The sequence below is a fragment of the Silene latifolia genome, unplaced genomic scaffold (assembly GCF_048544455.1).
Source record: "Silene latifolia isolate original U9 population unplaced genomic scaffold, ASM4854445v1 scaffold_119, whole genome shotgun sequence".
NCBI classification, from domain to species: Eukaryota; Viridiplantae; Streptophyta; class Magnoliopsida; order Caryophyllales; family Caryophyllaceae; genus Silene; species Silene latifolia.
Window position 1 is genome coordinate 949,487 of NW_027413127.1, and position 71,577 is coordinate 1,021,063.

General features: G+C 38.9%; 5 protein-coding genes and 1 long non-coding RNA gene across 7 annotated transcripts; 2 read left to right on the forward strand and 4 right to left on the reverse strand.

Annotated features, from left to right (window-relative positions):
• The first annotated feature begins 12,350 nt into the window (after positions 1 to 12,350).
• LOC141637546 (uncharacterized) lies at positions 12,351 to 13,136 on the forward strand. Its single transcript, XM_074447032.1, has one exon. The coding sequence runs from the start codon at positions 12,351 to 12,353 to the stop codon at positions 13,134 to 13,136; it is 786 nt and encodes a 261-aa protein (XP_074303133.1).
• A 2,178-nt stretch (positions 13,137 to 15,314) lies between these two features.
• LOC141637489 (uncharacterized) lies at positions 15,315 to 17,127 on the reverse strand. The gene is made up of 3 exons (XR_012541804.1): positions 16,652 to 17,127; positions 16,396 to 16,447; positions 15,315 to 16,256 (listed from the first exon to the last, which is right to left on the reverse strand). It is a non-coding gene; the product is annotated as an uncharacterized LOC141637489 (long non-coding RNA).
• Positions 17,128 to 18,843: 1,716 nt separating this feature from the next.
• LOC141637482 (protein PMR5-like) lies at positions 18,844 to 23,824 on the reverse strand. Its single transcript, XM_074446950.1, has 5 exons — positions 23,389 to 23,824; positions 22,782 to 22,956; positions 20,672 to 20,850; positions 20,001 to 20,159; positions 18,844 to 19,320 (listed from the first exon to the last, which is right to left on the reverse strand). Exons 1-5 carry the CDS (start codon positions 23,730 to 23,732, stop codon positions 18,972 to 18,974), a joined length of 1,206 nt encoding a protein of 401 aa, XP_074303051.1. The 5' UTR covers positions 23,733 to 23,824; the 3' UTR covers positions 18,844 to 18,971.
• Positions 23,825 to 25,337: 1,513 nt separating this feature from the next.
• Positions 25,338 to 33,481, reverse strand: LOC141637507 (uncharacterized). Of its 2 annotated transcripts, none has more exons than XM_074446980.1 (11): positions 33,120 to 33,481; positions 29,959 to 32,298; positions 29,527 to 29,653; positions 29,364 to 29,437; positions 28,777 to 29,021; positions 28,564 to 28,650; positions 28,371 to 28,470; positions 27,500 to 27,713; positions 27,273 to 27,420; positions 25,949 to 26,006; positions 25,338 to 25,863 (listed from the first exon to the last, which is right to left on the reverse strand). In XM_074446980.1, exons 1-11 carry the CDS (start codon positions 33,198 to 33,200, stop codon positions 25,690 to 25,692), a joined length of 3,648 nt encoding a protein of 1,215 aa, XP_074303081.1. In that variant the 5' UTR covers positions 33,201 to 33,481; the 3' UTR covers positions 25,338 to 25,689. The 2 variants fall into 2 exon arrangements, with proteins under 2 accessions (XP_074303081.1, XP_074303082.1); XM_074446981.1 differs by having other exon boundaries at positions 25,949 to 26,003; positions 33,120 to 33,468.
• Positions 33,482 to 42,273: 8,792 nt separating this feature from the next.
• On the forward strand, positions 42,274 to 45,879 carry LOC141637562 (PHD finger-like domain-containing protein 5A). Its single transcript, XM_074447062.1, has 2 exons — positions 42,274 to 42,393; positions 45,243 to 45,879. The coding sequence occupies exon 2, from the start codon at positions 45,271 to 45,273 to the stop codon at positions 45,601 to 45,603; it is 333 nt and encodes a 110-aa protein (XP_074303163.1). The 5' UTR covers positions 42,274 to 42,393; positions 45,243 to 45,270; the 3' UTR covers positions 45,604 to 45,879.
• A 284-nt stretch (positions 45,880 to 46,163) lies between these two features.
• Positions 46,164 to 51,662, reverse strand: LOC141637520 (nucleolar complex-associated protein 2-like). Its single transcript, XM_074446998.1, has 13 exons — positions 51,549 to 51,662; positions 51,278 to 51,317; positions 51,061 to 51,182; positions 50,476 to 50,547; positions 49,761 to 50,387; positions 49,075 to 49,377; positions 48,442 to 48,771; positions 48,138 to 48,344; positions 47,941 to 48,027; positions 47,727 to 47,821; positions 47,491 to 47,634; positions 46,968 to 47,289; positions 46,164 to 46,536 (listed from the first exon to the last, which is right to left on the reverse strand). Exons 2-12 carry the CDS (start codon positions 51,294 to 51,296, stop codon positions 46,998 to 47,000), a joined length of 2,298 nt encoding a protein of 765 aa, XP_074303099.1. The 5' UTR covers positions 51,297 to 51,317; positions 51,549 to 51,662; the 3' UTR covers positions 46,164 to 46,536; positions 46,968 to 46,997.
• Between the last annotated feature and the right edge of the window lie 19,915 nt (positions 51,663 to 71,577).

Genomic DNA, 71,577 nt, shown 5'->3' on the forward strand with positions numbered 1-71,577 from the left:
TGTTAAACACTTTTTTATATCAGCTAGCTTATCAGTTCCTAATTTTCAGCTATCTTATCGGTTACCTTTTTAGATTTCAGTTAACTTTTCAGTTTGAGCTATTTTTTTCAAGTTCCAGCTATCTTTTCAGTTAGTTTTAACTAACAAAATAATTTCAGTTTACTTCAATTTAATTCAATTAAGTTTAATTTAATTTAAATTACTTTGGTTTTGGATCCTTGTTTATGATTTTTTTAAAAATAAATGTGAAATGAGATTTGGGTGGTCATAATAATGTAATTCTTTGTGTTGATAGACATGAATTTAAATGTTGAGTTAAACCGAACTTATAAAATGTGAACTGAAATAAATTAAATTTTATTAATCTAACTTTAACGCCAAACACACATGGCTTAGCTATAACTTTTAGGTAAGTTTTTTATTAAATTAGTAAATTTTAGCATTTTTTTTTAATTTTATTACAAAGTACTTTTACTGCTAACCAACTTCATTTATTCAAATGTATAAATAAATGAGAGTCACCGGCCTTTTAATCACTTTGAACAACACCATTCAAGGATTTTTATAAGCCATCCCTAAATTTACGATGGTTAAGACTTACTCGTAGAAGATTAGTAAAAAAAAAAAATTGTATTTGCTTAGTAAATTATAACCGCTTTGTCACATTTTGAACTCATTAAAGCTAATGAAATTTCAATTGTTTTTTATCATAAAATGTTTTCGAGTATGCAATCAATCGTGATACAATGTTCAGTGACTTAACGATTCACATGATACCCATATTATTGTCTTATAATACCAATAAGAGTTGATCCAAATGGTAAAGAGTCTACCTTCTGATCATGAAATCAGGGATTCGATTTCCATTTAGCTAAAATATAGCTATTTTAGTACAGGGGCGGACCCACGTTACCCTATGGTGTAGCAAGTGCTACACCAAACCCCATGAAAGTTTTTGAGAAAACTAGATTTTGCTACACCAAAAATTTACGCAATTGCTAAATCCCGCACATCCTTTTACTTAATCCCGCACACTTTTCCTTGAAATTCCATCACTACCCTTCATCATAAAAGAAGACCTAAAAAGAGTTATGCCCTTTCTCTCTCTCACAAACTTAATCAATTCATTAACAATTCGACAATTATGGATCATAATTTGCACATACCACACATAATTTCTCTGTTTTATCAATAGTTTTATTAATACCCCCTTTTAATTGGTTTAATTAATGTTTCTTTCATTATTTTTTTTATTCAATTAGGGTTTGAATTGATAGATTCATATTAGTGAACTGGTCTTCAAGTGGTGGTTGTGGGGTCGTCGAACTGGCCGGAGTAGGGTGGTTGGAGTTCACGGTGGGCCATTCAATTCATGGCAGCGGTTGAACGTCGTCGAACATGCTGAAGTAGTTTGTGTGATGGTATCGCTGGGTGTTAGGCGCCGGAAGTGGACGGTCGTGGCGCTGGGAGGGGCAGGGGAATGGTGGTCGGCACTGGGAGAGGGGTAGGGGAAGGGTTGTCCGGTGGTGGCTATTGGTATTGGGTGTTGGGGAGGGCTACATGTAGACTAGTTGTTCGTCCGTTTGAGTTTTTGGGGTTTTCTGTTTTCAATTTTTTTTTTTTTTTTTTTTTTGTTTGGGGAGAAATGAGAGGGGTATATTTGGTAGAAAGGGGAAAAATGTGCGGGATTAAGTAATATGATGTGCGGGATTTAGCAAGTCCCAAAATTTATTATCAGTCATCATTAATGGCACTTGTTTCTCATTCTTCCATATAAATATACTGTAAATTAGTTAACCATCTGTCCTAATGCCATTAATATGGAACATTAAATGAATTGGTCAAGAATCCACATTTTATTAAACTTTGATTAATATGAAGTGTGGAATAATTTTATACTTAGCTAATTGAATTTATTTCTATATATATGCCCTTAATATCTCTCACAAATTCTTAATACGGGTAGAATTTTTGAAAAAAGTCAAGTTGTTTTATTTTCTTCAATTTACTTTATCTAGCAAGTCTCCCAGGTAACGAGTATATATTCGTCACAAGTTTGCGACAAGCTTGCGACGGGTCACACGTATAAATAAAACAAAAACCATAGTATCCGAAAGTCACAAATGTCTTATCTCTATCACAAAATCTCATTTGTGACGGCACGCATCCGTCATTTTGGAGTGACGGATACCATTTTCTCTCACAAATGACCCAAATAGAGGAGAGAGGGAAGCACATGGAGGTGCTCCCACCTTGTCCCCCATATTCGTTTTGTGAGTGGCATTACCCGTCACTTGCTCCGACCCGTCTTCAGCAAGACTAATTGTATCTCTATCTATCCATATACGGAGTATATTTTATTTAACTCGTCATAAGTTTGTGACTAATATTGACTCCATAAATGAGAATTTATATTCTTTATCATCTCCATTGACCCACCATTGCCGTTGCCGCATGGGTTAAGATCTCTTTGAGTATAATATTACGTATCATTTTTGGTCATTTTATTATCTCCGGTCTGGTTATGTAGTATCTTATGGGGTACAATAATTTTGGTAGATTGCTAATTTTCTTTATAATGAAATCAATTCGCTTAATTTGTGATATCTGAGAGGTAAAATTGAACGTTGAAATTAATTTTAGTTTCTTTATTAATAATCTTAATTTTTATTTGGCATTTACCTTATTATTTTGGTCGGGGTATGCAGCATTTTATGAGGTACAACTGTACAAGGTACCATAAGACATGCTATCCATCTACTTCGTAATAATTATCGTACTTTTATTTCGCTACACCATAAAAATAATTCTGGGTCCGCCCCTGTTTTAGTAGGTGATCTGTAAACATCACTATAAATTTTCAAATAGGCCGGTAATTTGCCTTGACCTTAGATTGGATAAGGCTTATCTTAAACCTAAACTTTTATGTAAAAAAAATAAAAAATATTGTAAGAATACATTGAGGTTGGGGAAGGGATCAAAGCCAAGTAGAAAGCAAGGGCAGGATAGTCTTTTGGAAAACACTAGAATAGGGGAGTGATTAAAGTCTTGAATCAACGGCTAATGTGGAGGGTCAAACACGTTTATTATTGCATGAAGTTATCAAGCTAAGAAATAATACTATTAAAACGAGTACTATATCCTCGACACTGTGAGGTCGACATAGTAAATGAAAGACTGATCTTGTGCTTTTTAAATTTTTTTCTTTTTTAATATAGGATTTTGTTTGGAGTGGATTATTATATATATACGAGTGTTCAAACTATTTCTTTTAAGTACTAGGATTTATTATTATAAGGGTTTTTCTAACGTGTACTCTTAGGATACACATTAAGAGTCTAAATATAGAAAGAATTAAAGGAATATATCATGAGAAATGTTGTGTGCCCTAAGGATACACGTTAGAAAAACCCTTATTATAAATACGAAGTAGTACGAGTATCATATCCTCCGAGTATATGTTAATCAACATACAAAAAATCAAAGTCTATAGACGTCATGTTAGTAGGGAAATTCTCGGGTAGACTAAGTATATCACGTTATTGTACACCTTAGGTTTCAATTAAGATATTAGAATTGACCATATTCTGCGTAAATAATAAAGCACAATCGTCATAGTAGAATGAAACCTTAGGCTTTTAATTTATTGCCTAAGGTGTACGATAACGTGGTACATTCAGTGTTACTTAGAGTTATACATAAAAGCATAACATCAGGTTAAGGTTCAGAGCTTGTTTTATTTTGTTTATTTCCTCATGATTCTAAATGATAATCTAAGAAGATCGTTGTATGATGCATAATAATCACAAAACTCCTTTATATACTTCACACTTACAGTATAGCGATTTTTCTAAAATATGCCCTAAAAGCATATTTTAGAAAAATCATATAAAATCAAACTTGTTTATTACTTCTATATTATAAAACCGTCATTTTCTTTATTAATGTGATTCACACAAAACCTACTTAAGTAGACACATTGATTGATAAATTACGTGAGTTCATTTGTTTGTTAGTGAAAATCCATGATTAAAGGGAGCCACAATCCCACAACAATACCAAAACCCGCGCTAATGAGAAGAATATCCCTTTCAAATCGGAAATTGCTATGAAGTTACCGTTACAAATAAAGGCACTAAACTTTCTTTGGATCCTTATATGAGTTGTCTATCCTTTTAATTGACCGTTGCGTTTGATTAGGTATAGATCGACTGTAGTAGTCTTTGTGACAGTAATATGCAGTTCATCAACACGGATAACGTACAATAATTAACTGTTGCATGAAGTCACCAACAACTATATTTCTCATATACAATAAAGTCTAGAATAATAACGAGTTTTATGTCACACTTAACTACTTTGTTAGTTGGATTGTTCATGACTTCATGTCACTTGGATACACATAATATGACCAAGGGAACTAGACAACTAGTTGATCTAGACAACTAGTTGATCTGATAAACAGGTTACTCGATTAGCTTTAAATTAGGTTATATGTCGGATTAATAAATATTAGTTGGGATTAATTTAGATTAGTTTTGATTTCGGTCAATACATTTTGAGTAGCAACCTTAATCGTTATTGTATTATTTCTAGTAGGCTGGGACATATATGTCTAGACGATATCACATCGTTGGACAATGGACATGCATCATCATAATGGAGTAAATCAGTGTTGGTTAATTTAGATGTTAAATTATTTGGATATCGGACAAAGAATCTTTGTTCAAATATTACAAGTCACAAAAGAGAAGCTTCATCTCTTGTAACTCGCATTTTTTAATTTCAAAAGATATATAGTTAGCGTCAAATGAGGCACAAGATTAAAGAAAGAAAGGCAGTATAGTTAGCGTCAAATGAGGCACAAGATTAATACATACAGTAGTGTACAACATAAAGCGGGAGAAGGATTCGAGCATATGACCTAGTATTTACAATACTTAAATCTCAACCGCTTGTTTAGACCTTTCAAATTAGAAAACCGAGACCATAATAAAACCATGCAAATAATCTGTTATCCTACAAATGCTGAGAAATGACTCGGTATTTTACATTTTTCCCAACAGCTAAACTCAGTTTAGGGGCTCTCTTCTCTTCATAATAGATAGTCAATATTAAGTTAAAATAAAACCGTCTATAAAAATGCTACTTCTCACAAAATAATACTCCCTTTATTTGGAGTATATTATAGTTAGATAGGATAATACTCCGTCTGTTTCCACATATTTTTACATTTAATTAAATATTTCTCATAAAATAATAAAAGTGTATACATCATGTTGTGAAAAAGAGGAAGTATTACGAAATTAACATTTTATATTCCACCTTGATAAATTAATCACAAAATCTCATTTGTGACGACACGTATCCGTCACTTTGGAATGACGGATATCATTTTCCCTCACAAATGACCCAAATAGAGGAGAGAGGGAAGCACATGGGGGTGCCCTCACCTTGTTCCCTTATCCATTTTGTGAGTAACATTATCCATCACTTGCTCCGACCCGTCTTCAGCAAGACTAATTGTTAATTAATTTACACTTGACTATAATCAAACTAAGATTTGGTATACTAAAGACTGAAGTGTAGAGATCCATAGGATAATTGACCTAAGCAACAAAGGCAACTAAAGGCAGCTTTAGACTACTTTTGGACTTGTACACTTCTTACTTGGCCCATTTTCATCAGACCCAGATAGACCTTTTCAAGCTTGTGTGTTTGGACCCTGACTTTGACTCCTTCCCATTTTAGTCCTCCATTTTTTACATTTCCTCTTGCACAATCCAAGACTACTAAATTTCTAATTCTCCTTTTAAGGAAAAAAACCGTTTTGTACATGACTCGCTTTTCAATTCATTAACATTGTTAGACTATATACTTTTCGATTGAAAGAAATTGAACATGGAGCTGAGCTAACAGTGAACTGAACTGAGTAAAATGGATTTTTAAAAATTAATACTTACATAGTTACATGATAATAAATGAGCGTATTGTGTTGCACCGTATCATCCTCCACATTTTTTTGATCACATTTGTAGGCACGGAAAATTTATTAAAGTGCCAAATAAATAAAATGAATTAATTATTTTTGAGTTAATACCAAATTTTAACTTAATTTAATTAATTTGTCCCGATTAAATAAAATATGGACCGATTCGGATTACAAAAGGAGTTGTTCGGATCACTAAACCCAGAAAGAATTAAATTTGGGCCAAGGTTACTTATAAACCCACAAATGGGCCCTGTGACCATCAAAGTCCAACAAGGGGATTTGAAACTCTATAAATAGAGCTCTCCTCATTCATTCAAAGGGTTGGAAATTCATAATTGCAAAGGAGCTAGAGAGAACAAGGTACAAATTCTTACAAATCCTCTCTGTCAAAATCATTGCAAGCAGTCAACAAGCACATCAAAGCGTGCCGCCTGCGTTGAAGATTCAATCACAAGTTCAAACCTTCAAGAGAGATTCAAGTCATCGCGACCCTCTCAAGAAATCAAATTTACATCGCGCGTAGAGCAATTAAATTTGTCTACACGCGCACCCCTCACGTGTACCCCGTACACGTACCCCTTACGGCATATTAGAATCAGAGGATACATTAGAGATTGTACACGTACTTTTGATATTTATTAATAAAATTTAATTGTTTCCTTGTTTTGTATTTCAGTTATCGCAATACAAAATTTGCTGTTACAAATTTTGGTGAACCCGACGTGAAGATCTCTACCTCTCATCTCTCTCTTTGTTTTATTCAAGTCTACCAAAACAAGAAGATGTCTACTAAGCAAAGCATCTCCTCCAGTCCATCCAAGAAGACCTACGCAGAGATATCTGCAGGTACCCCATTGTTGCTACCTCCCCTCGCTACGCATCGGTTGGCATCTCCACAAGAGGAATGGCGAAGAAGGTCATTGTCAATGCCGCCGCGATCCACGCTCCGCACACGTCCCAACTAGGCCGCGCAAGTTCTCTCGTCGCTCCATAGCTCGCCGCTACGTCGCTTCGCCGCCTCTTCTCCTTCACGCGAGGAGACTAGAAGTGTTAAGGTTGACAAAAAGGCTTCCCCTCGCAAATCCAAGGCGTCGCCAAAGAAGAAAGAAACATCAACTCCTAGCGTCGTCATCATGGTGATAAGTGGTGATACTCTTGAGGATCGAATGCAGAAAATGAATGAACTCCTTGAGAAGATGATGAAGGAAAATGAAGAAAAGAACAAAAAAATTGATGAGCTCCAAAAGGAGGTGTTGGCACTCCGTGACAGGAAGGCCGAGAGCGAGCATGGTGACACCGATAGGGATGTTGATAGCGATAGAGAAGTTGGCGAGGATAGGGAAAAGCCAAACAATGAGATCAGCAACTTCACTGAAGAGAAGCTGCAGGAGTTAATAGCCAAGACGATCAAGTGTCAGTTGGATGATAGCTCGACAAGTAGTGGACGCTACATCAAGCCTTACACTAAGAGGATTGACGATCTGCGATGCCATCGGCTATCGCCTCCAAAATTTCAACAGATTCGACGGGAAGGGGAACCCAAAGCAACACATCGCCCACTTCGTCGAGACATGCAACAATGCTGGGACAGAAGGTGATCGTTTGGTGAAGCAGTTTGTGCGTTCGCTAAAAGGGATCGCGTTCGACTGGTACACGGATCCGGACTCGAGTCAATCGACGTTGGGGTCGCATGGAAGATGAATTCCTCAACAGATTCTACAAAGACCAGCGCGTAGTCGCATGAGCGAGTTGACAAAAACAACTCAATGGCAAGATGAACCCGTCGCCGATTACATCAACAGGTGGCGTGCGCCGAGTCCGGAATGTAAAGATCGCTTAAGTGAAGCGTCGGCATTGATTGAAATGTGCGTCAACGGGATGAAATGGGACATTCTTTACATCCCGAAAGGGATCATGCCAAAGAGCTTCCAAGACCACGGCTACCCGCGCCCATGACATGGAGATCACAATCAAAGAACATGGTAGTGCTCGACCAAGTTCTTCTAAGGTGCCAAGTGAAAAGAAGGAGTTCAAGAAAATTGATAAGAACTCCAAATCGTTGACAAAGGAAACAATGGTCGTCGAAACCAGCAGTGCACCTGTGAAAATATCGTCAAAGCCTAAGTATGAAAAGAAGAAAGAGTCATTCTCTTACAACTACCAACGAGACAAGCCTACATTGAAAGAGTTGCAGGCAAAGAAATACCCATTCCCAGATTCTGACTTGTCTGGAATGCTTGATGACCTCTTAGAAAAGAAGGTTATACAATTGCCAGAGTCCAAGCGCCCTGAGCAAGCAAACAAGACAAACGATCCCAATTACTGTCGTTATCACAGGCTGGTGAGTCACCCTATTGAAAAGTGTATAACACTCAAGGAGAAGATCATGCAGCTCTCCAAGGAGGGGAAGATCATTCTTGACTTGGATGACACAGTAACCATAAATCAAACTACCGTAGTCTTGGAGCAACTTTGACGAGCCAATTTATACAACAAGGACAATGTGTGTATATGTTGCAGTTCGGGAGTTTTGAGCCTGTGGCATTACAGATCCAAGGGTCATTGTCGTCACTACCTCCAACGTCATTGGAAGAAATACTACCTCCTCAGGATAAGAACGAGGAAAAGAAGCATGAAGATGACGATGAGGGTTGGACTTTGGTTACGCGCAAGAAGTCAAAGAAACAAACAAGGCGGCATAGCGCAACCTGTTCACCGTCGAAGAAAACAATCAAAGAAGACGAAACCTCGCAAGACGAAGGGAAAGAAAAAGTCCAAAATAGTTGTCAAACCACATGTCTTGCCAATTGATTTGCTGGAACAAGAACCACCAAGTCCCGTCACCTTAGAAGTATTCTTCCCGCGAGATTTCATGAACAAGGTTACTGCGTGCACCATCTCGCCCATCGAAGGTGGCGACAATGAAAAGAAGAATGAGGAAAGGGGCCTAGATGATGCGGTATCACCACAACGGTCTCATTTCGAAAAAGAGAACGAAGTAGTGGTGCTCTCGATGCCCTTCCTACAAACATGGGGTGGAAACAAATCTTTCATCTACCTAAAGATAAGCGTAAGTTGATAATTCAAGGACTTGAGAAGCCGTAATTGTACGCAGCAAGATGAAGGAAAATGCGAGCCTCCCGAGCAATCAACTGGATGTGTCTCTGTAATGCAGCTTTGAGTTTCTCAGATGAGGATTTACTTCTTGGATCCAAGCCTCACAACAGGCCACTTTATGTGTCGGGGTACATCCGGGGGCAAAAGGTCAAGCGCATCTTAATAGATGGAGGCTCAGGAGTCAATCTCATGCCAAAATCCACCATGAATGAATTAGGGATCACAATGGATGAACTCTCGAGTAGTCGAACAATGATTCATGGTTTCAACTTGAATGGGGAGCGTGCGGTTGGCATGATCCGTGTGAACCTTACCATGGGTGATCTTTCTTCCGACACATTGTTCCATGTCATGGATGGCAAGACATCGTTCAAACTATTACTGGGACAACCTTGGAAGCACGAAAACGGAGTTGTCGCCTCAACCCTCCATCAATGCTTGAAATATTATCGTGGTGGCGAAAGGAAAATAGACGGAGACGCCAAACCTTTCTCTAAGGTCGACTCTTTCTTCGCTGATGCAAAATTCTTTGAAGAGAATGGTACTTCCAGTGAGTTCATGCCAACCACCATCTCTTCAACAGGAAAATGAGGTAAGCGGGAAAAGAACATCATCAAAGAGGATGAGGCTGCAAGTCCTACTAAAGAAAATGATGTTAAGAAAGATGTAGACAAGGCCAGCAAAACAGATACTCCTGTTGCATCACCCAAGAAGCAAGAGACGCCGCAGAAAACTACACCACCAGTATTACGATACATCCCAAAATCTCGCCGCAAAGATGGAGAGAGTCCTTTTGCAGAGTGTCTAACACCAAAGATAGAGCCTAAGGATAAAAAATCAAGTCCGGTGTTCAAGCGGGAATGGGTGGCCAAAGTCGTTACACTCACCTCTACCAAGTTCATCTCAAATGAAGATTGTGAGACCTCCTCCGAATGGTTTCGTCTGTTCATCCAGTCAATCATCAAGTGAGGAAAATAAGGGGATATTTGATTCCAATGCTTACAAGCTACTTGCGAAGGCTGGATATGACTTTACAAATCCGACTCCTCTCGGCAAAGTTATAGAAGTTGAGCCGTACGGTCTTAACAAAGCGCAACATGAAGTGTTCAAGCAAGATGGGAACTTCATGGTGACCAGGGCCGGCCTCGGATATGAGTCTCCTGCGCCTGTGAAGATTGGTGCTCGTAGGAAAGGGGCTACTGCATCTTCTCAGCACATCACAGTAGAAGAGGTTGAAGAAAATGAAGAAGGAGAGGAAAAGATGCATCCATCTTCAGTCTTCGATCGAATAAGTCCACCTGCAGAGAAGTGTCGTCCTTCTATATTTACAAGGTTAGGGAGACCAAATTCTTCAACCAAACACATTTCTGTCTTTGCTAGGCTTGGCAATCAAGGAGAAAGTAAGGTCAAAGTGTCAACACCTTCGTTGCGCATAAACAAAAAGGGCGCAATACATGAACGCTTGGGTGTTCCATCAAAAACAGTCTTCAGTCGACTAGGGGCTCTCAAGAGGAATAGTGGTGAGGGTCGTCCTCTCTCAACTTTTGCAACACAAAATGAAGAAGAAGTAAGAGTAAGCGATGATTTGAGAAGCGCAATACCATCTCGCATGAAGCGTATGCAAGTAGTGGATATCATCCAACATGAGCCACTCAAAGCAAGGAGGCGCATACTAGTTCTCACAGCCGGTCAAAAATGTTGAGCCTATTCCTTCCTCTTCACGTCCCCCGACGTAAAGAAGCCAGGAGATTTAGAAGTTACAACGTCGTCATATCATATCACAAAGAGAAGAGATACCGACGATAATGAAGAAGTTGAGGCCGATGAGGCCCCCGAAACACTTGAAGACGGGGGCAATCGATCGTGGATGAACTCAAGGAACTCAATTTGGGAACTCAAGATCCTCGCCCCATTTATGTCGGTGCTTTTTTGACTAAGGAAGAAGAAGAGGAGTACTACAAGTTGTTGGTCGAGTACAAAGATGTCTTCGCTTGGAGCTATAAGGAGATGCCTGGACTCGCCCCAAAATTGCAGTTCATCGTCTAGCAATCAAGAAAGGCACCAATCCCAAAAAGCAACCTCAACGTCGTTTTTGCCGGAGCTTGTACCTGAAATTGAAAAGGAAGTCAATAAACTCATTGAAGCAGGTTTCATTCGAGAAGTCAAATATTCTACTTGGATAGCAAACATTGTCCCAGTCAGAAAGAAGAATGGACAACTGCGCATATGTGTCGACTTCAGAGACCTTAATGATGCATGCCCAAAAGATGACTTCCCTTTGCCAGTTACAGAGTTGATGATTGACGCAACCACTGGTCATGAAGCCCTCTCATTCATGGATTGTACTGCTGGTTACAATCAAATACATATGGCACCCGAAGATCAAGAAGCAACAGGTTTTCGAACCCCAAAAGGGATCTTCTGCTACACGGTCATGCCGTTTGATTGAAGAATGCCTTGGCGCTACGTACCAACGCGCAATGCAAAAGATCTTTGATGACATGCTGCATAAAATAATAGAGTGTTATGTTGATGACGTGGTTGTCAAATCAAAGAAAAGAGAAGACCATATCAAAGACCTTCGAACCGTCTTTGAAAGACTTAGAAAATGTCAACTCAAGATGAATCCACTCAAGTGTGCGTTCGGTGTCACATCTGGGAAGTTCTTGGGGTTTGTGGTCAGGCATAGAGGCATTGAAATTGACCAAACAAAAATTAAAGCCATCAACGAAATGCCGGAACCAAAGACGTTAAAAGAGTTGCGCGGATTGCAAGGACGTTTGGCATACATTCGAAGGTTCATATCTAACCTAGCAGGACGTTGCCAACCATTCAGCCATCTCATGAAAAAGGATGCTCCATTCCAATGGGATGAAAAATGCAAAAATGATTTTGATAGCATCAAGAAGTACTTGGCCAAAGTGCACCAATCTTTGGGGGCACCAATTCCGGAAAGCCACTTGTCCTCTACATCGCAAAGACAAGAACGCTCACCGGGGGCAATGTGTGCTCAAGAAATTGAAGACCGTAAAGAGAGAGCACTCTATTACTTGAGTCGTACCTTGGTTGGAGCCGAGTTGAATTACTTGCCCATAGAGAAGATATGTCTTGCTTTGGTTTTCGCCATCCGTAAGTTGAGACACTACATGCGGCGCATACCATACACGTGGTCTCAAAAGTCGATCCAATCAAGTACATACTCTCAAGACCAGTCTTGTCTGGAAGACTTGCGAAATGGGCAATGTTACTTAAACAAGATGACTTGGTGTTCGTGCCTCAAAAGGTGTCAAAGGCCAAGCTATCGCCGACTTCTTTTGCCGATCATCCATTACAAGCAGAGTGGGAAATTTCAGATGACCTCCCAGGAGAAGAAATTTTCTATGTGGACGTCCTACCTCCATGGCAAATGTACTTTGACGGTGCTGCAAGGAAGGACGGAGCTGGAGCCGGAGTTGTATTCGTAACTCCACAAAATCATCTCATGCCATACTCCTTTACGCTCACTCAGTTGTGCTCAAATAATATGGCAGAATACCAAGCTCTCATACTCGGCCTCCAAATGGCGATCGAAATAGGTGTTAGAGATATGGACATCTACGGCGACTCGAAGCTGGTGGTCAACCAAGTCCTTGGTGAATATGAAGTAAAAAAGGAAGACTTGATTCCCTACCATCAACAGGCATTACAACCGCTGAATCAACTTGACGACATCCATGTTGGTCATGTACCAAGGAGTGCCAATAAGTTGGCTGACGCGCTTGCTAATCTTGCAGCCACTTTGGCACTGGGGGCAGAAGAGTCTATGCAAGTCCCAGTCTGCAATCGTTGGGTAGTATCATTGCTTGAAGAAGAGGAAAATGTAGATACAACCAACATGATATGCGTCTACACAGTTGATGAAGATGACTGGCGTCAACCTATCATTGATTTTTTGGACCACCAAAAACTACCCGATGATCCCAGACACAAGGTAGAAATACGTCGACGTGCTCCAAAGTTCATTCACTATAAAGGGACACTCTGCTGACGTTCTTTCTCGGCCAATGGTTGAGGTGTCTAAGCAAGGACGGTTATCAAGCAATGCATGAAGCTCATTCGGCATTTGTGGTGCTCATCAACTGGGCCTAAACTTCATGACCGTGTAAAGAGAATGGGGTATTATCGGCCAACCATGGTGCAAGATTGTATGGACTTTGCGAAAAAATGTGAACCGTCGTTCTACGCAAACTTCATACACCAACCGCCGGAGCCGTTGCATCCTACTGTTTCTTCATGGCCCTTTGAAGCTTGGGGACTTGATGTTGTGGGACCTCTTACTCCAAAGGCCTCAAATGGACACGAGTATATCCTCGCTGCCACTGACTACTTCTCAAAATGGGCAGAAGCCATCACACTACGGGAAGTGAAGAAAGAAAATGTTGTGGACTTCATTAGAACCCAAATCATCTACAGATATGGTGTACCTCAACGTATCACAACTGATAATGGGAAACAATTTTTCAACCATCTGATGACAAGTCTGGGAGAAAAATTCAAGTTCAAACAATACAAGTCATCCATGTACAATGCCTCTCAAGAAATGGTTTTCAAGCCTTTAATAAAACTCTTTGCAACTTGTTGAGAAAAGTAGTAGCAAAGTCAAAGCGAGATTGGCATGAAAGAATTGGTGAGGCGTTGTGGGCATATCGTACCACATACAAAACACCTACTCAGGCAACCCCGTATGCGTTGGTGTATGGAGTGGAGGCCGTGTTGCCTTTGGAGTTGCAAATCCCTTCCTTACGCATTGCTATTCAGGAGGGACTCACAGATGATGAGAATGACAAATTGCGATTAGCAGAGTTGGAAGCTCTCGATGAAAAGAGATTAGAGGCTCAACAAAAGCTCCAGTGCTATCAAGCAAGGTTGTCACGCGCATTCAACAAAAAGGTGCGCCCTCGTTCTTTCCAAGTAGGAGACCTCGTCCTTGCAAAGATTAAGACCAATCATCACCTCTCACAAGCCGTTGGCAAGTTCACCTCTAAGTGGGATGGTCCATACGTGGTACAAGAGGTCTATACAAATGGTGCTTACAAAATCGTGGATGAAGACGGCGTTCGGGTAGGCCCAATCAATGGGAAGTTTTTGAAGCGTTACTATTCTTAAATCCCAACAGTGAAGGCTCCTAAGCAAGAGCGTAAACTGCAAGTCCAAGCTCCTAAGCAAGAGGTTAAACTGTAAAAAAAAAAAAAAAAAAAAAAAAAAAAAAAAAAAAAAAAATCTCAAAAAAAAAAAAAAAAAAAAAAAAAAAAAAAAAAAAAAAAAAAAAAAAAAAAAAATACTCCTTCCTTTATGAACTACGTCGGCTTGATCTTGTGAAATACACTTTGTGCTTCACAAGTACGTAGGCAACTTGGGTGAACATGTAGCTCGGGTGCAGCCACACCTCCAAACAAGAAAAATCCCTCTCTTGAACTACGTTGGCTTGATCTTGCAAGTTGTCATCTTGGTAGCTTTGCGAGTACGTAGGCAGTTTGAGCAAACACTTTGTTCAAGTGCAGCCACAAAAAAAAAAAAAAAAAAAAAAAAAATTACAAAGAAAATAATTACTCCCGGCCCGCAAGAGTTTAAACTGTACGGCTAAAATTGGTCAATCATCAACCAAGGTTGTAAAAGCAAGGCCATGTTAATCGATGATGAGTTCCGCTTGAGCTGGGTCTTTACACTATTTGCTTCACGGTTAGCCTTGGATAGATCTTTAAAAAAGAGGGTCACGTCGCATACAGGTGATGAAATGATGTAGCAATCTGGCACATAAAGGCTTGGAACTTCCTTACAATCGACGAGCGAGTTCATTGCATGGTAACTCCAAAGGGAACCCAAGATGACCCATCCAAGAGTGACTCGTACTCTCTTGGAGTCGACGAGTCAGGTCCATTGCGAGTTGCATCCCTGCAAAAAAAAAAAAAAAAAAAAAAAAAAAAAAAAAAAAAAGGACAAATACAAGTAAATATAAAGAATATGTGGAAATCTTTTACAAGTCGGAGAGACATCAAATCAAGAAGCGTATTCATCCGGCATGCCTCAAGGGGAGAGCGTAATGAAATATAGTCTTCATAAAGAGGTTCATTGCATGAGTCTTCAAAACTGTGTCGCGATGACCCGAACGGGTTCACTCGACACAACTCGTCGCGATGACCCAAAAATGGGTTCACCCTAACAGGCAATAAGTCTTCAAAACTGTGTCGCGATGACCCGAATGGGTTCACCCTGACACAACCTGTCGCGATGACCCAAAAATGGGTTCACCCTAACAGGCAATAAGTCTTCAAAACTGTGTCGCGATGACCCGAATGGGTTCACCCTGACACAACCTGTCGCGATGACCCAAAACGGGTTCACCCTGACAAGTAATAAGTCTTCACACTGTCGCGATGACCCAAAAAATGGGTTCACCCTGATAAGCAATAAGTCTTCAATGGTGAACAAGTGAAATTGGCTTCCATGAGAATATTGACAAAAGAAGTCGCTTGGCTAGTAAGACAGAACATGATACCTGCATAAACAAAATACAACAAACAAGCATACAATTTGGAAAGACGGGATATCAAGGATGTACTACGAATTGCACTAGCAAAACAAATTTTTTTAATACTCCGTAGTGATAAATGGCCGAGGAGTTCAGATCCCATTTAACTAATGTATTCTCGTGATTTGTATCAATCCAAAGGACAATTAAAACATCAGACGTAGGGAATCAAGCCAACAAAGATACTGATTCCACGCTGCATACAAATGAAACAAGTGGGAATTAGTGGCAAGTGTTGTATATAAATTCCATCATAAACACACAAAATAGAACAAATCCATGAACTCTCCTACACACATAAAAGGATGAGGCTTTCATTGGTTCATCATTATCAATCTTTAATATTTTCATGGTTGCTATCGTCGCGCCCTAATTATTGAAGGTTTGGTACGCGCTCCTCGATGAAAGCAGCCACGACCTTCTATTGGAATTCACCTAAAAAAAATGTCTCACAACCTCCCCGAAAAGAGGCCGGCGTTATCGAGAGCGAAGCCTCTCACCGCTTCCGTTTTCTTCAGTCTATATGCTCCACTTTTAATAATTGCCATGGGTTTCAAGTTAAGCGAGTTGACAGCAAACCTGCGTTGAAGCAAGCAAAGAAAATTCGTGTTAGTCAAGCAAATCAAGGAAACTCACACGAGAACATCATTGGCACTACGACAAATTTTGCCCATGAATTTATGCAAAGTACAAGACAAAGGGGTTAAGTTGCTAATACCCAGAATGACTCGAGTAAATCATGTTCACTGAGAAGTTGTGGAGTTGCGGACCTGCAGTAGTTTAATGGTTCTCAATACATGACAAAGTCATAAAAAAGAAAAGAAAAGAGGAGCATGTTATAATAAGATTTGAATGAAAGATGAGCTTTATTAACAAGGTTAGAAAACAAGAAGGAAGGAGGATCTATCTTTCCGATCCTTTGGAAGCAGCAAGGCATGAGATCGAAAATTAAAGAGAATAGAACGGAGTCTCACCTGATATTCGATTATCGTCCAACGCCGCAAAATTTGATGCTATGATAAAACAGACGGGAAAAGAACAACAACAGACTTGAAGATAGTTTATGATTATGGTGAAGCACAAAAGAAGAGAAGATCATGCTCAATGCGATAAAAAGGTGAAAACTTTATGCTTAGATCAGTTAGATGAAAGATGGTTTAATACCAATAAAACAAGAAAAGGGAGAAACGAACCATACCAGTGCTCCTCTAAATTGGGGGCGGTAACCTGAAGCGACAATGTGTTGATAAGTATGGAAGACTTGTTTGTCGTTGTATATATAGAATTGGGTTTCTTCTCTAACCCTACTTTGCTTGCTGTCAAAGAAGTAATTAAAAAAAGAGGCCGACACTTGATCCGTGTTTCCTAAATACGGAGTAGTTCACAACTACACATGGAATTCAACGTATATTTGGCTATTAGAATGGATTTTGAGCCTATAATTACTATATAGGCTGGAGTTGTTAAGTTGTAAGTTGACAACGATGTTTAAATTGTTAAACAAAAAAAAAAAAATCTATCCGTCAAGTCAGATAATAACTGTGACTCTGAAATGACGGGTTAACTTTACAGTAAATTTTGATTGCCGTTGATTTCCAAGTCATACAAATTAAAATGAAGCTACTACCCTTACGATAAGTTCGGGTACGCCATTCGACTTACAAGTCAAGAAAAAATTCAAATGAGCTCTCTCTCACGACTGGTCATTCGCCAAGTCAAATAATGACAGGGTGACGTCGAAAGAATTCCAGAAGCGACTACCCTTACGACGAGTGTGGGTATGACTCGACTTCCAAATCAAACACAAATTCACCCGCCAAGTTAGATAATGACAGGGTGACATTACAAGATAGAAGGTTATCCTTACGACAAGTTAGGGTGCTTAATATCGACTTCCAAGTCAAGCCAAGTGGAGGAGCCTTTCGTGATAAGTTAGGGCGCTCATCATCGACTTCCAAGTCAAAGCAAAATGTATCGAGACCCCGCCACGTCAAGACACCGGGAGGTGCACGTGACAAAGTCCCGAGGGGGCAATTTGTAGGCACGGAAAATTTATTAAAGTGCCAAATAAATAAAATGAATTAATTATTTTTGAGTTAATACCAAATTTTAACTTAATTTAATTAATTTGTCCCGATTAAATAAAATATGGACCGATTCGGATTACAAAAGGAGTTGTTCGGATCACTAAACCCAGAAAGAATTAAATTTGGGCCAAGGTTACTTATAAACCCACAAATGGGCCTGTGACCATCAAAGTCCAACAAGGGGATTTGAAACTCTATAAATAGAGCTCTCCTCATTCATTCAAAGGGTTGGAAATTCATAATCGCAAAGAGCTTTAGAGAGAAACAAGGACAAATTCCTACAAATCCTCTCTCTGTCAAAATCATTGCAAGTTAAATCAACAAGCACATCAAAGCGTGCCGCCTGCGTTGAAGATTCAATCACAAGTTCAAACCTTCAAGAGAGATTCAAGTCATCGCGACCCTCTCAAGAAATCAAATTTACATCGCGCGTAGAGCAATTAAATTTGTCTACACGCGCACCCCTCACGTGTACCCCGTACACGTACCCCTTACGGCATATTAGAATCAGAGGATACATTAGAGATTGTACACGTACTTTTGATATTTATTAATAAAATTTAATTGTTTCCTTGTTTTGTATTTCAGTTATCGCAATACAAAATTTGCTGTTACAACATTACTACGTCTTTGAAGTTAATATGGATCGCTCTAGTTCATATTTAAAAATCGAGCTAAAGCCCCACTGTTTTAAAAATAAAATGGTGTTAGATACGATATAAATGAGGTGATAATATAATATGATATAATGAGGTGAGTACTATTGATAAACTGATGACAATATATAGGACAATATCTTGCGGAATACTCCAAGAATATATAATGATAATATATTTTCCTAATAATAATATATTTTCCTAATAATAATATCTCTAATATACTACATTCTCTAATAAGTGGATTGGCAAAAAAACATCCTAGGGTTAAAATGGTGTTATTTTGAGTTTTAAAGAGTCTAAACCTATTATCTTCTGTTTACGAGAGCTCTTAAAACACCAACTTTGTTTTATAATATACCGTTATCACTTTTGAAACCGGTCAAAGACAATTAGTTTTATAGCTAATCTTGAACTTGATTCAGCTAAGCAATTTCAATTTTTACTTACAATTACAAAGACAATTAGTTTTACGAAAGCTAGTTAAATTATAATTCAAGACTAAAACAAATAACAAACGAATCGAGTTAATTAATCCTTATAAGAGGAACCTAATAATAAAGCAATGCAGTGTAAAAAAGCAGGTTCCAAGTATCAGGCAAACCAGGAAGACACCAGTGACTACAATCCGCAGACCGGTAAGGGTTAGCCTTTTGTTGCGGGGTTAGATCACCCGAGTAAATTGAAGGGTGACCGTCTTTTCTCATGGCTGAGAGCGTTGTGATGTCGAGTAAGGACGTTGGAGTACTCATTTCTGTAAGCACTGCAGTTAGTACTCTCATTTGATCTGCATTTTCAACTGGGTACCCGTCTGTCGGGATTGCTATTCCGGTCGCTGGAGTTGTCTCACCGTAGCAGTTCTTGCTCATCGTTGTTTCCCCTGAGCTCCATTCTAATGGACTGCGGAATTAGACAAATTTTAACAATTTCATCGTCGTGAGTTATGGTCAATTAAGAAATACTAAAAGAATAAGAAATTTTCACATTTTCCCGCCTAAATGAATTTGGCTATAATTGTGCTTTATTTATATTATATCTGTAACTGGGCTTTTATTATATCATATCTGTAATTGGGCTTTCATTATATTATATTTACAACAGGATTATACTGAACGGCGGCGGATCTACTCACGGCATTCCGGGGTGCGCGGACACCGAAAACAAAATTTTCTTTTGCGTATTTTATCTAATTTTCAGGCTAAAAAGATAATTTTATAACTTTTTTATGTGTGTATAGATTTTAAATATTAATCAGGACCGCAGAAAGAATTTTTTCTGGATTCGCTATTGCCGATTAATACAAAACATTAATAATAATAAATTTTATAATTAAATATCAAATTGAGTTAAATATTAGGTTTTATAATTGTTATTTCGTATTTTCTTAAATATTTATATCTAAAAAAACGCACATTCGCGCGGAATCTATATTAGTTAAGAAATAAAAGGTGCCATATTGTTCATGCACTTTTAGTTTTGGACTACGAAATCGAGCAATGAAAACCAATTGATCTGCTAGTGAACGACATATAACGACTTTATAATAACTTATGCACTTCATTTAAAAAAGAGAGCGTTACTTGTAATGGGTAGGAGAGATGGACTGGAAGAAAACTCTAGTCTTGGTACTATCAATGTTAGCATCAACCCATCTGGCCCATGTCTTCAGTCCATGATCCATGGCCGATATCCGGTCCATATCTTCGTACCACATTCCTCTTGTTTCCATATAATCCCACCTACATATTAGCCATATCAAAACATTAGTCATAATCTCACTAATCACTTTTAAGTTTTAATTAATCATTTTTACGCGTAATCACGTCCATGCAGCGAGTAATTCATAGACTATACATCCGAGGTAGTACCTCTTATTGTTTATTTTCTGAGTTTTATTTTAAAATTTTTTGAATTCTGCTTTAGTATAAACTTTTTGAGCACATTTACTAAAACATTACACTAAAAGAATATAATATTGCTCAAAAACTATATTTATAAATGGTAATATGCTCAGAAAAAATGTGTATATCTTTCAAAACTACAAGCCTGGGAGTCTTATCTCGGGATCGTAATCCTTTTTCTCTGTCGCGAGTAGCATTTTGCATTATCATTAAGCTACCTTTATTACTCCATCTATTTCGATGAATAGTTTACATTTACTTTACTTTGTGAAGGAGAAATAAAGCAAATGTAAACTATTAACTGTGACGGAAGGAGTAGGTGTAATTAACTGATTATGGGGTATACATACCCTTGTAGAGATCCTTTATGAGTCCACCAGTGACCGGTATTGAACACGAGTACATCCACGCCCCGCCAAGCATTGGCATTGCCGGAAATCTCATCAAGCATAAGGATTCTCTTCCCTTGAATTAAATCTACGTCTACTAGATATGGTGCTCTATAGAATGAAACCGTCGCGTCATATTCCTGCATACATTACATTATCAACAATAATCGTTCCACTCAATACATAATCCAGTGCACACAAAAAGTACCAATTGCGGAATTCTCATGTCATGGAAAAAAATATAATAACCCGTTACAACAACAACAACAACAAAACAAAGCCTTACCCAATTCGTTACAAATCACTTTTGGATAATAGCACGTAAGTTCAGCTGAAACAGCCATATTCGATTTAAGATTGAAGCGGGTCCAGTAAAATTCCATTTGGGTAGATGAAACTATATTTTTGCTAATCTGTAAGCATTTTACTTTCATCTTATCTATCATATTTAACCCGTATTAAATTTAAGATCGATGGAATACGAATTTGTGTGGTTGTCATAGTGGGGGCATCTTTGTACCGTAATTGAAGGGGTTTTGGAGGTGGGAAAAGGTGATTTTAATCAATGCAAATTTCAAGCACAAAGTCAAAAAAGTCTGTAATCTACTTATGTTTTGCTAAGATCTACTTCCTCCATTCAACTCCACTCTACCACTTTGCTTTTTCACGTTTGTCAACGCGTGTTTTGCGCGGTAAATATCGTTAGCTATGTATTTGCAAAAATTATAAAAGTTAGATATTTTTAATGTACTCGTAAAAACGAATCAAACAAGATCTCACATGAATATATTTCCACTTATATATTGAGAGAAAATCGAAACTAAATATTCAATTGTAAATAGTATAAGAAATAGAAAATGATAGAATGGAGTTGAATGGAGGTAGTATAAATGAACAAGGACAATAACAACAACAATCACAAGACTCGAGTTGTCCTCAACTTATGTGTCTAAAATTGTACTACCAATAATGCACACATAGTCCACATTTTAGGGCTTCAAGCTCAAAATTGTTTCAATCTTTTTTAGATCAATTGGTCTCCCTTGTGACGGGTTACCATTTGTGGCGGATAATTTGTGAGTAAAAATGGTAACAAAATGGGTTAGTGGAGAAAGGGGACCACATGAACAGTGTTGCAGAGAGAGAAAAAGTGGGTACTTTGTAAGGTAAAATGGTATCCGTCACTCCAAAGTGACTCCAAAGTGACGGATATTGCATGTCACAAATGAGAATTTGTGTTTTTAGATATAGATAGAATATACTCACACCTATGTTGTCTACTATGAGTAAAAAAAATCATGGGCATAAAGCAAAACATTGGCGGATTTAGGAGTTAGTAGAGACGATTGCCCTGAACCATGGAAGAATCGAGATTTTTACTAAATCAATATCCTACAGGGCTCGAGTTCAAGTCATAAAATTACGACATGCATAATACTCTAGGGCACTCGACTCAAATTTTTACTAAATCGATATCCATTTCATCGACTAATTTTATCAAATTACCCTAAGCTTATCCTCCCAAGAATAGAAGATATACTTACAATTATGTTGTCTATTATCCTTCAATCCTTCATCAAACATGAGTAAACAACTCATGGGCATCAAGCAAAACATTGTCGAATTTAGGGGTTAGCAAAGGCGGTCACCTAGAACCATGGAAAAATAATAAAGATTTTTAGTTTTTTTTTCCCCTAAATTTTCTATTCTAATAGTAGTTCGTTCATTCAAAAAAATTTGTTCCTTAACAACAAATCCAAACTCCGCCTCCAAAATAAGGAAATAATTTAATTCTAACGCCTATAAAACTAGTTTAACTACAAATCTCGAGTTCAAGTCATACAACTACGACATGCATAAAACTCTAGGCACCCGACTAAAATTTGAACTAAATCGATATTCATTTTACTAAAATGTTACCAAATTACCCCTAAGCTTATCATCAAATAACAGAAAGATAATCATAATCATGTAGTAGTATGAAATGATTACCCAATGGCATGCAATGTTTACAGACTGTCAGTCAATCTGAATTTCTCAGTCAGTAAAAAAAACTGAAGAAAAAACTTACCAAAAACCTGAAACTAGTAAGTGGGTCCCCTTTGAGAATCTGAGTTGGTGAAGATCTTGATATTGAAGATGATATCATGCAAATCAATGACTCCCATTGATTTCTTCCTAATGAATCTCCTACAAACATTACATTTCTTCCTCTCATTCTTTGCAAAAATTCCAATCCATTAAACCTAAAATCATACAAAAAATAATATTAGCTTAATTATCATCTATCTAATCAATGTACAGACGTCAGCTAGTTTAACGGGTAAAGTTATGAGCAGTAATACTCATGACCTGAGTTTAAAACCCGTCAGCATCAAATTGCCCTTACAGTTCACTTGTAGCACAAAATATAGGTTTCCTAGGTGAAACACTCTGAAACAAATGACGGAACCAGGATTTGAAGTAAAGGGTTAAAACTATATTGAAAATTTTAGGGACGAACTAGTAATGCAATAAAGTAACCTGACAAAAAAATCAAAAACTTCAACTAAAAGTTTCAAAATTTTCATTACTTGGGCAACCATGTATCCCTACTAGCCTCATGTCCCTCATTTTTTTAATATAAGACGGTTTTACATAAAGCTGAACTAAAATGAAAATGTAGTACCAAGTAGTACCTAGGGAGGTCACAAGTAGTGGGTTTCCAACGAAACTTGAGATAATCGGAGTCGGGTCGACCATATAATTGACAATTAAATTCAGGATCAATGTAAGGACATTGATTAAATTGATAAATTGGGTAAGAATCATCATGAACCCAATTACCAACATAAATATTACAACTTTGTGTTTGATTAATATTAGGAAATGAAGGTGATGCTATATTATGGTGATGACTTTTATGATTATGATGTCTTAAACCTAATAATAATGCTGAATAATTTGGTTTAATTTGAATTAATATAAATGTAATTAAACATAGTTTTAATGAAGAAGAAGAAGTAGTAGAAATAAAAGACATTTTTGTTGAAGGTTTTTTAAGTGTAAAGAGACAAAAGTAGAGAGAAAAAATACAAAAAAAAAAAAAAAAGTGGAGGGAAATAGAAGTTCAAGAATGTATTTTGGAGGATTTGGAAATTGGAAATATAAAAAAAAAATTGTTGATATTAGTGCATGTGAATATAAAGGTGGTCGCGTGAAGAAATAGTGCATGAGATTGGTTGTTTTGAGAGGCAAAAGAATTATACTTTTATTTATAGTTGTCACGAAAGTGTGATTTTAGTTGGCCTATGGCATCATTCATGTGAGACGATCATTTTATACGTAAAAATGTTTAATTATTGACAGTAATGAATGAGTGTTTGATTAATAAAACAACTCTTTTATCTTTCACATTATACGAAGTACAATAGGTCTTGGTATAGATGGGTGGGGTGAACAGACGGGTAAAGACCTCTAATAAAATGGGTAGAGGGGACAACGTGGGGCACCCCCATATGCTTCTCACTTTATGGCAAATAGGTATTTTGTGAGGGGAAATGATATCCGTCTGTACGTATAGACGGATAATGTCCGTCTATAATGAGAATTTGTGTACGAAGTATATACTCCCTCCACTTTTTTATATATGACGTTTTGCATTTACGAGGTAAGCCTTTGACTTTAATATTTACAAAAATATATTTGTTCAAAAAATATAAAAATGGTACCATTAAATTCCTTACGAAAAACTCTTTCATATGAGTATACATATCATAATATTTAGTCTTATATTTTAAGAGATATTGAATAGAGAAGGGAGTGTCTCGAAATGTGAGAAAGTCATATATAAAAAAATAGAGGGAGTATAAGTTGGTCATTTTTTATTAACATTATTAATAAGTAGGTGATACAATCCGAGAATTATTATCTATTACAGTATGTCCTTAAGCTAAACCTAGTGATAGAACTATATGTAGTAATAGTCGTGCATTATAACTGAATAGGTATCATGACGACTGGTCATGGGTTCGAATCCTTAAATGTTCATTAATTATTGTAAGAGTTTAATCTTTGGTGAATTAATCGAAAAAAATCGATATTATTCGGCTATTAAAGTTAACTAAGAAGATTTAGTATTTTTTTTTTTTTTTAAAAAAAAGGTTTATCCAATGAGAAATAGTAGCTGCGTGATTCTTGAAGAAAAGCATGGAGACTACTTTATTTGACAAATGTTTGATGCTTTAGGAAACTCTCAAAAAAAATGTTCTTTGCTTTTCTTAAACCTCATGCATTAGACCTTTGAAATGATTGTCTTCTGATCCCTTTATTTTTCTTCTGTACCACCCAAAATCCTCAATTCCTTTCTTCCTATTCATCCACAGAACATAACTTTCGTATCTCGGTCTTGTGTGTAACCGTTGTATAATACTCAGTACAATTAGTTGTATTAGTAGGTGAAATCGCTATGATCAACTTATAACATCCTTAATCGTAACATATGTGGGATGCGTAAAGATTAATTATGCGATGATTGTAAGCTGAAGTAAACTTGACGATAAGATGAAAAAATGCCAAATCGATTCAATTTCACTTCCCAGACTGGAAACTTCGTCTCATCGTCTGGGTGGTGATGCCATTGTTGATCTGTCTTACCAAAACTTTACGATTAAATATGAATATGATAGATTTACATAAACTTAACATTTGACTGTTTAAGTTTTCTGCTGAGAGCTTATTAAACATCAACAAAAAAATAGCTCTCAACCGATATACACGACTAAAAACTGAAACTAAAACCGAAACTATACATGGAGTAAACGAAAGGGTCTACTGTTAGACCAAAAACCTAACATCTATGGCTCCCCTTGAACATTCCATTCCTATAAGGGGAGCTGCAAAATTTAGGGAGCTGCCTCTATCAATCCCATAAGTTACAGTGATCCTTATTAGGGGAGACCCGTCGTGAGCAAATGGGTCGTCAGCAAAAAAAGGTGAAACTATCCACAACTTACTTGGAGTTTAGAGAAGCTAGTTGTTGGAGGAAGTGGAGGTCTTGGCTCCACGGCTTTCTTTCGCTTGTAACAGTGTATTACAAGCTTTTTACGATCCTGGTGCTCCAAAGGTTTGCATGGTTGCTCGCTCTCTTGGTTGGGTGAAACCGTGGTCGTCACCTGTAGATGCATAACTGTGTTATGACTTACGGTCAAATGTACAAACGAAGAGGTCCATGGGTTAGAGAGGGAAAGATGAATGTACCGTGACTGAAGCAGCTTCTGGATTATTGTCTGTATCATTGGTTTTGTCTTCGGAGCTGCTGCCGAATGCCAAGGTTTTATAAGGACAGTCAGAACTTAATACCATAAATCCTATAAAAAAAATGAAAATATATATCTAATACAAGCAAGTTCTGTGAAAAAGAGAGATCATTTTGACAGTGCCCCTTTATCAGATATTTGTCGATTAGAAAAAAAAAAAAAACTACACAAGTTTGAGTCATCGGTCCATTTGATAGATTCAGTTGCATTTTGATGATTCAAATGACTTGTATAGTTGTACGGAGTATGAGACAATATTAACTGCAAATTTATCGTCAAACCAGCCGCTCACTCACTTGGCAGTTAGCACAAATAACTGTGATTCTATTAATTGGTGCTGTTAATCTCACAGCAAACAAATCGTTGTTTGAGCAATTCATATATTATGGGACCAATTCCAATATAACTTCAAATTATTATTATTAACCCAACCATCTCTTCCTCACAAATCACAATCACCAATACCCAGTGCCGCCCACCACAAGCACCGGACATTCTCGCACACCTCCTTCAAAAAAAGAGTTTAACCTAACCCTAAGGGTCGTAACTAGCTCCCTGAGTTATTTGGTGTTGGATCCAGCGACAAAATAGCCCGGATATGGGTTTATGTACGATTTTCCAACACTGAGGTGAAGTCAGAAAAACATACCCTAAGCCGTTATTCGGTAAAATGAGTTTGCCATGGACGTGCGGTGGACAGTTTCCATCGAGAAGAGGCAGGGTGGGGTCGGTGGGACTAAGCGGTTCTGGTTTTGAGGTCGAGGACTCGAGGGTGGGGTTGGTAGTTGGATCCTGGAGGTTGTAGATTTCGGTGTTTGGGAGAGTGGAGGGCGATGGCCGATGGGTTGAAGAGGAGCTAGGTGGTGAAAGTGGAGTTGTGGTTGGGTCGACGTTCGCCGGCAACGCTTGTGGTAATTGGAGGTGATGGCAGGGTAGTCTGAGGGATGAGGCTGGGTTTTGAGGAGAGAAAAATGTAAGAATCGGAACTTTAAAAAAAAAAAGGAAATTGGGTGTTAAAGGGTTTCAGACTTTCAGTTCAATGGTGAGGGGGCCAATGAAACCTATAAGGTCTCCCCCCTCAAAAAAAAAGAAACCTATAAGGTCTCACCTAGAACAACTGTTTTGATAACTATTAGATATTACAGTCTGATGATCTTTAGCAATTAAATAGACAACGTCTCAAAAGCTGCAGATCTTCATTTCGTAAAAACATGTGTAAAAGATATCTCTTTTTCTTTTTCAGTCAAGCAAGGGGAAGTACATACTTTATCTCTGCTCCTTGTTCTCCTTGATCCATAAGGTCACTCTCTTCGCGCTGGTCTTCTTGAAAAACCTCAGAGATACTACTATTCCGTTCGTGATGAAGGATGTTATTGCTTCCATCAGTAATTCTGAGATGTTGACGATGAGTACCTGCATCAAGCAAAAGTTCATTACAAAATATAATGACTCATCGGGATGTTCTCTGACTACATAAAGGAAGAAATAATACCAGGCATAGCTCTCGACAAGTGTGGTACAGGAGAAAGCTTCGTTAAGGGCTTTTGGCACATAATGGCATCTTGAAAATCGAGGAAGGTGTAACCCAGAAATCCTGATCTGTCAGATTCTGTTATGGGCAAAAACCCAAATGACGTTGTCCACGCGTTTAGGACACTTGCTGCAGCAGGAAGAACTAGCTTCTGCACTCCCAGGTTCAAAAGGTTCTGGATAAAATGTAAAAAAAAAAGGTAAAAATGAATTAACTTTTTCTTATTACAATATTACAACAACAACAACAACAACAACATCAGAGCCTTAATCCCAAAAAGATTTGGGGTCGGCTGACATGAATCATCTTTTCGAACCGTCTATGGGTGAACGCACGCCTCAAAATGCAAATAAAAAAAGGGAAGATGAAAAACAAAAAGGAAGAACGAAAATGTAATGGAAAGTCAAGGTGAACTGACATGTAATTATTTTCCAGAAAAGTTTGAATTTCCCGCAAAATCATTTACAATGGTGGAATTTCTTGTACGAGAACTTTACAAATTACAATTAATAAATGTGACACCATTTCACAATTGAAAGTAAACAGGTCACTTAAAGATCGTGAAGTGGTCACTAATGAATAATGACATAAAATGGTTCACCAATAAAAAGGATCACTTGTAATCATGGTATATAAATGGTTACTAGCGAAAAAGGGTTTATTCTCAACCTGCAACGGAAAGGGTAATTCTCAACCTGCAAAGGGTTCCTAAAAATAGCAAGGGGTCACAGTGTTTGTGTCAAATGTCATATATATGGTTAAAAAAAATACAGTAGCACCTTTGCAAGGTTAATATAATCATCATTTACTGGCAAAGAAAGAGGGAAGTAACCTTCTCAATCTCATTCATCACGACACGGCACATTCCGAGCCGACGATGCTGAAAGCGGGTCCCAATAAGTGGAATTTCTGCCACCTTGTTTCCAAATACCCTTAACAATAAAAAGTCAATTTCAGGCTCCAGCGAGTTTTTAATCTATAAGAATGAAAAGTTCTGCTTTGATTTGGTGTCGACCAAATGGTACCTTAATAAGGCCACAGTAATCAGCTCATCATTTCTTTCCAGAAGCACCGTATAGAATCCTTTAAAGTTTAGTCTGTTTAAGTTAGACCTGAACACCATTCAAAGCGGACATTGTTAAAAATGGGTGGAGATATAACCAGTTTTTATGATTCATAATAAAGAATAAGAAAAGCAAAAAAACAATTAAATGAAATAATTATTCTGGCTGGCTCACCCTCTGCAGAATATAACATCTTCAACAAGATCTCGCTTAGTCCGAGGTTCTTTCACTGGTTCAAAACATTCATGCATCACTTCAAGAGCAACACTTATTTTAGAAAAATTTTCAGCCATGGCAACCAGATCACAGTCCTCATGGTTCTCTGCCTGATATTGCATTGGTTTGACCAAGGTCCAAGTCAAATTATCCTGACCAACAAGAATGGGTTTGTCGAGAAGCTGCTGGAGGCCCCAGTGCGTCTGAAACATCAAAAAACGATTCAAAGACAACGAAGAAGTAGACGCAGGCAACAATTATAAAGATCAAGTCATCGACCACATAGTCAACTAAACTGGAACTATCCCAAATTCACCTTAGATAAAAGACAGGCATATTCTCAAATGTTTTTAAGTACGTCTGGAATAGAAGTATAACACAGAAGCGCGGATAAAATGACTTATGCCTGCTGAACAAAAGCGCGGATAGAATAGACTTTAGAGTTCGCTAAACTCTTCACTTAATAAAAAATTGAATATTTAGACAGCCCCAAAACCTTCAACTGGAAGTACATAGAAGTATAACAAGAAGCAATATGGGAGTACCTTCTCACACGTTCTACAACAAAACCAATTTTCTCCAGGATTAATCTCTGTGTCTTTTTTACAGCCAGCATGATCTGTAACAAAAAGTACGGATTAAGAATCGAAAAATATTTCCGTGGTAAGCATGACGAATATGACGGGGTGTGAAAAGTCCAGAACTTACATTGGCGTTCGCATTGATGACAACACAGAACACTATCATTCGTGAATTGTTGTGTAGTCATTAAAAGGGTTTTACCACAAACCCCACAACAACATGATGGGCAGAACCAATCACCTTCAGGCAAATGCTGGAGGAAAAAAAAAAAACAAATATATTAGCACAGCAGAAAATTTCAAAGCTATTTTAATGAGAAAATATGTCTTTATTTCTATTCAAGCCAAAGATCCACTGTTATTTTGGTTCCGGATTATGATGGCATTGAGCAAAATGATTCCATAAAATAGATATGCTTATTTCAATGTCAAGTAGTGGTCATTCAACACGACTCTCAATGCAATCTTCATATTAGCCATAAAAACAACTGTTTGCGGTCATTCTATCGTTTGTTAGTTTAACAAAAAAAAAAAGAGAGAGAACCGAAAGAAAGTACACCTCTAAGTTAAGGCACTCTTTATGAAACGATGCTGGACACTGATCGCACATAAGTAATTCACCACCATAGTGACATATTGAGCATATATGGTCATTCCATGATTTTGTCCGAGTTCCCTTGCCCTTTTTATTGGCCTTTTCTGCTGGTTCTGTAGATAAACTCCTGATTTTCTTTTGCATCAGTTCCACTTGGCAGCTCAATAAAGACTTGTCATTCTCCAAGAATAGATTTTCAGTTGGTAAGCGACTACTATAGCCGGTGGCATGAGCCTGAAAGCTACTTAGTGTAAACACTTTGTTGCAACAATTGCACTTTATCCCGTCACTTGTGATTCGACCTTCAGCCAAGGGTTCGGGACTATTCTCCTTGTAGTAATACACTTTTGACCTAGGAACAACAGCATTATTTTCAATGAGCCATGCAAGTACTGTCCGAGGTAGCTGTGATGAACTTGGAAGCCGTGTCTGCCGTACTCTTTTGCTTGACCGAAGCACGCTGCTCGAGTTATGGCCTTCTGGGCAGCTCTTTACTTTACTCAAAGCTTTTCTTTTCTTTGAAACGAAGCTACAGATTAATCCATTTGTAAGCCTATTATCTGCAACTTTTCTATCTTCACTTTCATGTTTAAATCGAGAAGAACGTGCTCGCCCATTTTGCTTCCTCTGGTGCTTTCTCCTCTCCACATCTCTGCGATTCCTGAGAACGTGGTTTCTTTTAAAGTATATTCGTCGCTTACCTAACCGATCCTCATGTCCCTCACTAAAAGTCCCATCTTCCTTTGCAATAGAGCTAGATGGATGCATAACATTGTTTTCAATCCCATCTGTGAATGCCTGACACACTAATTTTAATGAACTATAGGTCCTCTTTGAAGTGGGTGAATGATAGCGATACCTATTCTTTCTTGCATCCGTTACACCATATGAGCGAATTTTCCAGCCACTATCTTTCAAGTGCATCTTAAGAGTAGCCGCCAACTCCCTGGAACTTCTACTCCGACTGTACCAATCAGCCAAGTCCAGATACTTAGATACAGCTTCTGGAAAATACTCAGAAGAGACAGACAGATCATAACATTCACCTTCATCTTCTCTATTCCTCTCCATTAAAGGCAAAACACTATACTCTGGGTTCTCTTCCCTAGAGCTCAGATTGCTAGGAGATGTGACTATCATTCTACGACTATCTTCTCCTTCAGACTTTTTTAAGAATGGCACTAACTCTCGGGTAGAATAAAAAATATATCCTTCAGGAGAGATATAACGAACCCGACGTTGCTTACCATACATTGTAGTCTCCAGTTTCCATCCTAAATACAGAACATGTTGCCTGAGTCTTTTCGTCTGATCGGACGTAGGTTTTCCTGAGTTACGGTATTCATCAACAGACTCTGGATAAAACTCAGGTTTAATGTCTATTATATCTTGAATTGGTTTCCATGTAAAGTTACTCTTGCTCTCTGTTACATTTCTACGTTTTTTCATTTTTTTACTAAAAGTAGATTCTACAACGGGGTTCAGATCAGCACTCGAAGGAACTACGGACAGAGCCATAGCCTGTTCACTGTCCACAGTTGCCTGCACTTCATTCAGTGCCATCACTTCATCTTCTTGGACGACATTATCTATCGAGGGCACAATTTCATGGAAAGAGGCTGAATTTGCTTCAGGAATTGATTTAGGTTCTGAGAAATCATATGTCATCAGGAAATGTTCTACACTGAGCCTTAGATACTCATCAATAACGTTCTGAATCAGCTCTTCCCACAATGGGATTTTCTCAGAGATATACCAGTCTTCAAGTTGAACAAATTCGGCTCTCAGCCTCATATCGTACCATATTTGCCTAATAGACACCGGGATCATGTTTTCAAGCTCATACTTTTTAATCAAATCCAAAAACATCCACTTTCCTCGCAGTGTCCATTCTTCTGTAAATTCATTCCAGTCCCATGTTTTCCGCAAGTCCTCGAGCGTTACCTTTTCTACATCACCCAAATCAGGAAAGAAGATATTTCGACAGTCTGAACCATCATCACAGTCAAAAACAACTCCTTCCCACCATGCGTCATTGAGATAAGAATCCACACAGTCACCATAGACGAGATCATCTCTCGTTAGCTGACTAGGTTGAGGGGGCGGTCTTATCCTACATTTATCTATTGACTCTGACTCGTATGCGATTCCATCAATTAAACCACTTACATTAATGGTTTCAAAATAGGTTACACCATCATCGGAAAGAAGATTATCATATTTCACAACTCGACATCCACGCCTACAGGAAGTGACAGTTCCAGGATGCCAGGATCCTAGAAATCCATCTTCATAACTCTTAACCTGAACCAACACATGATAGTGTGTGTCAGTCTAATTATCAACTAAACCTACCAAAAAGTATACTCACTCGAATCACTTAGATAAACTACACTTGATTTTAGACCAAGTTTTAAGGAAATGTAAAATATGTGAGAAAATTGCAAGCTCCATGATCAACAAGATGCATCAATTTCTCTACTCTCAGTCTCTAATCCAGTAAATTGAGGCTCCAGGAAAGTAGATTAACTTCAAACCCAAACAACAACAACGATAACAACAACATTATCCCGATGCCTCAATGGCTCCCGCAAATTGCATAGGGTAGGGGGGTCGAATATACGCAACCTAAAGTCCTAAACACGAAAATTCCAAATACAAGAACCAGCAAAATCATGAACATACAGGAAAAAAAATCAAAATCTTCTCTAAAACAGCATAATTTGGGTAATGCATGTTACACCAGAAAGATATAAGGACAGCATTGATCATGATTCATGAATTTGACAGCATTGATCAATACCCAGAAACCCTAAACCCCTAATTTACAGCATTGCATGAAGAAAAAACCCAATTAATTAACACACAAAACAAACTAAACCCAATTACTAAATCATCACTAAAATCAAAATTCAGATAAAACCCAATTCAATTCACATTATCATAAACAAGAATGCATGATCAAAATCCAATCTTTACAACATCAAAACCCAAAATTTGATACAAAACAACTATTAAAACCCAGAAAATAATAATTAAATTTGACAAAATTAATTAATTATTTCAAAATTATCAATTTTTAAGCAAAATTGATAAAAAAGAATGATAATGTGAGTGATTTATACCTCAACAAGATCACCAACACCAAATTTTCTTTTGGGATTGGAACGTTTTTGCCGTTTTTTGGGGTGAGAAGTGTCTGCCATTGATGTTTCAGTAAGCAAGAACAAAGGTAATATTGATAATATTAATAAAGATATTGTAATTGTAATTGTAATTGTAATTATAACGCTTTCTTAACAAAATATAACATTAATAACAGAATCCCATGAGTAAGACTACTTTTAGGGAAGAATTATTCATTGTTTTGGGGAATTTTAATTTTAATTTTTGAGAAAATTGTGGAGAGTGTGATTTTATAATCTGAAGTGATTCTACTAATTTTGTGTTTTAGTCCTTGGGCTCCAAGCTACCAACTACCAAGTGTGCTCGTCTTCTTTTTGTGTATTTATTTGATGTTTTGTCTCTTACGATTCTACGATCCTATTTTACCGATTCGATCATACTCTTATTGATTCAAAGCATAATCCTAATCCTAACAACATTATGTGAGGCTATTGTTTTAAAAGATGTTTTTGAAGTGGCGGAGTTATTTTCGGGTGGTGTGTTTAAGTAATATTTTGTCACTAAGTATGCTTACAGTTGAAAATCTTGTGATCGTCGTTTATATTACGATGAGAATGCATTAAGGAGCAAGAGTTGGATGTAAATGAGATAAAATGAGATCGATGACAATGTTAGTCGAACTAAGCTAGGCTCTTCATCCAGGAGTGAGTTACATTAGACGATGTCTTTATTTTAAGGAAGGTTGGTCATAAGACAGCTTTTCCACGGATGAACTTAACGGTAATCTTTAGGTGTGCGCACTGCGTAGATCTACCCGATCAACCAGAACTTGAACTGAGGTGTCATTTTTTAAACTGTGTTCATCTTAAGTTTAAGATGGATAATATTTTAAGGGAAACTTATTGTATGTTATTGTTTTGTACACTCGCCTTGGCCTCGCTTTGCAACTGTTATAGTACAACCATACAAGGGTTTATACTCTATTGTTTTAAGGAAGACTTACTGTTATTTTATACTCCGATGTAGTCATCGTTCAATTTGGCATGATGTTTGAATTCAGTTGATATTCAATAACAACTAGTCACACACCCTTCATTTGGTTTGGTAGATCATGAACAGAATCATGAAGAATCATCCTATTTTAATTTTGTATCATGCAATTTGGTCGCATCAAGTTTGTTTTGATTTGGAAAATCTCTAGCCCGTGATTAAGGATTCAAGCACAACGTCAACAAATAGTCGCCAAGAAAACCAATAATTAAAGATGGCTTTAAACACAATACTCACAATATTAGTTAGGCAATGTTTTCTAGTACTTAATGAGTCTTAGTTTAATTGATCTGTAGCTACTAGATCTGAACTGAGCTGAATTCAATAGACTAAACCAAACGAAACTTATACAAATTGAAAATTTTGCTAAAAGCGCCAATATACTACTTTACCTTGCTCTCACCATCACCCCCTATCTCACCTAGTATATGAAAGTAATAGGAATATTTATAATAGTTGGGTCTCAACCATCACCTTAAGGTTTTGGTTGAGTTGGTTCATCTATCATGGTATCAGAGCCAGTGTGACCGAAGGTCACGGGTTCAAATCCTGGCAACCTCAAAACTCCTCAAAAACTCGAAGTGGAAACCCAAAGACACGCAGTGCGGGGAGCGTGCAGACAATTAACCACTCTTCAAGCCCGACGGGCATTTGAGTGAGGGAGCGTAATAGGAATATTTATAATAGTTGGGCCTCAACCATCACCTTAAGGTTTTGGTTGAGTTGGTTCATCTATCAGAAAGAACACAAAATCTCATTGAAGACGGCGATATTCGACGGATACCATTTTATGTACAGGGTAATCAATTATTATTTGTTTCAACTTCCCATTATTTTAGTTATATATCTGTCACGATTATTATTTGTTTCATAAATCATGAATATGTTTGTGTTTTGTAGTTTTTTTTTATGTTTGAGGGAGTGTCAATGGTGGGTCGTCAGTGTTCATGGTTGGTTGTGTTTTTGAGACGGTTGGTGGTAGCTGGCATTGAAAATGGTGGAGGTGAGGCTAAAGTGGTGATGTGGTAGCGACGACGATGATGATGATTTTAAAGATGAAATGAATTGAATGTAGTCATCATTAACCATGTATATAAGGTCACTTCTTGTTAGACTTGTTGCTAGCCAACAACCTTTTCAACCTTCTTAACTAACTAGTCAACCCTGGTCAAAGTTAGTTATATATTGTTGCAAATTTATTTGTTGTTCCTCTTTTAATAACCTCAAGGTGATTTGTTTTATATAGAATTCTTATTCGTTTCATAAATAGGGTATGTCAGATTGAGGTCAGGAGTGTTAATGACGGATTGTCGACTCGTCATAGTTCATGGTAATTGGTTGTTGGCGTAGAAAATGATAAAATAATAACAATTTTGAACATAACTCGATAAACATGAACTGAATTGATTGTAGTCACTAGTAACACGGTACATAGGTCACTTTGTTAGACTTGTTGTTGACCAACAACCTTTCCAACCTTCTTAACTAACTAGTTCATCACGGTCAAAGTTAGTTATTTGTTGTTACAAGTTTGTTGTTCTTAGACCATCCCCAAGCAGAAGGCCGAGTTAATCGAATCACCAATATTTTTCCTCTTAATCACATCTTAATTATCTTGACCCACTTTCACCCTCCCAAGCCAGAAGGTCACGACCTAGGCCAGCAACCCAATCATTTTCCATTTTCCAACCAATGAGAGAGTACCACCTACCGGATCACCATACTCAACCAAAGGCCACCTTCCCCTTTTTTTACGGTTAGCCTTTTTTTTGTTTCCAGCCAATGGGAGAGTGCTACCTACCGGATCACCAACAAGGTCACCAACTCAACTGAAGATCATCAATTGACCCTGAGTACTTCAAGAGTTCAAGGTCACCAAAATCATCCTCTTAATCCTAATTTAAAGTGTTATTAAGGTGACAAAGTCTCACGACCCAGTCGATGACCTTGCTTGGGGACGGTCTTACAATAATAATCTCAATGTGCATTGTTTTTATATATTGCTCACCTTGGAGTGTAATAGTGTGTAACTTCACAGTTCATAGACTATACAACTGGATGTACAATGCGATTGTACATCCAGGGTTATTTTAGTCTTTCTCTAATACAATTATTAAGTCCTAAAATAACAAACCTAAAACAAATCAAACGTAATCCCTCTTCTCCATAACTGCTTCCCTATTCTAACTACTGATCTCCATCTTCTTCCCTTTATACAGATTAATCATCTTCTCCCTCTAAATTATTCAATCAACTATTACAACTCTCATTCTTCAATCAAAATCATTAAGAAATTAATCAATTTTTACCATCAATGGTGGACAGAGCTTTATTGGCTGATGACCGATGGCTCGAATTCTTTATATATCAATCTTTTTCCATTATGCCTTACTTAATCATCCCCTCCCTCTAATTTATTTAATCAACTATTATAACTCTCTTTCTTCAATCGAAATCAATTTTTATTATCGATGATTGATGACTGATGGCTCGAATTCTTCATATTTAAGCTCGAGTTCTATTGTCAATAACGCATTTAGTATGTGTAATAGCTCGACTTCTTAGATACTTCAAAAGCCTTGGGAAATTCAATTGGTAAGTCAAACATCAGGTGGAGCTTCAATGGCTAATGACTGATGGCTCGAATTTTTTTTATATAAGCTCGAGTTCTATGTTCAATAACACATGTATTATGGGTAATAGCTCGACTTCTTAGATGACTTGCAAAAGCCCTGAGAAATATAATTGACAAGTCATGTTTAATATCATACTGTTCAGCAACAGATCAATAAGGATATAAAAATAACTTAAAACTAGTTTGTATATAAAATTTCAACAAAAAACTCTACATTACAATTAGAATCAAAAGACTCTTTATAGACTCAAAATCTCATGTAATTAAAATGTTGTTGAACCATTAGTAGATGTAATGCTAAGAATTCGAAACATATACTAAAAATATGAAGAATTGTTGGAATGAAATGGGTAAACATAAGCTCAAAATATATAGCTCAAGTTCTTTATATATTAGCTCGAATTCTATATAATCCTCCACTTTATTTGCTACTTCATCCTTTTTTTTTATTCTCATTTTTCTAATATATATGAAAAATATTTTATTAAAATGGGAAGAAAATAGAAGAAAAACAGAGGAACTATATATATTCTCTCTCTAATTCCATGTTACTTCATTTCTTCATTATTGCTTCTTCAAAGTTCATCACTGACAAACTCAATTTAGTCCCTTAAATCTATGGAAAGTTTGATATTAAATTTAGAGATTTTTTTATAAAATAACCTCATATTTTTGCTAGTTTTACGTGGTACCTTTTATATTTCGTTACAGGCATATATATGTGGTGCCTCTAACTTTTATCAGTAGTTATTATTGTACCCCTAAATATTTATTCCGTTAATATTTGTGTTGTTGCTCTATTAAGTTATGTCTTAAACTACAAATAATCTCTTTTTCCCAACATTTATAACTAATCATTAACTAGCCACCTAACATCTTCTTCATTGCACCACCACTCGCGTCGTTGGCCTTGTTGCGCCCTCATTACACCACCATCAACTTCTGCTTAATCCACATTGCACCACCACCAACGTTTTCCTCTCCATCACCGCACCATCAATAGTTAATGATAAAAGTTAGGAGTACAACATATGTTTAAATAAAAGTCATGACATCAATTAACAGAACAAATTAGCAAAATAAACTGCTTACATCAATGGTTAATGATAAAAGTTAGGGGTACAACATATGTTTCGAAAAGTAAAGGAATACCATGTAAAAATCACAAAACACGGATTTTGGAACTCCAATCATCAGTTTAAGGTTTTGGTTGAGATAGTCTGGTTTCTTGACAAATTAATATGAAGAAAATCTCTTAAATTTATTTGACGCTTGTAACGGTCTTAAATACGAATTTATACTCGGATAAAAAGCTGGTATACTAAATATATACCAGTACGATACCAACACATTTAGTCTCTCCTTCTACAGAGTTACGTACCATCCTTAGGGAAGATATTTTTGGGGTAGCTATTCCCCGTATAATAGTTAACAGTTAATTTTTGGGGCTTAACCCCTCTTTCGCACCAAAAAAAAAAATATATACCAGTACGTCTCTGTCTTAAATATTAAAACGAGTCAAATACTACCACATGACACTAATAAAGACAAAACTTAAAACTTTTAGTATTTTCAGGATAACTCATCATGTAATTTAGTGTATATTTAACCCATTTTAAACTTGGAAAATAAGATAGCGACACCTGGTGTTACTCACTTTTAGTAACACCGGGGACGTTTTAGTAAATTATCAACAATTTTCGATTTACCCCTTTATTTTTTGAATTTCAAATTGTTTTATTAGAAAAGGGTAATGTGGGAAATATAATTTTTGTGATCAAATAATTAATGAAATTGATTGGAGGAAATTAGATTTAGCTAATTCGATCGTGGAAAGATCCTTGTCAATTTCATTTAATGGATGAAAAAATGAAAAATCTTGGAGAAATGATTTACAGGCTTCGTTTCCGGCACAACTTAGTTCAATTTTTTATGTAAAAATACACCGATTTACGAAAAATTGTTCTACTAAACAAGGCCATGAGCAAAAGAGAGCCATCAATTAGCCAACCATGGTTGTACTTCCTGTAGAAGTTGAGGAATGAGGAGGGTATGTCTTCTATTGTTGGCATTGTTGCTGGAAAATAATGGAACTCCAGATTTAATTTAAGCCAAATTTCATTAATACCCTTGCTAATTTTGGCGCAATTGTGAAATATAAAATTCGTTTGGGTGGGAAGATTAAAAGGAAAGATTTGATTTTAATTTATATTATTATTTTAATAAGGGTGTTACTCAAACTCGGTAACACCGGATGTCGCCCTATCACTTCCCTTTAAACTTAATACAAATAATGGGTCCATCTAAAAAGAGAATTTGTAAAATACATATCCAATTATCCATCGTTCATGACCCCTCAAAAGTCAGAATACAACGGCAAAGCACATAAACAATGTCAATCCCATAAATTTAGCATCAAGTTTTACTATAGACGGATATATTCGGCTATAGCAAGACACGGGTTAAATATTCTTAAAGTGATACTCCCTTCGTTATTTTATATATGTCATTCTCACATTTCGAGACACTCGCTTCCCTCTTCAATATCTCTCAAAATATATAAGTTAATAATATGAAATGTATACTCTTTTAAAAGCAAATTTTATGACGAATCTAATGATATAATTTTCATAATTTTTTCTTTAATATATTTTTGTATAATTGAAAGTGAAAGGCTTACCTCGTAAAACGAAAACGTCATATATAAAATAATGGATGGAGTAATATTTTTGGGTCCCGCTACGTAAGTTGTTGTTTGTCTTGTGTGTAATGTGATACAGAGTATGTTACTTGGTCCGTCTTTAGTTATAGACGGATAGTAATGAGATTTTGTGTAAATTTAGATAATTTGATTTAAAGTGACAATTGTTTAAGACTAATGAAATACACTTGCCTAATAGCCGTATTCCTCTAGAAAGTTGAGCTAAAGAGCGGCGGTCGCCAAACTTCTCATGCAAATTCATGCAAATATGCAATCATGCTACGATTATTTACTTATTTAGTGAAGAATAAGGAGTTTGGCAAGCTCGTGACATTGAACACATGCAAAAAGCATATAAATACTTCTTATTTGTTAAATCACTTGTGATATAGACTCTACCGATGCTTTAGAATAATTCTCTACGTTTATGAAAGTTACATAAAATACGTACGATATTAGCCATATAGTTTTGTTTCCTTGATAACATGGAATCCGAAGTCCTATCTTTTAGTGCATACTAAAGAAACCGTTTGATGATTTAAGTGATAGTCTGTAAATCACGCACGCATGAGATACTACATTTTAGCAACATCTAATTGTACGTCATTGTTGTTTCACTTCGTGAGTTATTGGAGACTGTCAGGATTTAAACCCGTGATTTAAACCCGTGATCTATTGGTCACACATGCTCTGATACCACATAGATGAACCAACTCAACCAAAACCTTAAAGTGATGGATGAGGCTCAACTATTATATTTATTCTTATTATTACCCTTTTTAACAAAATGATTGACTCAAAATCTTTACTATCGTTATAATTATGAGTAAAATTTGCCTGACTCACGCGATTTCAAAACACAATGTAATACTTCCCCCGTTCTAGTCAATTGTTGTCCTTTGATTTTGGTACAAAGACCAACGAAATATGAGGACAATAAATGACAGAGATACTCCAAAATGGAATAGGATAACAAATGACCTGGATTAAACAAAGGGAGTAACTGAGTAAGTATGTAAGTATCACCTATGCAAGTGAAAGGGTTGTGATTTAAGCTACTCTAAATCACATTACCTATCTAGTTTTAAGCTTAAAACGTATATTTTCTCATTTTAGATGATAATTTCTGATCATCATAGTATTGGTTTGGAAGACAAGGTATATAGCATAATTACAATCTCCTAGAAGCCTAGTGTATGTTGTTGTTTACCTAGCTGAACCTTGTGCTTCACGCTCTTGCACTTGTCATAACTCAAATCCTACACATTGATAACTTGACAAATGCAAATTGACACTCCCTAATTAATAAGAATAATCATGGAATCTATGTCCCTAGCTGGGATTGTAGTATGTATAGAGTAATAGTCTCTTCTTGAAAGTTAATTAACCTTCAATTTATTGCGTGAATAGTGGGTAGTTGAGTCTCATGAAGTAATAAAATTAATTTCTTTAGGACTAGTTTTGATCGGATCGAAAATCGTGATGATCAAAAATTGTTTGTTGATCGCATTGTAAAAGAAAAGATTCAAAGTCGTGCTAGTTATACGTCCATAATTATTTCATGTGAGATTAATAGATTGCTCTGATACCATGTGAAAAGTTCTTCTCAGCTAAAAGTTTTAATTTAAACTTAAGCTTTATTTAATAATTCTCTTTACGAGTAAAAATGGTTGATTATAGTAGAACACAATGGTTGTAGACATCTGGAGTTTCAAACGAGTTATTATAGCTAAGATTTTAAGTTTTCCATATATAACCGTGAAAGAAGAGAAAGATTGTGTGATTACTTAGTTCGGGAGAGTTGGAAAATTGAGACTAAAACAAATTTGTAATGTTGTTGACATTAGAACTGAACTCTCCCTTTTCAAAAGACTTGAATGAAGTTATTGTAACTTGTAAACATAATACCAAATATTTGAATTTGATGTTATTTTTTAAGAAGTTTACAGTAGTTAAGTTGCTGCGTAACTCGAAATTATCAACTCATATAGTTCTTTATTTACCTTATTTGCCCTTTGAAGATGAGTTGTTGAGAATTTGGAGTTTTTTGGTTGAAGTCGCCATTTCGAGTTAGAATAAATGGACGGGCTTCAATTCCTTGAATAATTGAATTGTATACTTCATATTTTTCACGCTATTTGAGTATTGAGTTAGTCTTGGATAAAGCGGTTTCAGACTAATATAGTCTTAAAACGGATCTATAACACAACTCTATTGGTGGATGGATAAATGCAGTTAATGTATTATACAACTGGTTGTATATACAACTTATTCAATATAGTTGAGCTTTGTTACAAAGTTATCGAGCTTTATTAACAAAATTATCGAGTTATGGTACAAAGTTATTAAGCTTAACTGAATAATTATTAAACTCAATAATTTCGTAAAATAACTCAATAACTTTGTACCATAGCTCAACAACTTTGTGTAAGAGCTCAACAACTTTGAGGCGGTTGTTCAATGCTATTGTACAACTGGTTTTAGGATAGTATTTGTGGGATAAATGTAGTCAATGAAAAATCATATTTTAGGATAAATTTGTATAAAACGTCTTACAATTCAGGTTTAAGACAAATCATATAAAAAGCCCATTAACAGTCCATTACGAACTCATTCTAAATGGGCCGATATATTACTATTTGAGTTTCAAATCCATAAACAAAACCCATTATTAAGCCCACATTAAAAAAAGAAAAAAAAAAGGTCGGTGAAACTTTCATATTTCTATATATCTTCATTCATCTCTCTAGAATTCCAACTCTTCTCTCATTCACTTCACAAAAATCAATTGCATCTTTTATTCCTTCAAATCTTTACCCTCACTTTTAACCTTATTTACTGCGCATATTTACTCGGGCATTCCTCCGTTTTACCCATCTCGCTTTCTGTAAGTTTCTCTTTAATCCCACTTTGTATATTTACTTAATTAATTACTTTATTTATATGTTTTTGTTAGGGTTTTTCATCTTGTTTAAGGTTTAGTATAAAATTCTCCGTATCGATTTGCTATTAGCTTGGTTAACTATGATTATTGTTGTTTTCTTTGGGTGGGTCTCTTTTAGTTGATAGAGTTAATCGGCCTAGTGGTTAAGACGGAGGTTTGTGGACAATATGTGTCCGGTTCGAATCCCGCTCCCCGTATATTGTAACTACATTGTATTGTATTGCCCTTGTGACTCATTTAACACGGAAAAAAAAATTGAGTTAATTGAACTATTCGCTTTATTGTTTTATGCTGCGGATGTTACCTCACTGATATGTTGGCACTGTTGTGAGATCATATGTGTTCAATCTATTGCCTTTTTGTGCGTGAGTGTATTGATAATTTTCCCTGCTCGACGTTTTTTAAATGATTCAAGGGCATTGGATCTTTGTGCGCGAGTGTATTGAGAATGTTCCCTGCTCGGTGTTTTTTAAATGATTCAAGGGCATTGGATATTTCAAATTTGAGTGAAATATCTGTATGGTTGTTTATTGTCCGGGCTTAGTTTTATGGAAATTTGAGGGCATTGGATATCGATGAGAAACGAGTCAGATGACTAATTGAGCTTAGGTGTTTCTTTTTCCTCTGATTGGAATATTGGGTGGTTGTGGATTTAAGGGGTGACGTTGAACCTTAGTGAAATGTTGATCGCATAACGGGGCCATAATACATATTAGTCATCAGTTTGTCGCTTCTAACTATAGATGAAGGGGTTTAGTGGGATCTCCCATTTAGCCTGCCGTCCGCTTTAAAACCCTGTGGTCAACCTGTAATCTATTAAAGTATCATCCTCAATAGTGTAAATAATTTTAACGGAATGGAAGAATGTAAAGTGAGTGAAGTTTCGGTCCAAGTGGCTAATAAGTGGAAAAATTACAGAGGTTGAGTAATGGCTCCTAATTTATACAGGGTATGCTATATGTAAATTTTTTTAATAAAAGAAAAACAGTGTTGACATATGAGTGATTGATTGGTTTGATGGAGCCTCTCCCAACTCACCACCCATCTGTTGCCCGTTGCCCGCTTTCATCTGTTTTTCAGGTTTTATTTGCTCGCGGTAATTGCAGCCTCTCAGTTTTCATCCATCGTATTTTATCATTGGGTGGGCTATTGTGGTTCGAGTAATTGTTTTTGCAACTTGCTTGGTTTGTGTTGTTTGGGTGTCTTTTAGTTAATCGAGCTAAATCGGCTTTGTTGTTTTCTCTGCACCATAGAGGTCATAGCTTAGGGTTTAAGACTGCCTAGACTGGTGTATGTGGACAATAGGTGTCAAGTTCGAATCCCGCTTCTCATGTATTATACCTATATGGTATTGCCTTGCGGCTCATTTAACACCGAAAAACTAAGTTAATTGAATAATTCGCTTTCTTATTTGATGCTACGGTAGTCACATGTTTGGTTGATGGAAAAAATTTTGAATCGGATGTTACCTGACTTATATGTGGGCACTGTTGTGAGATTATACTTGTTCAATCTGTTGGCCTTTTGCGCACGGTTGTAGTGAAGATGTTTCTTAATCAACGTTTTTTGGATGATTCAAGTGCATTGGATATTTCAAATTTGTTAAAAACCGCTGTATAATTTGCTTTTGTTTATGGTTGTTTTGAGGAAATTTGAGGGCATTGGATAATGTTGAGAAACGTCTGATTGAGAGTAGGTGTTAATTTCTCCTTCGATTGGAATCTTGGGTGGTAGTGGATTTAGTGTGACATTGAACCCAAACGACTAACTAGGGATGACCACGGCTTCGGTTTGTGTATCCGTTGGACACTCACCTGTCGTCCACTTTAAAAACTACACCTGGTCCATGGCATCCATCTAATCATAACCTGCACATAAGTAAACAATTTTTGTAGAGTGGAAGGATTTAAAGTGAGAGCGAAGTTTCTGTCTAAGTGGCTAGTGAGTGGAAAAATTAGGGCAATTGAGGAATGACTCCTAATCAATACGGGTTATATTATGTATATTTTGTTTGATAAGAGAATAACATCAGGTATTCGGGTGACATAGCAGTGGTTAATTTGATGAAGCCTCACCCAACTCACCACCCACCTGTTGTCCACCTTCATCCTTTTATTTCAGATTTATTTACTCGCTAATAGTTGCAGTCTTTCGGTTTCCATCCATTGTATTTGATTTTTATTGTTGGGTGGTCTAATGAGGTTTGGGTGATATTGTCATCCCTAGTTGTAAGTGGTATTGACTATTTGAGTAATATTATGAGACGATTACCTACAATCAACCCTTGTGTTTGGGAATACAGAATACGGCATGTTGTTATACATTACCCTAGGTTACCTGTTTAGCATAACTCTACTTATTGAGAAATCGCATGTCTGTAGCTGTTCAAACAGCAAGTGTTTGTCTTTGCAGAACTTAATTGACTGGATATTTCGCTCCCCCCTCGTTTCAGTCATAATTCTCTTACGCCTTTTCCCTATCTGACGCTGTTTCAGTGGAGTTGAAGGAGAAAGTGGGTTGATATACAAGGGCTATTTATGTCTTTTTTTTTTTCCTACGAGGGAGAGAGTTATTGTAATTGACATGTGATGTTTCAAATTTAGCAAATATTGCCAACCTGTTTCCATGATGCTTGTTATGCTGCTGTAATTTACTCGAGTCGGTGTACCATAGTAAGGACTGCTTGTTATGGCTGCTCTAAATGTTAAATCCTTGCTGTGATTGCTTACTGCCTATGCTCTGCATCTTCGAGTTCTCAATATTCACTTCGATTTTGTATGTCCTTGATGCAGGGAAACCTAGCCTGCGAAATCCGAAGCAATGGCCAAGCATCACCCCGATCTTATCATGTGCAGGAAACAGCCAGGGATTGCTATCGGACGACTATGCGAGAAATGTGATGGAAAGTGCGTGATCTGTGATTCCTATGTCCGACCATGCACACTCGTACGAGTCTGTGACGAGTGCAACTACGGGTCATTCCAAGGAAGATGTGTTATTTGTGGTGGAGTCGGGATCTCAGATGCCTATTATTGCAAAGAATGTACTCAGCAGGAGAAGGACAGAGACGGGTGCCCGAAGATTGTGAATCTAGGAAGTGCAAAGACTGATCTGTTCTACGAACGGAAGAAATATGGATTCAAGAAACGATGATGACCGGGAATTCTTTGGCTAAATTTGCTTCTATCTTCATCAGTGGAGATTGAACTTACAAAGCCTGCATTATTATCTGCTAGTCCCATCTTTAATAGACTTGTACTGACAAAAATTCGAGTGGATTTGAACTTAAGTAACGAGTGGTTTTGCTCGTGGTTATATTTATGTATCACTATCCGACTGTTTTGTGTATGAAAGTTTGAGATATCTTTCTGCCGTTGTGTTTATGTGGATCGATCATCACAGCCCAATACACGATCCTCTCTTAAGGAAGACGATGGCCAATAGTGGCATAAGTCACTGCATGTTCATATGTTATAGGCATGCCAGTTCATAAGTTTGATTACCTGAGTATTCACATTGATATACTGAATACTCCATTTCGATAAATCACGGCTTTCTATAAAATTAGCAATTATACATGCTAGTATTTTCCTTTCGATACTAATTTTACCGGCGTTGGCTCCATGCATAACCAGTTCAATAGATAATTAGGCACGGTCTACAGCTATGTTACTCCTGATCCAAAACGAAGCCGTCTGGGGAAAGTAGGAAACTAGGTAAGAGTGTTGTGATCAAATTGAGTATAGAATTGTTGATACAAATGATCATTATGAAGAGCAAATTATATTAAGAATCTTAGATAACCCCGAATTCAGAAAATTGCCATCTTGTACAAAAATGATAGTCTGAACCAAAATGATCTTCCAGAATCGTTTCAGTTTTACAACCAAAAGATTAACCTACAGTATCAATTGACATCATTGCGAACTCTTTCATCTTCTCTAGAAACAAAACTAGCTTCAAAACTTGCGCAAGTTCTTATGCAAGTTATCGCATCAGCTTTACAAAAAAAGGCACCACCAGTGAGGCACCGTGTCCTGAGTGAGTTACTTTTTCGAATATTCGCCCCCTTGAATAGGATAAAATCTGCAAAACCAGCAGTCAGAATGTCAGATTATAAATTCAAGAGACACAGAATAGAAATAAACCAAAAACTGTGATGCGTAGACATTATATGTATCAATTCACAAATGCCTCATATAAACAAGCATCATAAAGCATGCATGGTAGGTGGTTACATATTTAATTAATATTTAAATAATATTAGTGGCTTCTAATTTTATCTAAAATAATTTGACAGACGACGCCACAAGTGGCCTCCGTGTATATCACAATCCTTGAGCATTTAAATACAATCAGACCAAGTAAAATGACTCGCTTAATTGTATGCACTTCTCAATGAAGTAGCTGTTGCTCGACCCATTCTAGATGCAATTTTCATACTGTCATCCAAAACAACCTCTATCTAAGACAAATGAAGAAGGATATCGTCAACAAAGGCGGGAAGAAGTAAAAACCTGAGGAAACTAGTTTATCTCTTTAAGTGGCTAGTGACTACGCTTTCTCTTCTTCCCCTTCCCCTTCTTGCCGTTGCTGCGGTCCCTTTTGCTTGATGCGTCCTTACTACCTTCCTTCTTGTTTGCCTTTTTTGGGATTCCCTTTTTGGATTTAATATCGCGTTTAGAGGGAGGTGACTCATCCATGGGCTCTTCATCCATGCGCTCTTCATCTTCATCTTCGTCTGAGCTCAATACCAGCTCTTCAACAATATCTTCATCCACTGCTTTCGCTTGATGCTTTTCCGTTTTCTTCTTTTTCTTCTCCTTTGGAGACTTGTCCCTGAAATCCAAACAATCCATCATAGGCAAAGAATTAACCGAAATTCTCCAATAAGACGGTCTTACAAAGCCTCCGTTTACTCACTAATAAATCACAACTATGGAATTTAGACAACCATCAAAGGCTATTTTTTCCAAATTACTTGACACAAAAAAATTAAATAAATAGAATTTATATCACGAGTTTACGAGTTTATCATACCTTGCTTCTTTTTCTAGTAGCCAGGAGGAATTAAAGACTGCGGCACCTTCACCTTCAGCATCATTTTCCTCATCACTATCCATTTCTTCATCACTATTGACTGGTTTCTTACCGAAGGACGCTGAATCTTTACCATAAAGAACACTGCGTAGAATATGGCCACTTCAGTATCCCCACAGAAAAAAAGAACTAAAAAAAATACATATAGCGAAGTATCAACTAGAGTCGTCAAAAACCTGGATTCCATTAAGGAGTCATTTCTTTGTTGGGCCCTTTGGCGCAGTGCGGCAACGTATTTTGACAGGGGGCTCTTACCAGACTTCTTCTCATCCTAGAATTACAGAGGCAGTTCACAATATCATGGTTACCAGATTCGTAATACGACAATTAGACTTTGTAATACGTAAATAATGATCAATAAAGAAATCGGTACAGAGTTGAAATACCAACCTCAAGGAAAGACGAAATAGCAGGATCATTTGGCATCAGGGAGAATTTTGCACGACTTTCGTTAGTAAATTCTGAGGTGGCTTCAATCTGAGAGGCGTGGAAAATCATCGCTTAGCACATTGAGCATAACAAAGGGAGGGAAAAAAACAGAAGGAACTTATGTTTCAACTATTTGTAGAGGAAAAAAAAGACGGTACCTGACGAACAAGTTCCCTAATTTCTTTGCGGAACCTCTCAACTTTGGTTGTTTTGCTAAAGGTGCGCAGTCTAACACCTGGGATAAAAGACAATTCAAAGAAAGCCACAGAATAACTCCACTGAGCCAAATGTTCACCAAGTTCTTCAATAACTGAAGACACGCATGCCTCCTGAAACGACCGAGTTTTCAGGGCTGGTTTGCTAACCTACAAAAAGGCAATCACTTGTGTGTCAAATGGGGAAAAAGAAAGTACCGACTAACTCACACCTTTGAGCACTGAAGAGTCAACATAACAGATGTACCTTAAGTATGATACGTAAGTCAGCAGCTTTACCAACACCTCCAGTAGGGGGAGTATGTAATTCTTTCATCTCTAACATATCCAAAAGGAGCATAGACACGGGAATGAAAGTGTTGGTTGCAGCAGCAATGCGGTTGAGCATTCTAATACAACGTATCCGGAGAGGAAAGTACCGTGAAGTTGGGACTAAGCGTGTCACACCGTAAATTATCTGGGTCAATGGATAAGCAAGGGGCTTGAATTCAGCATCAGAACCATATTCGCACATTGCTCCAGTCCAAAGCTCGAGACAACTGATAAACTTCCACTCATAAACTTTCCGAAAAGCTTCCTGCAAAAATAGAGAAAGGAAACAAAAAAATTGTTAGATGTGTCTTTGCCAAATAAGAAATTTATATCTAGCCTTCACCTAATATTAAGCTACAACAGTTAATCAAACTAGAAATCTGTAAGGAAAAAACACCCGGCATTCAATAATAAAGATACATCCTAATCTAACAATGTTCATGAACATCCAAGAGCATATCACAATTCGTAAATCAATCAAGAATCAAGAGTGTATTTATATTTGAAAGTTCCCAATTGAACTCAACCAACTAAACGGAAACCACAATATATTTTAAAGGCCACTGACCTTTGTCTTCAAACTCAACGCTTCACGCAAGATAGTCGCCAATTGTCGGATGTAAACAAAGCCATGCTGGTATGCTGATGACAGATCAACACTCAAAAGTAAAATGAAGCATTGTCTAAGAAGGTGGATGTGCTGCAACTTTGTTGTATTTACATACTGGCAGTTCATGACGTAAGCTTTGTATGAGCCTTTCAAGCACTCATCCAAACAATCCGTCCCTAGCCGAACACATAGATCTCTCAAGAACAAAAACGCAGCAGCTGTAAGGGCCCCACCTCCTGTACCCCAGAAATGAATAGCCACCTGAGAAATTTCACAGATGCCACATTTACCAGTCACTCTTCAGAGCAGCAATTTCAGAAAAGGTATGCAATTTTTAAACTAAAATAACATAAATGTGTAACTTTCAGCTGAAGCGTTATGAATGTTTCAACATTGTCAGAGATCATCAGACAAAGATATAAGAGAACATATAAAAGTTCACACAGCTACTATTTTTTTTATTAATTTACAATATCAATTGAACCAAGATGTAATCTTTGAAATATAATGCTTAGTTATGATCTCAAATTTTAGATCCACAGAAAAGTTTGGATTACTGTCTAGCGCCAATTTGACTAGAGCATGAGATTCATCTGTCAAAAAAAAGAACAATTCAAACTCAGCAAAATAAATGGCAATCAGACCTTTATAAACTTCCTCAGTAAGGTGGGGAAAGCAGCCATAAACAAAGTCGAGTGCTTAAGTCGTCGCAACGTAAACGAGATCTCCTTTGCATCTGTCATCCGATTTAAAGCATGTAAAGAGTTCCCAAGATACGACTTTATCATATGATTGTACTTCTTCCACGGTTTTGTATCTTTCACATTCAGTACCATCTCTTTCTTCCCTCCATAAGAAGGAAGGTTCATCAACTTTCTCAGAACCCTGTCCATTTTACATAGAGTGACAACCATAATCTTGTTAAGAACATCATTAGACATGCCAGATAACTTTGCAGTGGAAGTATCATCGCTATCTGCATAGTGACAAGCTGTTTTGAAGGCTTTAAGCAGATTGCGTATGGGGGCAATTTTCCCCTCTTTGTCAATAGCGTTACACCAAGAATTAACCATATCCATTGTGATAATACTCTTAGATGGCTTTTCTTCCTCTTCACCCTCACTAATTGCATGTTCCCCGCCCTCGTCATCGTCGACATCTTCATCTTCATCTTCAAGATCTTTATCCTCATCAGTTTCAGCATCATCTTCACCAGCATCACTATCATCTTCACCAGTTTCAGCATCATGATCACCAGTATCAGTATCATCCTACACAAAAGCAGAACTTTAAAACTTAAAAGCACAAACTCAATTAATATAGAACAAGCTCAAGTATACAAGCAGTAGGGTTACTCACATCGAAGGCATCATCATCAAATTCCAGTAGCTCCTTGTCGACATCTTTCAAGTAATCGTAAAATTCAGGTTGCTGCACAATGACAAGGCCAGTCACTTATCTGATCCACTAGACAAAATTTACAGCAACGAAAAATCCAAGTCAACCAAATCACAGCTCCACCTATGTTAGTCAAACACGAGATTTGGACACGGCATCAATGCCAAGTAAATCTAATCGGGTCTAAGTAACATAGAGGTCACCATATAGAGGTTCCAAACGATATACTCCTTCCGCCTGAATTATTTGTTACCTAGGCTTAAACCCCTCTTTACAAAGAATAAAATGCAGAAGAGCCAATTCCCACCTCCACCTTTGTCACTTCGACACTCGACTTGGACACACATCTATGCCAAATACATCCAATCGTGTCTAAGTAGCATAGAGTTCCGCAAACTCATGAACCATATAGTTGTTCCAAAAGATACACTCCATCATCCCACTCATTTGATCAAAAAATACTCCTCGCAAAGAATAGAAATTAAACAATTGACTGGGACGGGGAGTAGTAACTAAAGCAAACGAGAGTTCAGGCAAGTCGCTAACCGTTTCCTTAAGCAACTCCAATTGTTTCTTATGTTCTTTAGCTTCCTTCTTAGTAACTGGACCCTTCCCATTACCAACATCATCACCATCATCTAATACATCAGTATTACGTATTGTTTTCGCTGTAATTACATTCAAACAACAAACCCGTCATACAAAACACCATTATAAGCTCAAAAAACAATCTGGGTAGCTAAAATTAATACAAAGATTGCACCTTTTTTCTTTGAACCCATGATTTAGCAATCAAATTTGAACTGCCAAAAAAACCCAATTCAGAATCATTTCAGCAGTAATCATCAAATAATGGGCAACTAATTCTACCAAAAATACAATTAAATAACCATAGAAAATACAGTAATTTAAAAATTCAAATGTCATTTTGATTAAATGATGAACAATTTAACAGACAAAAAAAATGCAAACAAATCAATAAGAACAATAAATAAATGAGAAAAGGAGATTGAAATCAAGGTATAGGGAATTACCAAGTGAAGGATAGAGATTGTTGAAGTACAGAAAAATGGCAGCCAAGTAGAGAAGGAAGGAAGAACGGTAAGGGATGAGGAAAGACTCTGGCTAAATTACTCTTCGTAAACCCTAAACCCTTTTGTTAATTTTCTTTTTTTATTTCATTTTTAGGGGAAAAAAAATGAATAGTAAAACGGGTTTTTTAACATGTGCGACCCGGAAACCCGACATGAAATTTAAGTTAGCGAGTTAAAGTTAAGAGGGTTGTGAAATTATGAGTTGAGACTCATTTATGTGACTAGGTTGATGTGGATTTCAGAACACGGAATATATTGGATTAAGATTGAATTTTTCAACACAAAATTGACAAGAATGACTTATTTATCTAAATTGATCACGATATATTGGGTTAACTCCATAATCCAACCAATTTGCTTAAATTTTTTTTTTTTTTTCCTTTTCAGGTAGTATACATAATTTTGTTGGATGAACTACATAATCCAACCAATCTGCTTAAAAATCATTCTATATATTAATCTCCTAACTCATTGCTGACATGGCAGCCTATATTATGAGCACAAATGATCCGGTACCCTGGAATCCCGATAAACCGTTTATACACTTCAATTTGAGCCGTTCGGGAGGTCGTACAGGACCCTGTTTTTTTTTTTCTCCCGGTTTTTTTTATCACGCATCCGAGGTCATTTTAGGAGTTAACCTATTCGATTTCAGCCTCGGATAACGAGTATTAATCATTTTTCGCGATTATCCGAGTTTCGACGAATGTTGTTTTATGGCATACCGGCACCCCAAAATGTCTTCCGTTGCAACTCAAATTTTGCGTGGCCGCTTTATCTGACCCTAGGAACTTTCTGCGCGATTTCCAAAGAATTTTGTTCTGGTACCCTGGAATTCCGAAAAACCGTGTATTACACTTCAATTTGAGCCGTTGGGGAGGTCATACCGGACCCTGTTTCTTTTTCTCCCGGTTTTTTTATCGCGCGTCTGAGGTCATTTCAGGTGTTAACCTATTCGATTTCAGCCTCGGATAACGAGTATTTATAAATTTTTCGTGATTATTCGAGGTTCGACGAATGCTGGTTTATGGCATACCGGCACCCACAAATGTCTTCCGTTGCTACTCAAATTTTGCGTGGCCGCTTTATCTGACCCGAGGAACTTTCTGCTCGATTTCCAGAGAATTTTGTTCCGATACCCTAGAATCCCGAAAAACCGTTTATTATCAATTTGACCCGTTCGGGAGGTCGTACCGGACCCCGTTTCTTTTTCTTCCGGTTATTTTATCACGCGTCCGAGGTCTTTTTAGGAGTTAACCTATTCGATTTCAGTCTCGGATAACGAGTATTAATACATTTTTCACGATTATCCGAGTTCGACGAATGCTTGTTTATGGCATACCGGCATCCCCAAATGTCTTCCGTTGCTACTCAAATTTTTCATGGCCGCTTTATCTGACCCGAGGAACTTTCTGCGCGATTTCCGGAGCATTTTGTTCCGGTACCCTGGAATCCCGATAAACGTGTATTATACATTTCAATTTGAGCCGTTCGGGATGTCGTACCGGACCCTGTTTCTTTTTCTCCCGGTTTTTTTATCACGCGCCCGAGGTTATTTCAGGAGTTAACCTATTCGATTTCAGCCTCGGAGAACGAGTATTAATACATTTTTCGTGAATATCCGAGGTTCGACGAATGCTGGTTTATGGCATACCGACACCCCCAAATGTCTTTCGTTGCTACTCAAATTTTACGTGGCCGCTTTATCTCACTCGAGGAACTTTCTGCGCGATTTCCGGAGAATTTTGATCCGGTACCCTGGAATCCCGATAAACCGTGTATTATACACTTCAATTTGAGCCGTTCGGAAGGTCATACAGGACCCTGTTTCTTTTTCTCCCTGTTTTTTTATCGCGCGTCCGAGGTTATTTCAGGAGTTAACCTATTCTATTTCAGCCTCGGATAACGAGTATTAATACATTTTTCGTGATTATCCGAGGTTCGACGAATGCTGGTTTATGGCATACCGGCACCCCCAAATGTCTTCCGTTGCTACTCAAATTTTCCGTGGCCACTTTATCTCACCCGAGGAACTTTCTGCGCGATTTCCGGAGAAATTTGATCCGGTACCCTGGAATCCCGATAAACCGTGTATACACTTCAATTTGAGCCGTTCGGGAGGTCGTAAAGGACCCTGTTTCTTTTTCCTCCGGTTTTTTTTATCACGCGTCCGAGGTCATTTTAGGAGTTAACCTATTCGATTTCAGCCTTGGATAACGAGTATTAATAAATTTTTCGCGATTATCCGAGTTTCGACGAATGCTGGTTTATAGCATACCGGCACCCCAAAATGTCTTCCGTTGCTACTCAAATTTTACGTGGCCGCTTTATCTGATCCAAGGAACTTTCTCCGCAATTTCCGGAGATTTTTGTTCCGGTACCCTACAATCCCGAAAAACCGTGTATTACACTTCAATTTGAGCCGTTCGGGAGGTCGTACCGGACCCTATTACTTTTTCTCCCGGTTTTTTTATCGCGCGTCCGAGGTCGTTTCAGGTGTTAACCTATTCGATTTCAGCCTCGGATAACGAGTATTAGTACATTTTTTGTAATTATTCGAGGTCCGATGAATGCTGGTTTATGGCATACCGACACCCACAAATGTCTTCCTTTGTTACTCAAATTTTGCGTGGCCGCTTTATCTGACCCGAGGAACTTTCTGCGCGATTTCCGGAGAATTTTGTTCTGGTACCCTCGAACCCCGAAAAACCGTATATTATACATTTCAATTTGAGCCGTTCGGGAGGTCGTAGAGGCCCCTGTTTCTTTTTCTCCTGGTTTTTTTATCACGCGTCCGAGGTCATTTTAGGAGTCAACCTATTCGATTTCAGCCTCGGATAACGAGTATTAATAAATTTTCCGCGATTATCCGAGTTTCGACGAATGCTGGTTTATAGCATACCGGCACCCCCAAATGTCTTCCGTTGCTATTCATATTTTGCGTGGCCGCTTTATCTGACCCTAGGAACTTTCTCCGCGATTTTCGGATAATTTTGTTCCGGTACCCCGGAATCCCGAAAAACTGTGTATTACACTTCAATTTGAGCGTTCGGGAGGTCGTACCGGACCCTGTTTCTATTTCTCCCGGTTTTTTTTATCGCGCGTCCGAGGTCATTTCAGGTGTTAACCTATTCGATTTCAGCCTCGGATAACGAGTATTAGTACATTTTTTGTAATTATCCGAGGTCTGATGAATGCTAGTTTATTGCATACCGGCACCCACAAAGGTCTTCCGTTGCTACTCAAATTTTGCGTGGCCGCTTTATCTGACCCGAGGAACTTTCTGCTCGATTTCCGGAGAATTTTCTTCCGATACCCTAGAATCCCGAAAAACCGTTTATTATTAATTTGACCCGTTCGGGAGGTCGTACCGGACCCCGTTTCTTTTTCTCCCAGTTATTTTATCACGCGTCCGAGGTCTTTTCAGGAGTTAACCTATTCGATTTCAGCCTCGGATAACGAGTATTAATACATTTTTCACGATTATCCGAGTTCGACGAATGCTTGTTTATGGCATACCGGCATCCCCAAATGTCTTCCGTTGCTACTCAAATTTTTCGTGGCCGCTTTATCTGACCCGAGGAACTTTCTGCGCGATTTCCGGAGAATTTTGTTCCGGTACCCTGGAATCCCGAAAAACCGTGTACTTCAATTTGAGCAGTTGAGGAGGTCGTACTGGACCCTGTTTCTTTTTCTCCCGGTTTTTTTTATCACGCGTCCGAGGTTATTTCAGGAGTTAACCTGTTCGATTTCAGCCTCGGATAACGAGTATTAATACATTTTTCACGATTATCCGAGGTTTGACGAATGCTGGTTTATGGCATACCGGCACCCCCAAATGTCTTCTGTTGCTACTCAAATTTTGCGTGGCCGCTTTATCTGGCCCAAAGAATCTTTCTGCGTGATTTCCGGCGAATTTTGTTCCGGTATCCTGGAATCCCGAAAAACCGTGTATTACACTTCAATTTAAGCCGTTCGGGAGGTCATACCGGACCGTGTTTCTTTTTCTCCCTGTTTTTTTATCGCGCGTCCGAGGTCATTTCAGGATTTAACCTATTCGATTTCAGCCTCAGATAACGAGTATTAATACATTTTTCGTGAATATCCGAGGTTCGACGAATACTGATTTATGGCATACCGACACCCCCAAATGTCTTCCGTTGTAACTCAAATTTTACGTGGCCGCTTTATCTCACCCGAGGAACTTTCTGCGCGATTTCCGGAGAATTTTGATCCGGTACCCTGGAATCCCGATAAACCGTGTATTATACACTTCAATTTGAGCCGTTCGGGAGGTCATACAGGACCCTGTTTCTTTTTCTCCCTGTTTTTTTATCGCGCGTCCGAGGTCATTTCAGGAGTTAACCTATTCGATTTCAGCCTCGGATAACGAGTATTAATACATTTTTCGTGATTATCCAAGGTTCGACGAATGCTGGTTTATGGCATACCGGCACCCCCAAATGTCTTCCGTTGCTACTCAAATTTTCCGTGGCCACTTTATCTCACCCGAGGAACTTTCTGCGCGATTTCCGGAGAAATTTGATCTGGTACCCTGTAATCACGATAAACCGTGTATACACTTCAATTTGAGCCGTTCGGGAGGTCGTAAAGGACCCTGTTTCTTTTTTCCCCGGTTTTTTTTATTACGCGCCCGAGGTCATTTTAGAAGTTAACCTATTCGATTTCAGCCTCGGATAACGAGTATTAATAAATTTTTCGCGATTATCCGAGTTTCGACGAATGCTGGTTTATAGCATACCGGCACCCCAAAATGTCTTCCGTTGCTACTCAAATTTTACGTGGCCGCTTTATCTGACCCAAGGAACTTTCTCCGCGATTTCCGGAGAATTTTGTTCCGGTACCCTACAATCCCGAAAAACCGTGTATTACACTTCAATTTGAGCCGTTCGGGAGGTCGTACCGGACCCAGTTACTTTTTCTCTCGGTTTTTTTATCGCGCGTCCGAGGTCGTTTCAGGTGTTAACCTATTCGATTTCAGCCTCGGATAACGAGTATTAGTACATTTTTTGTAATTATTCGAGGTCCGATGAATACTGGTTTATGGCATACCGGCACCCACAAATGTCTTCCTTTGTTACGCAAATTTTGCGTGGCCGCTTTTTCTGACCCAAAAAACTTTCTGCGCGATTTCCGGAGAATTTTGTTCTGGTACCCTCGAATCCCGAAAAACCGTGTATTATACATTTCAATTTGAGCCGTGCGGGAGGTCGTACAAGCCCCTGTTTCTTTTTCTCCTGGTTTTTTTATCACGCGTCCGAGGTCATTTTAGGAGTCAACTTATTCGATTTCAGCCTCGGATAACGAGTATTAATAAATTTTCCGCGATTATCCGAGTTTCGACGAATGCTGGTTTATAACATACCGGCACCTCCAAATGTCTTCCGTTGCTATTCATATTTTGCGTCGCCGCTTTATCTGACCCTAGGAACTTTCTCCGCGATTTTCGGATAATTTTGTTCCGGTACCCTGGAATCCCGAAAAACCGTGTATTACACTTCAATTTGAGCGTTCGGTAGGTCGTACCGGACCCTGTTTCTTTTTCCCCCGGTTTTTTTTATTACGCGTCCGAGGTCATTTTAGGAGTTAACCTATTCGATTTCAGCCTCGGATAACGAGTATTAATAAATTTTTCGCGATTATCCGAGTTTTGACGAATGCTGTTTTATAGCATACCGGCACCCCAAAATGTCTTCCGTTGCTACTCAAATTTTACGTGGCCGCTTTATCTGACCCAAGGAACTTTCTCCGCTATTTCCGGAAAATTTTGTTCCGGTACCCTACAATCCCGAAAAACCGTGTATTACACTTCAATTTGAGCCGTTCGGGAGGTCGTACCGGACCCTGTTACTTTTTCTCCCGGTTTTTTTATCGCGCGTCCAAGGTCGTTTCAGGTGTTAACTTATTCGATTTCAGCCTCGGATAACGAGTATTAGTACATTTTTTGTAATTATTCGAGGTCCGATGATTGCTGGTTTATGACATACCGACACCCACAAATGTCTTCCTTTGTTACTCAAATTTGGCGTGGCCGCTTTATATGACCCGAGGAACTTTCTGCGCGATTTCCGGAAAATTTGTTCTGGTACCCTCGAATCCCGAAAAACCGTGTATTATACATTTCAATTTGAGTCGTTCGGGAGGTCGTACAGGCCCCTGTTTCTTTTTCTCCTGGTTTTTTTATCACGCGTCCGAGGTCATTTTAGGAGTCAACCTATTCGATTTCAGCCTCGGATAATGAGTATTAATAAATTTTCCGCGATTATCCGAGTTTCGACCAATGCTGGTTTATAGCATACCGGCACCCCCAAATGTCTTCCGTTGCTATTCATATTTTGCGTGGCCGCTTTATCTGACCCTAGGAACTTTCTCCGCGATTTTCGGATAATTTTGTTCCGGTACCCCGGAATCCCGAAAAACCGTGTATTACACTTCAATTTGAGCGTTCGGGAGGTCGAACCGGACCCTGTTTCTTTTTCTCCCGGTTTTTTTTATCGCGCGTCCGAGGTCATTTCAGGTGTTAACCTATTCGATTTCAGCCTCGGATAACGAGTATTAGTACATTTTTCGTAATTATCCGAGGTCTGATGAATGCTGGTTTATTGCATACCGGCACCCAGAAATGTCTTCCGTTGCTACTCAAATTTTGCGTGGCCGCTTTATCTGACCCGAGGAACTTTCTGCTCGATTTCCGGAGAATTTTCTTCCGATACCCTAGAATCTCGAAAAACCGTTTATTATCAATTTGACCCGTTCGGGAGGTCGTACCGGACCCCGTTTCTTTTTCTTCCGGTTATTTTATCACGCGTCCGAGGTCTTTTTAGGAGTTAACCTATTCGATTTAAGCCTCGGATAACGAGTATTAATACATTTTTCACGATTATCCGAGTTCGATGAATGCTTGTTTATGGCATACCGGCATCCCCAAATGTCTTCCGTTGCTACTCAAATTTTTCGTGGCCGCTTTATCTGACCCGAGGAACTTTCTGCGCGATTTCCGGAGAATTTTGTTCCGGTACCCTGGAATCCCGAAAAACCGTGTACTTCAATTTGAGCAGTTGAGGAGGTCGTATTGGACCCTATTTCTTTTTCTCCCAGTTTTTTTTTATCACGCGTCCAAGGTTATTTCAGGAGTTAACCTATTCGATTTCAGTCTCGGATAACGAGTATTAATACATTTTTCACGATTATCCGAGGTTTGACGAATGCTGGTTTATGGCATACCTGCACCCCCAAATGTCTTCTGTTGCTACTCAAATTTTGCGTGGCCGCTTTATCTGGCCCGAAGAATCTTTCTGCGCGATTTCCGGCGAATTTTGTTCCGGTATCCTGGAATCCCGAAAAAACGTGTATTACACTTCAATTTAAGCCGTTCGGGAGGTCATACCGGACCCTGTTTCTTTTTCTTCCGGTTTTTTTTTATCACGCGTCAGAGGTTATTTCAGAAGTTAACCTATTCGATTTCAGCCTCGGATAACGAGTATTAATACATTTTTCACGATTATCCGAGGTTTGACGAGTGCTGGCTTATGCCATACCGGCACCCCTAAATGTCTTCCGTTGCTACTAAAATTTTGCGTGGCCGCTTTATCTGACCCGAGGAACTTTCTGCGCGATTTCCGGAGAATTTTGTTCCCATATGTTGGAAGCCCGAAAAACCGTTTATTATCAATTTGAGCCGTTCGGGAGGTCGTACCGGACCCCATTTCTTTTTCTCCCGGTTTTTTATCACACATCCGAGTTCATTTCATGAGTTAACCTATTCGATTTCAGCCTTGGATAACGGGTATTAATACATTTTTCACGATTATCCGAGGTTCGAGGAATGCTGGTTTATGGCATACCGGCAACCTCAAATGTCGTCCGTTGCTACTCAAATTTTGCGTGTCTGCTTTAACTGACCCGAGGAACTTTCTGCGCGATTTTCAGAAAATTTTGTTCTGGTACCCTCGAATCCCGAAAAACCGTGTATTATACACTTCAATTTGAGCCGTTCGGTAGGTCGTACCGGACCCTGTTTCTTTTGCTCCCGGTTTTTTTTATCATGCGTCCGAGGTTATTTCAGGAGTTAACCTATTCGATTTCAGCCTCGGATAACGAGTATTAATACATTTTTCGTGAATATCCGAGGTTCGACGAATGCTGGTTTATGGCATATCGGCACCCCAAATGTCTTCCGTTGCTACTCAAATTTTGCCTGGCCACTTTATCTGACCCGAGGAACATTCAGCGTGATTTCCGGAGAATTTCGTTCCGGTACCCTGGAATCCCGAAAAACCGTGTATTATACACACTTCAATTTGAGCCGTTCGGGAGGTCGTACCGGACCCTGTTTCTTTTTCTCCAGGGTTTTTTATCACGCGTCCGAGGTTATTTCAGGAGTTAACCTTTTCGATTTGAACCTCGGATAACAATTATTAATACATTTTTCACGATTATCCGAGGTTCGACGAATGCTGGTTTATGGCATACCGGCACCCCCAAATGTCTTCCGTTGCTACTCAAATTTTGCCTGGCCGCTTTATCTGAAACGAGGAACTTATGCGTGATTTCCGGAGAATTTTGTTCCGGTACGCTGGAATCCCGAAAAACCGTGTATTATATACACTTCAATTTGAGCTGTTCGGGAAGTCGTACCGGACCCTGTTTCTTTTTCTCCCGGGTTTTTTATCACGCGTCCGAGGTTATTTCAGGAGTTAACCTTTTCGATTTGAGCCTCGGATAACGAGTATTAATACATTTTTCACGATTATCCGAGGTTCGATGAATGCTAGTTTATGGCACACCGGCACATCCAAATGTCTTACGTTGCTACTCAAATTTTGCCTGGCCGCTTTATCTGACCCGAGGAACTTTCTGCGTTATTTCCGGAGAATTTTGTTCCGGTACCCTGGGATCCCGAAAAACCGTGTATTATATACACTTCAATTTGAGCCGTTCGAGAGGTCGTACCGGACCCTGTTTCTTTTTCTCCCGGGTTTTTTTTATCACGCGTCCGAGGTTATTTCAGGAGTTAACCTTTTCGATTTGAGCCTCGGATAACGAGTATTAATATATTTTTCAAGATTATCCGAGGTTCGACGAATGCTAGTTTATGGCATACCGGCAACCCCAAATGTCTTCCGTTGCTACTCAAATTTTGCATGGCTGCTTTATCTGACTCGAGGAACTTTCTGCGCGATTTTCAGAGAATTTTGTTCCGGTACCCTGAAATCCCGAAAAACCGTTAATTATACACTTCAATTAGAGCTATTCGGGAGGTCGTACCGCACCCTATTTATTTTTCTCCCGCTTTTTATATCACGCCTCCGAGGTTATTTCAGGAGTTAACCTTTTCGATTTGAGCGTCGGATAACGAGTATTAATACATTTTTCACGATTATTCGAGGTTCGACGAATGCTAGTTTATGGCACACCGGCACATCCAAATGTCTTACGTTGCTACTCAAATTTTGCCTGGCCGCTTTATCTGACCCGAGGAACTTTCTGCGTTATTTCCGGAGAATTTTGTTCCGGTACCCTGGAATCCCGAAAAACCGTGTATTATAACACTTCAATTTGAGCCGTTCGGGAGGTCGTACCGGACGCTGTTTCTTTTTCTCCCGGGTTTTTTTTTATCACGCGTCCGAGGTTATTTCAGGAGTTAACATTTTCAATTTGAGCCTCGGATAACGAGTATTATTACATTTTTCACGATTATCCGAGGTTCGACGAATGCCGGTTTATGGCATACCGGCACCCCCAAATGTCTTCCGTTGCCACTCAAATTTTGCGTGGCTGCTTTATCTGACTCGAGGAACTTTCTGCGTGATTTTCGAAGAATTTTGTTCCGGTACCCTGGAATCCCGAAAAACCGTTAATTATACACTTCAATTAGAGTTGTTCGGGAGGTCGTACCGGACCCTATTTATTTTTCTCCCGCTTTTTTTCTCACGCCTCCGAGGTTATTTCAGGAGTTATCCTATTCGATTTCAGCCTCGGATAACGAGTATTAATACATTTTTCACGATTATCCGAGGTTCGACGAATGCTGGTTTATGGCATACCGGCACCCCAGAATGTCTTCCGTTGCTACTCAAATTTTGCGTGTCTGCTTTATCTGACTCGAGGACCTTTCTATGTGATTTCCAGAGAATTTTGTTTCGTGACCCTGAAATCCCGAAAAACCGTGTATTATAAACTTCAATTTGAGCCGTTCGGGACGTCGTACCGGACCCAATTTTTTTTTTCTCCCGGTTTTTCAATCACACGTCCGAGGTCATTTCAGGAGTTAATCTCTTCGATTCAGCCTCAAATAACGAGCATTAATCCGTTTTTCACGATTATCCGAGGTTCGACGAATACTTGTTTATGGCATACCGGCACCCCAAATGTCTTCTGTTGCTACTCAAATATTTCGTGGCCACTTTATCTGACCTGAGGAACTTTCTGCGTGATTTCCGGAGAATTTTGTTCCGGTACCCTGAAATCCCGAAAAATTGTTAATTATACACCTCAATTTGAGGCGTTCGAGAGGTCGTATCGGACCCTGTTTACTTTTCTCCCGCATTTTTATCACGCGTCCGAGGTTATTTCAGGAGTTAACCTATTCGATTTCAACCTCAGATAACGAGTATTAATACATTTTTCACGATTATCCGAGGTTCGACGAATGCTGGTTTATGGCATACCGACACCCCTAAATGTCTTCCGTTGCTACTCAAATTTTGCATTGCCGGTTTATCTGACCCGAGGAACTTTCTGCGCGATTTCCGGAGAATTTTGTTCCGATACCCTGGAATCCCGGAAAATCGTTAATTATACACTTCTATTTGAGCCGTTCGGGAGGTCGTATCTGACCCTGTTTATTTTTCTCCCGGTTTTTTTATCACGCGTCCGAGATTATTTCAGGAGTTAACCTATTCGATTTCAGCCTCGGATAACGAGTATTACTACATTTTTCACGATTATCCGAGGTTTGACGAGAGCTGGTTTATGGCATACCGGCACCCCTAAATGTCTTCCGTTGCTACTCAAATTTTGCGTGGCCGCTTTATCTGACCCGAGGAACTTTCTGCGCGATTTCCGGAGAATTTTGTTCCGATATGCTGGAAGCCCGAAAAACCGTTTATTATCAATTCGAGCCGTTCGGGAGGTCGTACCGGACCCCGTTTCTTTTTCTCCCGGTTTTTTATCAGGCGTCCGAGGTCATTTCAGGAGTTAACCTATTCGATTTCAGCCTTGGATAACGGGTACTAATAAATTTTTCACGATTATCCGAGGTTCGAGGAATGCTGGTTTATGGCATACCGGCACCCCGAAATGTCTTCCGTTGCTACTCAAATTTTGCGTGGCCGCTTTATCTGGCCCAAAGAAACTTTCTGCGCGATATCCGGAGAATTTTGTTCCGGTACCCCGGAAACCCGAAAAACCGTGTATTATACACTTCAATTTGAGCTGTTCGGGAGTTCCTACCGGGCCCTGTTTCTTTTTCTCCCGGTTTTTTTATATCACGCGTCCGAGGTTATTTCAGGAGTTAACATATTCAATTCCAGACTTGGACAACGAGTATTAATACATTTTTCACGATTATCCGATATTCGACGAATGCTGGTTTATGGCATACCGGCACCCCCAAATGTCTTCCGTTGGTACACAGATTTTGCGTGGCCGCTTTATCTGACCCGAGGAACTTTCTGCGTGATTTCCGGAGAATTTGGTTCCGATACCCTGGAATCCCGAAAAACCGTGTATTATACACTTCAATTTGAGCCGTTCGGGAGGTCGTACTGGACGGCTGGACCCAATTTCTATTTCTCCCGGTTTTACTATCACGCGCCCGAGGTCATTTCAGGAGTTAACCTATTCGATTCAGCCTCAAATAACGAGCATAAAACGAGCATTAATCCATTTTTCACGATTATCCGAGGTTCGACGAATGCTGGTTTATGGCATACCGGCTCCCGCAAATGTCTTCCGTTGCTACTCAAATTTTGCGTGGCCACTTTATCTAACTCGAGGAACTTTCTATTTGATTTCTGGAGAATTTTGTTCCGGGACCTTGGAACACCGAAAAACCGTGTATTATATATTTCAATTTGAGCCGTTCGGGAGGTCGTACCGGACCCAATTTCATTTTCTCCCGGTTTTTCAATCACGCGTCCGAGGTCGATTCAGGAGTTAACCTACTCGATTCAGCCTCAAATAACGAGCATTAATCCATTTTTCACGATTATCCGAGGTTCGACGAATGCTGGTTTATGGCATACCGGCACCCCCAAATGTCTTCCGTTGCTACTCAAATTTTGTTTGGCCGCTTTATATGGCCCTCGAAACTTTCTATGTGATTTAGGAGAATTTTGTTCGGGACCCGGAATCCCGGCGAGTGTATTATACACTTCAATTTGAGCCGTTCGGGAGGTCGACTGGGACCAGTTTCTTTTTCTCCGGTTTTTCAATCACGCGTCGAGGTCATTTCAGAGTTAACCTATTCGATTGACCTCAAATAACGAGCATTAATCCATTTTTCACGATTATCCGAGGTTCGACGAATGCTGGTTTAGGCATACCGGCACCCCCAAATGTCTTCCGTTGTTACTCAAATTTTGCGTGGCCGCTTTATCTAACTCAAGGAACTTTCTATTTGATTTCCGGAGAATTTTGTTCCGGGACCCTGGAATACCGAAAAACCGTGTATTATATACTTCAATTTGAGCCGTTCGGGAGGTCGTACCGGACCCAATTTCTTTTTCTCCCGGTTTTTCAATCACGCGTCCGAGGTCATTTCAGGAGTTAACCTATTCGATTCAGCCTCAAATAACGAGCATTAATCCATTTTTCACGATTATCCGAGGTTCGACGAATGCTGGTTTATGGCATACCGGCACCCCCAAATGTCTTCCGTTGCTACTCAAATTTTTTTTGGCCGCTTTATATGGCCCTGTAAACTTTCTATGTTATTTCCGGAGAATTTTGTTCCTGGACACCTGGAATCCCGAAAAACCGTGTATTATACATTTCAATTTGAGCCGTTCCGGAGGTCGTACCGGACCCAATTTCTTTTTCTCTCGGTTTTTTTATCACGCGTCCGAGGTCATTTCAGGAGTTAACCTATTCGATTCAGCCTCAAATACAAGCATTAAACGAGCATTAATCCATTTTTCACGATTATCCGAGGTTCAACGAATGCTGGTTTATGGCATACCGGTACCCCCAAATGTCTTCCGTTGCTACTCAAATTTTGTGTGGCCGCTTTATCTGACCCGAGAAACTTTCTGCGCGATTTCCGGAAAATTTTGTTCCGATACCCTGGAATCCCGAAAAATCGTGTATTATCAATTTGAGCCGTTCGGGAGATCGTACCGGACCCCGTTTCTTTTTCTCCCGTTTTTTTTATGATGCGTCCGAGATCATTTCAGGAGTTAGCCTATTCGATTTCAGTCTCGGATAACGAGTATTAATACATTTTTCACGATTATCCAAGGTTCGACGAATGCTGGTTTTTGGCATACCGGCACTCCCAAATGTCTTCCGTTGCTACTCAAATTTGGGTGGCCGCTTTATCTGGCCCGAAGAAACTTTCTACGTGATTTCGGAGAATTTTTTCCGGTATTCTCGGAATCCCGAAAAACCGTGTATTATACACTTCAATTTGAGCGTTTAGAAGGTCATACGGGACCCTGTTTCTTTTTCTCCGGTTTTTTATCACGCGTCCGAGGTTATTTCAGGAGTTAAACTATTCGATTTTAGCCTCGGATAACGAGTATTAATACATTTTTCATGATTATCTGAGATTCGATGAATGTTGGTTTATGGCATACCGGCACCCCCAAATGTCTTCCGTTGCTACTCAAATTTTGTGCGGCCGCTTTATCTGACTCGAGGACCTTTCTATGTGATTTCCGGAGAATTTTGTTCCGGGACCCTGGAATCCCGAAAAACCGTGTATTATTATACACTTCAATTTGAGCCGTTCGGGAGGTCGTACCGGACCCAATTTTTTTTCTCCTGGTTTTTCAATCACGCGTCCGAGGTCATTTCAGGAGTTAACCTATTTGATTCAGCCTCAAATAACGAGCATTAAACGAGCATTAATCCATTTTTCACGATTATCCAAGGTTCGACAAATGCTGGTTTATGGTATACCGGCATCCCCAAATGTCTTCCGTTGCTACTCAAATTTTTCGTGGCCGTTTTATTTGACTCGAGGAACTTTCTTGTGATTTCCGTATAATTTTGTTCCGGGACCCTGGAATCCCGAAAAACCGTGTATTATATACTTCAATTTGAGCCGTTCGGGAGGTCGTACCGGACCCAGTTTCTTTTTCTCCCGGTTTTTCAATCACGCGTCCGAGGTCATTTCAGGAGCTAACCTATTCGATTCAGCCTCAAATAACAAGCATTAAACGAGCATTAATCCATTTTTCACGATTTTCCGAGGTTCGACGAATGCTTGTTTATGGCATACCGGCACCCCCAAATGTCTTCCGTTGCAACTTAAATTTTACGTGGCCGCTTTATCTGACCTTGGGAACTTTCTATGTGATTTCCGGAGAATTTTGTTCCCAGACCCTGGAATCCCGAAAAACCGTGTATTATACACTTAAATTTGAGCCATTCGGGAGGTCGTACCGGACCCAGTTTCTTTTTCTCCCGGTTTTTCAATCACGCGTCCGAGGTCATTTCAGGAGTTAACCTACTCGATTCAGCCTCAAATAACGAGCATTAATCCATTTTTCACGATTATCCGAGGTTCGACGAATACTGGTTTATGGCATACCGGCACCCCCAAATGTCTTCCATTGCTACTCAAATTTTGTTTGGCCGCTTTATATGGCCCTGGAAACTTTCTATGTGATTTCCGGAGAATTTTGTTCCGGGACCCTGGAATCCCGAAAAACCGTGTATTATACACTTCAATTTGAGCCGTTCGGGAGGTCGTACCGGACCCAGTTTCTTTTTCTCCCGGTTTTTCAATCACGCGTCAGAGGTCATTTCAGGAGTTAACCTATTCGATTCAGCCTCAAATAACGAGCATTAATCCATTTTTCACGATTATCCGAGGTTCGACGAATGCTGGTTTAGGCATACCGGCACCCCCAAATGTCTTCCGTTGTTACTCAAATTTTGCGTGGCCGCTTTATCTAACTCAAGGAACTTTCTATTTGATTTCCGGAGAATTTTGTTCCGGGACCCTGGAATACCGAAAAACCGTGTATTATATACTTCAATTTGAGCCGTTCGGGAGGTCGTACCGGACCCAGTTTCTTTTTCTCCCGGTTTTTCAATCACGCGTCCGAGGTCATTTCAGGAGTTAACCTATTCGATTCAGCCTCAAATAACGAGCATTAATCCATTTTTCACGATTATCCGAGGTTCGACGAATGCTGGTTTATGGCATACCGGCACCCCCAAATGTCTTCCGTTGCTACTCAAATTTTTTTTGGCCGCTTTATATGGCGCTGTAAACTTTCTATGTGATTTCCAGAGAATTTTGTTCCTGGACACCTGGAATCCCGAAAAACCGTGTATTATACATTTCAATTTGAGCCGTTCCGGAGGTCGTACCGGACCCAATTTCTTTTTCTCTCGGTTTTTTTATCACGCGTCCGAGGTCATTTCAGGAGTTAACCTATTCGATTCAGCCTCAAATACAAGCATTAAACGAGCATTAATCCATTTTTCACGATTATCCGAGGTTCAACGAATGCTGGTTTATGGCATACCGGTACCCCCAAATGTCTTCCGTTGCTACTCAAATTTTGTGTGGCCGCTTTATCTGACCCGAGAAACTTTCTGCGCGATTTCCGGAAAATTTTGTTCCGATACCCTGGAATCCCGAAAAATCGTGAATTATCAATTTGAGCCGTTCGGGAGATCGTACCGGACCCCGTTTCTTTTTCTCCCGTTTTTCTTATGATGCGTCCGAGATCATTTCAGGAGTTAGCCTATTCGATTTCAGCCTCGGATAACGAGTATTAATACATTTTTCACGATTATCCAAGGTTCGACGAATGCTGGTTTTTGGCATACCGGCACTCCCAAATGTCTTCCGTTGCTACTCAAATTTGGGTGGCCGCTTTATCTGGCCCGAAGAAACTTTCTGCGTGATTTCCGGAGAATTTTTTTCCGGTATTCTGGAATCCCGAAAAACCGTGTATTATACACTTCAATTTGAGCCGTTTAGAAGGTCATACAGGACCCTGTTTCTTTTTCTCCCGGTTTTTTTATCACGCGTCCGAGGTTATTTCAGGAGTTAAACTATTCGATTTTAGCCTCGGATAACGAGTATTAATACATTTTTCATGATTATCTGAGATTCGATGAATGTTGGTTTATGGCATACCGGCACCCCCAAATGTCTTCCGTTGCTACTCAAATTTTGTGCGGCCGCTTTATCTGACTCGAGGACCTTTCTATGTGATTTCCGGAGAATTTTGTTCCGGGACCCTGGAATCCCGAAAAACCGTGTATTATTATACACTTCAATTTGAGCCGTTCGGGAGGTCGTACCGGACCCAATTTTTTTTCTCCTGGTTTTTCAATCACGCGTCCGAGGTCATTTCAGGAGTTAACCTATTTGATTCAGCCTCAAATAACGAGCATTAAACGAGCATTAACCCATTTTTCACGATTATCCAAGGTTCGACAAATGCTGGTTTATGGTATACCGGCATCCCCAAATGTCTTCCGTTGCTACTCAAATTTTTCGTGGCCGTTTTATTTGACTCGAGGAACTTTCTTGTGATTTCCGTATAATTTTGTTAGGGACCTGGAATCCGGAAAAACCGTGTATTATATACTTCAATTTGAGCCGTTCGGGAGGTCGTCAGGACCCGCTTTCTTTTTCTCCCGGTTTTTCAATCACGCGTCCGAGGTCATTTCAGGAGCTAACCTATTCGATTCAGCCTCAAATAACAAGCATTAAAAGAGCATTAATCCATTTTTCACGATTTTCCGAGGTTCGACGAATGCTTGTTTATGGCATACTAAGCACCCCCAAATGTCTTCCGTTGCAACTTAAATTTTGCGTGGCCGCTTTATCTGATTTTGGGAACTTTCTATGTGATTTCCGGAGAATTTTGTTCCTGGACCACGGAATCCGAAAAACCGTGTATTATACACTTAAATTTGAGCCATTCGGGAGGTCGACAGGACCAGTTTCTTTTTCTCCGTTTTTCAATCACGCGTCCGAGGTCATTTCAGGAGTTAACCTACTCGATTGACCTCAAATAACGAGCATTAATCCATTTTTCACGATTATCCGAGGTTCGACGAAATCGATTTATGGCATACCGGCACCCCCAAATGTCTTCCATTGCTACTCAAATTTTGTTTGGCCGCTTTATATGGCCCTGGAAACTTTCTATGTGATTTCCGGAGAATTTTGTTCCGGGACCCTGGAATCCCGAAAAACCGTGTATTATACACTTCAATTTGAGCCGTTCGAGGAGGTCACGGACCCGGTTTCTTTTTCTCCCGGTTTTTCAATCACGCGTCGAGGTCATTTCAGGAGTTAACCTATTCGATTGACCTCAAATAACGAGCATTAATCCATTTTTCACTATTATCCGAGGTTCGACGAATGCTGGTTTAGGCATACCGGCACCCCCAAATGTCTTCCGTTGTTACTCAAATTTTGCGTGGCCGCTTTATCTAACTCAAGGAACTTTCTATTTGATTTCCGGAGAATTTTGTTCCGGGACCCTGGAATACCGAAAAACCGTGTATTATATATTTCAATTTGAGCCGTTCGGGAGGTCGTACCGGACCCAGTTTCTTTTTCTCCCGGTTTTTCAATCACGCGTCCGAGGTCATTTCAGGAGTTAACCTATTCGATTCAGCCTCAAATAACGAGCATTAATCCATTTTTCACGATTATCCGAGGTTCGACGAATGCTGGTTTATGGCATACCGGCACCCCCAAATGTCTTCCGTTGCTACTCAAATTTTTTTTGGCCGCTTTATATGGCCCTGTAAACTTTCTATGTGATTTCCGGAGAATTTTGTTCCGGGACCCTGGAATCCCGAAAAACCGTGTATTATACACTTCAATTTGAGCCGTTCGGGAGGTCGTACCGGACCCAGTTTCTTTTTCTCCCGGTTTTTCAATCACGCGTCCGAGGTCATTTCAGGAGTTAACCTACTCGATTCAGCCTCAAATAACGAGCATTAATCCATTTTTCACGATTATCCGAGGTTCGACGAATGCTGGTTTATGGCATACCGGCACCCCCAAATGTCTTCCGTTGCTACTCAAATTTTGTTTGGCCGCTTTATATGGCCCTCGAAACTTTCTATGTGATTTCCGGAGAATTTTGTTCCGGGACCCTGGAATCCCGAAAAACAGTGTATTATACACTTCAATTTGAGCCGTTCGGGAGGTCGTACCGGACCCAGTTTCTTTTTCTCCCGGTTTTTCAATCACGCGTCAGAGGTCATTTCAGTAGTTAACCTATTCGATTCAGCCTCAAATAACGAGCATTAATCCATTTTTCACGATTATCCGAGGTTCGACGAATGCTGGTTTAGGCATACCGGCACCCCCAAATGTCTTCCGTTGTTACTCAAATTTTGCGTGGCCGCTTTATCTAACTCAAGGAACTTTCTATTTGATTTCCGGAGAATTTTGTTCCGGGACCCTGGAATACCGAAAAACCGTGTATTATATATTTCAATTTGAGACGTTCGTGAGGTCGTACCGGACCCAGTTTCTTTTTCTCCCGGTTTTTCAATCACGCGTCCGAGGTCATTTCAGGAGTTAACCTATTCGATTCAGCCTCAAATAACGAGCATTAATCCATTTTTCACGATTATCCGAGGTTCGACGAATGCTGGTTTATGGCATACCGGCACCCCCAAATGTCTTCCGTTGCTACTCAAATTTTTTTTGGCCGCTTTATATGGCCCTGTAAACTTTCTATGTGATTTCCGGAGAATTTTTTTCAGGGACCCTGGAATCCCGAAAAACCGTGTATTATACATTTCAATTTGAGCCGTTCCGGAGGTCTTACCGGACCCAATTTCTTTTTCTCTCGGTTTTTTTATCACGCGTCCGAGGTCATTTCAGGAGTTAACCTATTCGATTCAGCCTCAAATACAAGCATTAAACGAGCATTAATCCATTTTTCACGATTATCCGAGGTTCAACGAATGCTGGTTTATGGCATACCGGTACCCCCAAATGTCTTCCGTTGCTACTCAAATTTTGTGTGGCCGCTTTATCTGAATCGAGGACCTTTCTATGTGATTTCCGGAGAATTTTGTTCCGGGACCCTGGAATCCCGAAAAACCGTGTATTATTATACACTTCAATTTGAGCCGTTCGGGAGGTCGTACCGGACCCAATTTTTTTTCTCCTGGTTTTTCAATCACGCGTCCGAGGTCATTTCAGGAGTTAACCTATTTGATTCAGCCTCAAATAACGAGCATTAAACGAGCATTAATCCATTTTTCACGATTATTCAAGGTTCGACAAATGCTGGTTTATGGTATACCGGCACCCCCAAATGTCTTCCGTTGCTACTCAAATTTTTCGTGGCCGTTTTATTTGACTCGAGGAACTTTCTTGTGATTTCCGAATAATTTTGTTCCGGGACCCTGGAATCCCGAAAAACCGTGTATTATATACTTCAATTTGAGCCGTTCGGAGGTAAATAGGACCCGATTTCTTTTTCTCCGGTTTTTCAATCACGCGTCCGAGGTCATTTCAGGAGTTAACCTATTCGATTGACCTCAAATAACAAGCATTAAACGAGCATTAATCCATTTTTCACGATTTTCCGAGGTTCGACGAATGCTTGTTTATGGCATACCAGCACCCCAAATGTCTTCCGTTGCTACTTAAATTTTGCGTGGCCGCTTTATCCGACCTTGGGAACTTTCTATGTGATTTCTGGAGAATTTTGTTCCCAGACCCTGGAATCCCGAAAAACCGTGTATTATACACTTAAATTTGAGCCATTCGGGA

What these genes read in the sequence shown, in the direction of transcription:
- LOC141637520 (XM_074446998.1), bottom strand. An exon ending in TACTGAGGAAGTTTATAAAG is followed by an intron (nt 49,378 to 49,760) that starts GTCTGATTGCCA and finishes GAAATTTCTCAG; the next exon opens with GTGGCTATTCATTTCTGGGG. An exon ending in CTACTAGAAAAAGAAGCAAG is followed by an intron (nt 47,290 to 47,490) that starts GTATGATAAACT and finishes TTTGGATTTCAG; the next exon opens with GGACAAGTCTCCAAAGGAGA.
- LOC141637546 (XM_074447032.1), top strand. Translation starts at nt 12,351, where the DNA reads ATGTTACTTAAACAAGATGACTTGGTGTTCGTGCCTCAAAAGGTGTCA.
- LOC141637562 (XM_074447062.1), top strand. Translation starts at nt 45,271, where the DNA reads ATGGCCAAGCATCACCCCGATCTTATCATGTGCAGGAAACAGCCAGGG.
- LOC141637482 (XM_074446950.1), bottom strand. Translation starts at nt 23,732, where the DNA reads ATGTCTTTTATTTCTACTACTTCTTCTTCTTCATTAAAACTATGTTTA. An exon ending in ACTACTTGTGACCTCCCTAG is followed by an intron (nt 22,957 to 23,388) that starts GTACTACTTGGT and finishes GTATGATTTTAG; the next exon opens with GTTTAATGGATTGGAATTTT. An exon ending in TTACTAGTTTCAGGTTTTTG is followed by an intron (nt 20,851 to 22,781) that starts GTAAGTTTTTTC and finishes TAATGTATGCAG; the next exon opens with GAATATGACGCGACGGTTTC.
- LOC141637507 (XM_074446980.1), bottom strand. Translation starts at nt 33,200, where the DNA reads ATGGCAGACACTTCTCACCCCAAAAAACGGCAAAAACGTTCCAATCCC. An exon ending in TGATGAATGAGATTGAGAAG is followed by an intron (nt 27,714 to 28,370) that starts GTTACTTCCCTC and finishes CATTTTATCCAG; the next exon opens with AACCTTTTGAACCTGGGAGT. An exon ending in CAGAAGCTGCTTCAGTCACG is followed by an intron (nt 25,864 to 25,948) that starts GTACATTCATCT and finishes ATGCATCTACAG; the next exon opens with GTGACGACCACGGTTTCACC.